The sequence below is a fragment of the Anopheles cruzii genome, chromosome 3 (genome assembly GCF_943734635.1).
Source record: "Anopheles cruzii chromosome 3, idAnoCruzAS_RS32_06, whole genome shotgun sequence".
NCBI classification, from domain to species: domain Eukaryota; kingdom Metazoa; phylum Arthropoda; class Insecta; order Diptera; family Culicidae; genus Anopheles; species Anopheles cruzii.
In genome coordinates this window covers 36,541,340-36,613,428 of record NC_069145.1, presented here as the reverse complement: position 1 = coordinate 36,613,428, position 72,089 = coordinate 36,541,340, and the positions used below count along the sequence as shown (strand labels likewise).

The following is a 72,089-nucleotide window of genomic DNA, read 5'->3' as shown; positions in this document are numbered from 1 at the left end:
CGATCGACAAACCGATAAATTTATGCACCCACCACCGGCGGCGGCCACGACCGATCCCCGACATAATGACGACGATGCTGATGATGCGGTGGCATTAAAATTGTTTTAATATATGCACCCCTTCCGGGGCTTAGACGGGGACAGCGCGGGGCGCATCGGCGAACGTGCGTCACCGGGAACGACGGAACGTGCTCGAGACGGGCCCGACGCACGAGTGCACGGTATTATGGATTCAAATGGCATGTGACGTGGCATTAGTGCCCGGGCGCCCGGCGAGCCTTGCGAACGGTGGCACCTGAATACAAGGGAGAAAAAAACGCGGGGCCCACCGGGAGCCCGGGGAGTGGAAATCAATTATGAGACGCGTGAGTCGGTGTGTTCCTGGATTTCCCATTTCTCACGCGTAATTAATAATGGCAGGAAATCCCCGGCGTCCGCCCGGTGACAGTTAGTGTGTAGCTGCTGTCGCCGAGCCGACTTCGGTTCGGTTTTTCTTTCCATTCAAATTTGAGACCGCGATTCCTCTCTCTGATTCCACTTGAGACTTGCCGGGGCCGCGCCCTGCATTGCCCTGCACCCGAATTCAATCAGGGCGAAGTTCACGTTTGAAAGCGCACTACACATAATGACCACTCAAAAGGGTTGGAGTGCCGCGCCATTGAATCGTGGGCCGGCATTTAATCGAATCAAAATTGAATCAACCTCAGCGTGAACAGCATTTATTTTAGTTCAATTATGCACATTTCACGCAAAGTTTGCGCGCCGCAGGCTGTGCTTTGCTGCTGCAGCGGACGATGCTGCGTTCCGAAATAAGATTATGTTGCCGTTTGCCTGAAAATTAAATGTGGCCATGTGGAATCGAGCGAGCCGTGAAGCTGCCAAACACAAAAAATGCTACCGTGGGGATGATGGGATGGTTGAAAATGGAAAACAACATGATGAGGCGTGATTGACTGGATTCGAAAACCGAAAACCGAAATGAAGCGCATAACAGCCAACCAAACCCAATAGTCCTTCATAGACATTTTGTAGATCTTTTCTATGAAATGAATACTATGAAAATGGATAGGAGATGTAGAGGAACCGGAAAACCTGGAAAAAATGGCTAAACTATCAACAAAGAATACTATTTGAGGGTTATACGTAATTAAAATATCGAATTGGGTTTGTGGAGAGATAATTCTTGGTTCAACTTCCTCGTGATGGTTTTACATTACATTTTCGTGATCATTTCGACACAAACTCGACCCAGATCGTTTCACAAACTCCGTATTCGGCCGACTCAACACCATGAGACTTCTGGCTATTCGCTAAACTTCTTTATATTTACCGATCCGAGGAACCCTTTTTACAGTCAATAGTTGAGATAGGAACCGAAACGAAGAATGTATTAAAGGCTATTCCGAAGAAAGGATTTTTTGGACCGTTTCAAAAATTGAAACAAATGTAGACATAGATGCATACTGCATAGAGTAGGGATTATTTTATAGGTAACCATATAGATTTAGAAGCATAGAGAAAGAATTTTTATTTTACATCTGAATTTCCGATATTTTTCATTCTCAGTAGCACCATCCTAACAATACACAGTCTGTCTCAAAGTAAGCAGGACTTTTTCAAAATAAGAATAACAAATGGTTTTTTCTGCAACATCGTTTTATTCTATTCAAATTAGTCTCCTTCCACTTCGATACACTGATTTGCACGATTTGCACGACAACTTTTAGAATGACGATTTTAGGTCGTTAGCCGGCATGGCTTGAAGTATGTCAGTGCAAGCCTTCTGAATGACCAAAATGTCAGCATAACGTTTTCCTTTCATCGGCAAATGAAGTTTTCCGAATAGATAAAAGTCACAGGGTGCCAGATCAGGTGAATACGGTGTATGATTTCTCGATAAAATGCGATTTTTGGCGCCACCAGAAATGTCCCTATTGAAAAAGTCCTGTTTACTTTGAGAAGGACTATGTATGATCGATCGAAAGTGATGCATGTTGCAGTTGCTGTGGAAGAAATGGTCGTTACATATCTGACGCTCTGCTATCCGCACACGTCACAGTCCGATCAAACACATGAAAATGGAAACTCCTGCAAAACAACAATGATGGTCACCCGAGGAAATGGATGATGGCAAAAAAGTGTACCAGATGAGGATTATTGTAACAGTACGCTCCTAATCGCTTCCATCCCACAGTCCGCTTGTGTCGTTTTCGAACGCGACAAACATTAGCGCTCACCGAAACGGACCCTTATGCTGCTGCATAACGAAGGGCCGCGATATACTATGGTGCGTGCGTCCGATCCTCTCGACAGTCGGCCACGCTCGTTGCATAATAAAACATAATCTCTACCGAGGCCGCCGGCGACCCGGCGCGGCTAGCACACAGAACCTTCCGTACGGTGCATTATGTACGGCTTCCTACCGGGAAGATGATGTACGGCATCCCCGGTGCCCGGGAGACCTTAATTCTCCCTCGGGGGCCAGGCGAAGACGGCCACTAACAAGGAACCTCCGTAACGGCAAAACTGATTAGACACGATTGAGCTTAGGCCCGGCGGTTCACGTTTTTGACGTTACTCGACTCGACGCTCCTCGAGGACATCCGGCGGTAGGCTGCGTGGCGTGACCTACATAACGGGGTCCCGTGTGACGCACGGCGGCACGGAAGTGCACGTACTTGGTACTTCATTAGCCGCCGCTGATGTCGTTCGGGTGACACACCAAAAAAAAAAAAGGAAACACAATTCCCCGAGAAGGGTTTCGCGAGGGGGGAAAAAGGGTCAGCAGGGTCCAGGGTCCGGATTGCACAAAGGAAGTGAGCACAAGCGACGTTGTAATCGCATCGCATCACTTGGGCTTTCCTTCAGATTCACATCACCGGGCTCGCTGGTCGGCAGGTCCAGTTTCCCGGTTGGAGATCCGCGCGAGTCGCTCCTGACCGTGGGTAACATGCTGCACGCAGCGGTGTAACCGTCCAACCCGCCCGGCCGCGGTGAATGCTGGAATGACGTGGAGTAATTTAAAACCCTCGACATCGTTTCACGCTGGCCACGGTTGGCTGGCTTTAAATGATGCGACTCGCGAGGACTCGCCGAGTGCTCGTGTGTGCTCCAATTGCAGCGCGCCACGGGTCGATGGGGGAAAGAATCGGATCGATTGGGAACCCTCGGAAACTTGAGGGAACTCGAGCTCGGGTGGCCTGGGCTGCGCTGGAGCCCGGGTGGTCGGCTTGGAAATATGAACCATTAACCGCACAACCACCACCGGCAACGGCTCGTTGGCTGCGCACGTTTGTGCGGTAAACTGCGGCCTAAGGCATGGTGTAATTCCAACAAACGGTGCTGAGGGAAAAAATAAATTAAAATGAAAATAGAAACCGTGATCTAGCGCGGCGAATGCAGCATCCCTGCCGTGCCTCACGCGGCCGGGATGGATGAGAACCCGAGTCCGCGGTTCCCGGGTTCCGTGACATTAGCAGCACCAGCACAGGAGCTGGCCGTACGGTTTTGCTTTTCGCCGGCCAGACTGACGGCAGAAAGTCCGCAGTCCGACTCCAATGCGGTTTCGAATGGCGGAACGAAAGCGACACCGAGCGGCCGATCGAATGGGCCGAATTTTCCAAAGTGGTTTTCCGGAACCGATCTCCGTTTCGGGTGGGAAATTTTTGCCACCAGAGAACAAGGGAAATAATTTTACGAAATTTTATGTTATTTGTGTACATTTCTTGTGATAGACTGTGTTGTTTAATAAGTTTAGAGCTTCGACAAGAAAAACACAATTTGACACACGCTTTATTATTCAGTAAAGTCGCCCTGAACATCAATACGCTTGTTCGAACGAGTCTCCAATTTCTGAATTCCATCCCTGAAATGCGAATCTGGAGGGGCTGCAAAATACGTCTTATGTCCTCATCATTTGATGAAAAACGCTTTCCACCTATTAAAATTGTATGGTCTGGAAACAGATGGAAGACTCTTAGGCGCCGAATCTGCTGAATACAGTGAATACAATTTCTAACAATCCAACAATTCGAACTTTAATTATTGGTTTTTAGCCATTGTGCCAACTGATGCCAACACCTTCTAGGCCGATTTCTGGGCACGAACTCTCTCCGGAGCCGAAGAACCAGGTTCACGCCACTCTTTAGTCTCTTGTTTTAATTCAGGATCATTATGATAGACCCAAGTCTCATCCAGTGATGAGTCCCAGTAGTGATGAATCGACACACAAAATACACTATAGGACTAGTATCGTTTTCATTCCCTCTATGATTTTCCAATATCCCACGGTATTTTCCGGTATTTTCCCCACGATTTGAGGTGTTTTTGGGCGTCTTTGACGACGATCGTATTCAAGTCTTGTATAACAACGTTTAAATCCAGCAACCCATCCTTTTCGTATATTGATAAAGGCAAAGAGTCCTTATATACATTCATCATTCGTTCATAAATTTCCTTTAATTTTAAACCATCCGAAAATCAAAATTCAATCACTACACGACACTTGATATTTTCCATTGTAAAAAATACTATGACAAGTCGATACTAATAGGCTTGTAACTAAAGAACGAATTGACAGATTGACATGAAACTCTGATATTCTTGCCCTCTGATATTGAAGCTCAACTCTTATTGAACAGCCTTGTATGTAGTAAGTTGTTTCACTCGCCCGACCGGAAAAGGGCTATTAAATTTTGTGATAAATGGAGCAAAGTTCTGGAATATGTCCTTATTCCAGCATTCCGGATGGATGACATCTTGCGGATGCGCTTGTGGGCGAACTTTTAGAATTATACAAAACCGAAACCACGAACCTTGTGACAACATTACAGTTCTTTCGATGCAGGGGGCCTTGCCGGTGCACTGCCTTCGAACTTATGCCCAAAGCAAAGTATTGCTTTTATTGATCCTGTTCTTCGTCAAGGGCAAACGACATTTTTTTCAAAAATAAACTTTTATACTCTGCCTTTGTAGTTGTAGAGCAATGGCTGAAGCGTTTGTTGGACAATTCTTATCCCATTCACCTTCAGTACCTGCCACCTCTGTCGCTCTCTTACTCGATGGTTAAGGCATAATTTATGGGTAAAGGTGAACTCCAACGGGGACAACGGTGCTTCTGTAGCACGCTGTGGATCGTTTAAATGAGGATTTTAGATGCTTCCCGGCGAGCCACACCGTATATGAAACGCATCGAGCAGCGTACGAAGTGTGACAACCGATTTAAAAGATCGTAATTTTTACACAGTGCCCGCGGTGCTGCGCTGCTCCGTTAACTCGGCACAAGATTTCCTTCGGTCGCCCAGAAGCGCAAGAAATGTGTACGTCTATTTATTGTTTGTTAGTTTTCCAAACCGGTCCATAAATCAATTTACGACAAGATGACAGTGCATCGAAACCTTAATGCTCGGCACCCCATGTGCTAAGGGTTTTGCGTGGCCGGAATTTCACTCTCAGTCACCGTAGGACTCGGACTTGGCCGGAGACGGATTCTTCTGCTTCGGGGTCCGGGGTCTGCTCGGGGCACCGTTTCTTTTCTCTTGCGCCACCGGGCTTAGATACCGCGGGGTTTTATTGTCACCGTCGGAGCACCGCTGCCACAGGAACAGGAACGAATTGTTATGCTACCTCGCGGTGTAGGGTTTCCCGTTTGCGCGCTCCACCTTTTTACCGGTGCCACAAGGGGACCGTCGTCTTGGGGAGCAATTGCAAAAAGAAAAAAAACAGCGGAACGGAAAATGAAAGACCGGCAACCACTAGACGCGCGCGCGAGTGCGCGAGGTTTTCGCGTGTCACGGTGAGAAATAATGGCACAATAATGGCCTCACACCGTTCATTTGCCGTCATTTCCTCGTGATGAATTCTTTCGGGCAGACGCGCGCGCCATTCTTTATCGCTCCCGAGGCCCGCTTTATGCTGTAGTGGCGCGGGTCCTTCGATTCACTTTCGGAGCGAGATCTTGAAAGAGTTCGCTTCGCCGAGTTTTTGGTGCCGTCGGCCTCAAGCACCGGCCACCACGGTAACGGGCAGCATAAAAAGGGGAAGCATAAGCACACCATTGTCATGCCGTTCCATTGTTTACGCGTTTGTTCACGGCCGGCCGGGGCTTCGGCGTAGAGCACTCGGCGCGCCACAGACACTCTGCCCGGCGCCCGGAGGATGGTTCCATATAACCAGCATAACGCCGTACAACAGGCTAATTCTGGTACTGATTCTAGACATAAAAAATAAGACCAAACTACCGGCTACAGGACCCGGTAACCGAGTGTGGCAATAATTTGATTTCGTTCCGTCTCTTGTCAGTCCGCGAGGCTTGTTCCGCTTGCAGAGCCCCTCAAACTGGGCCTTCGTCGTGTGACAGCTGTTCCGGAACACGTCTAGTGCCTGCTCTGGCCCGTAACTCTGGCCACATAGTGATACAATTTGCAGTTGCAAACCCAACGCCTCCAACGTAACTCTAACAAACTAATCATTTTGTAAGTAAATTGCACTCCATTCCAACCTAACCACCGATGGCTTGCCGATTGCCAACCGACCGACCGACGGATACCACAACAAAACAGGACGAAAAAAAAATGGCCAGATATAAATGATTAAACCGAAAGAGGCACAATGTTGCGCCGCCATCAAGGCCGGAAGGCCTGGGGCTACCCAAAGCCCGCAAGGCAAAAGCCGTTCCTAGCGACGGACGGTTGTTTTGTTTCGCCTCCGTTTCTTCTTATGAGTTCATCCAAAAACACCGCTCGAGTGAACTAATCGGCCACAATCGGGCCACGCCCGCCTGGTGGAATCATAGAGGCCAAAAAGCAACATAGGCCCCCGGACGGTGTGCCGTGTGGCCAAAACGGAACAATAAACACAGCATCCTGGACCACCGTCGTCGCCGTTGTTTCGTTGATACGTCTGGCTGGAAAATGAGTTTGGAAGTTTCTCCGCGGATAGAAAATCTGTTCCACGTGTCAGCCACTCACGGGAAAAAGTTTCTGCGCAGTTCCGCGACGTGATGGAGATAACACATTTCGGCCCCGAAAATGGTTACTGCTTCTCCGGTGTGAAATGAGGTCGTGCTGAACCTTCTTCTGGATGCCACAGATCGTAAAATGGTAGGAATTTGCTGTTGGTAAGTTTCTCGTGTCGAGTCGTGCAATACTTTCGATTTACGTCCGCCAATTGTTCGTCGGGCTGGTGGTGGTTCGTTAAACGAACTTGGAGTGTCTTGGAGGACACGCGAAAAGGACATGGCGGGCCGGCTGACACGGATAAGGTTAGCACTTGGAGCGCTCCATTGATCGTGCGCCCGCCCTCCATCCTTCATTAGGACGAGCCAAAGTACGCGTCATCCTCGTGCATAGGCCAAAGCCATCGGACCGTAATGAGGTTAGCCCACCGACCATCAGCGCCTTCGGCATCAGCGCGTTCCAGCATCAATCTGCCGCCCGGTGATGAAATGGCACAAATGGGGCTTTTTGGGCACGAATGGGGATTGGGAAAAAGCCCAGGAGAAGAAAATATACGACAACCTAATCGGGAAGTAATTAAGTTTGGATCGGACGCCGGCTGGCCTGATCCGCCGGGGTACTTTCGTGCATCTCATGTCGTTCGGTTTTATTGATTTTGTGCTTCGAACAGGAAAGACGTGTAGCAGGGCGAGTGAGCTAGAAGAGTGAACGATGTGCTTATGCCAAAATTGTGTTTCGCTTTCTGCCTCAATTCTGTGTTTCGACAACACACGAGCATATCGATAAAAGTCGATTAATATTACAAATTATGCTACTTTTACTTGTTTCGTTGATAATGTAAACAGTATAGAACTGGGTAAAATGGAAGGAACGAAATAGTCAACAACACTTTTACGTTATTATAAAAAGTTAAAACGCTGAGCATGTTTTGTGACGCTTATAGTTCTGATATTGTCACTGAAAACAATATGTTCAATAGTGGCTTGTGTGATTTCGTTAAAAAAGTTCCGTTGTTTAAGATCCGGTCGATGTAATTTTGCTATCTCTCGAGCTAGAGTAAAGTGCCAATTAACAGAAGACATTTTATTGGTTTCCCGAGAGATAGTTTAAAATCATTTGCAGGCTACACAAAAAGGGATTGGCGCTTTACCGATGGAAAAAGAATTTAAGCAAAAAGGAAGTATACAAAATACCAAAATGCAAATTCAACCATTCAATAACGTTCCAGAAATGAATGTACATTCACTGTATACTTTCAATGCCAGTCCTGGAATGGATAAAATTTTACCCGAGGAACAGCTGCAGAAGATATTACTCCGTTGGAATTAAGGAATCACTCATTAAATGACCGAAGCTTATTGCGTCACTAAACACAAACTAACGTAAACTTGTTTAAAGACTAGTTTTCATTTGAAACATAACCAGAAAGGGGCCAACGTTTCGTACATGAGCTAGTAAATATTGCAATCCAATGATTGAACTGGAAAATCCATTTAATAAGTAACATTTCAAACAACAAATCTCATTTGACTTTGTTTTGTTTCTTAAAGACCTACATTTTCTCAACGCTCGCCTCATATGACTTCTACCTTTCGTGCTGTGCCGTGCCGTAAACATATCAACACCGTGAGTGTCGCCATTTGGCCTTTTTGGGCACAGACAAACCGGATGTTTGAAATTGATTTTTCTCCTTTTTCTCACTTAAAACATTCCAAAAACACAACTGCGGAGGGCTCGAATTCAATCCATCCTAACCTCAGCGCCCGATGTGAGCCACTCACGACGGACAGGAAAAGATCGAATAACGCTGATCCTTGAGTAGGTCTTCGCTCAAGTACCGCTACTCGCATCGCAACGCCGGCAAATGCAGCGTGTAATGCACCGGAGCGCCCGTCCCTCGGACGTCCCTTCTGCCGGTGCCAGTGTTTTCGATCGTGTTGTCGATCGTTGCGCTACACCTTACCCCACCAGCATCCCGCTGAACACTGGCAGCAGCTGGTGATTTTTCAACATTTTCCCACGCACCGAATGGCCCCGGTCCGTCCCTCACCTGCCAGGCCCTGGCACCGTAGAGTGCCGGTGAAATGAGAGAAAACCTCGACGGCCGGGCCACGGACACGAAATCCTGCTAACCACACACACACACACACACACACACACACACACACACACACACGATGTACATGAAGACAACAATAAAGGAGAGACCAAAAAGGCAACCAACATGAATCCGCACACGCTCAAGACATGGACCAAAGTCCTTGGCTCCGGGGACCTAGTAGTAGGACCTGTGCAACGGTTTCTTCCTTGGCTGTTTCGGTAGTTTGCGAATCGAATTTCATGTTACGAAGAAATCGACCCGCCGGGACCTGCCACAAGAAGGAAAGGGCCCGTACGGGCTCGAAACCTGCCCTGACCGGATGGTTGGACATTTGCAAAAGGAGGAAGATAAAAACCGCCCGACGCCCCGGCACGGGTGGATCGGACGCCCCTGGTCGACAGCTGGGCTTCTGCAGGATCCTGGAGTGCACAGGACGAACCACACACCAGCGCACACACACACACATAAATCATGGGCTAATCGGAGCGAGCGGATCCGATTCGGGGCGGGTTTTCGGGATCTGTTTTCGGTGTTTGATCCACTCGAAACGGTGCGCGGTTCTCGGAGCCAAGTCTCGGAGAACGAGGAATCTTCGGTGCTGCACCCCCCGCCCGGGTGGAACTAGCCGGGGTACGGTGATAAAGAAAATTAATGAAATATGAGTCCCGGTTTCGGTCTCGGCTACGGCCCCGGTTACGGTCCGGATTGTCCCGCTGAGGACGCTGAGTATGATGGACAGTTTTGGGCCGTGATTGCAAAAAAGTTTTGCAAAGTTGGCCCCCCCACGGCCGGCACGGTTGTATAGAATTTCCCCGGGGCGGAGAGAAAACGGTTGACTGCGGTGATAAATGGGAAATGGATGCCGACGAGTCGCACTGGACGAAGGAAGCCAAAGCAGCGGGGAAATAGGGAACAACTTTTGCGCACTCTAACGAAGTCTATTTTTCGTCGAAAATTGCTGTTCAGCGTTAACCGGTGAGTTTTAAATGTGCAACAGTGTAGCACGGGCAACGATAAAAAGGGAAAAGGCACAAAGTGTGCACTCCGAGGTTCTTTTTACAGATTACTTGAAGAATCCTTTCGATTCTAAGGCTTTTTTTTCGTACATAGCCAATTTTATCCAGTTATAACGTTCAACTTTTTACTTATTTTAATTCATTTTCGTTCGGTTAAGCATTACAAAGCTATAATTACCCTACTTATGTTAAATATGTAACGTTCTGTCCTGTCGTGGTTGACCTATCGTTACCGTCCCAAAACATACGTGGTCTGATCAAAAAAATGTGTGACATTTGAATTTCCGCGGGCTACGTATATTCGATTTTCGTTTTTTTCCATGTTGCTACACATGTCAGTGACTTAGTGTGAAAAGTTCGCCCATTTTAATGTATCGGTCAATTTATGACAGCTGTTTTGCTTATACAAGATTTGACCCATCTTCGATGTTTGTCTTGATGGTCCAAAAAATGGATGGCCAGGAATCTAAATCAAATTTTGTGTAAAAAACAAAATTAAGAGCTCGGACGCAATAGAAATGTTGACTGTGGCTTATGGTTCAACATTTTCTCAGAGGGCCGAGAAGATGTGAACGACCAAGAACCAAGTTTGGTCGAATGTGAACAGTTTTGCTTACAGTTTTCTTCGATTGCCGAGGTTGTGGTGCATCATGATTTGTTGCCAAAGGATAAAACGGTCAATAAAGAACATTTCCTGTAAGTTATGCACAATTTGCCCGAAGCAAACCGTCACAAACGCCCGGATTTGTGGGAAACCCAAAATTGGTTGTCGCACCCCAGCTCACACATCGTGGCTTCTGCGCGAACTTTTTGCCAAAACAACAAAAATACGGATGCCAAAGCTACCGTATTCTCTAGATCTGGCTCACTGTGAGTTTTTCTTGTTCACAAAACAGAAGAGCCCTATGAAAGAACGACGATTTAGGAGACAAAGACGGCATCGAAGGAAGCTCTGAACGAAATCACAAAAGATATTTTTGAAGTGCTTCGATGATTGAAAAAAATGCTGGCACAATTGTATGATATTTGTTGGAGATTACTTTAAAAGGGACAAAATAGATATTCATGAATAAACCAATAGTTTTTTTTAAACCCCAAATGTCGCGAAAATTTTTAATCAGACCGTGTATACTTTCGTTTCTCTCGACGAAGTCGGACCGTTGCTGATCAAAATCTAATCTGTCACCAGCCCAGTTCAAAGTTAGTCACCATTCACTACAAAACTGGGTTCAATCTGTTGTCATGCAGCAAAGACTCGTAGATATCTTGTTTTATTTACATAAGTCTATTATTGTATTACCTCCAAATGACCGTTTGCGCCAACGTCCCACCAATCCCAACACTGCGCCTGAGAAGCTTTTGAGGTACCCGATTTAATTTTTCTAACACCTCCGAGTGTAATCTCTTCGCACTTCTAGACCGTGGGATACCGTCGCCTGATTGGTTAGAGAAATAATGTGAAAGCTTTCCGATAGACGGTTCCGATTGGTTATCACGTTCACCAGCAGCATGAGAAATCCTTCCAACCCGGGGCACCGGGCGGCAATTACAGCGAAACATTTTAAGTGCCTCCAAACGGCCCCAAACTGGCCCGTGATGTCTTGCAAACATTTAAGCACCAACCGATGATGGTGGTTGGCTTCTTCCGGATGCCTCAAGGCGCCTTAGGAGCAATTTAATTCGATTCCATTTGCCAAGCAAACCGCGGCCGCCGGCGGCCATTACCATGTACCAATTGCTTCGCGGCAGTTACGGCTAATAGGCCACAGCTGCCACCCAGCGGCGTGTGAGTGTGTGTGTGGAAAACGCAAGTAACGGAAAGTCGGAAATTATCCTTTTTGCCGGGCCTTTATTCACATTTTCGAAGCGAATTCTTTTGGCACCGAACGCCGCCGTGGCGCTCCATTTGCCGGGCCCCGGCGAGAAGCATTATGTTTTTCCTCTTTTGTGTTTATTTTATTTGTCTGGCTTCCTTTCGGCACAGCATATCCAGCCGTCCGGGCGGGGGGAGAACAAAAAATAGGAAAACTCTTAAACGGGACGAAAAGGACCCTTTCTTTAGGTCCGCCCGCCCTCCCGACGGCGTAGGAGGACGGACGGCATTTTTCACTGACAGCGCAAACGACCGCCATAAAACCCGATGGCCAGAGCATAAATGACTTGACAATTGATGTCAAGCCCGCTGAAAGATGGCCCCGGAGGGGAATTGGATGGGAAAAGCGAAGGAACAAATTACGGAAACAGCGATACGACGCAGTGAACCCGGGTGGCCGATGGTGGCCGATGGTGGTGGTTTGCATGAAATCGAAGCGAATCGTAATTACCGCACCATTATATAATTTATTCAATGGCAATGACACGCCGAAACTCGCCGAGCCGCGCAATCTGCCAATCGCAATCAGGGCCGGCCTGAGGCTCGGCGTAGAGTTCTATGTCAGGCCGCGCGCGCCACCATTATTTCAAATGGCGAGAAAAACCGATGGGAAATCATTAGAAGGACCTATAATGCTCTTCGCGGCTGTGTTGGTTTCCGTCGGTCGGGTTTTTTTTGTATTTTCCTGTGCGGCATGCATTCTCACTCGACCGAATTTGAAGCGGGGCCCTCGAATGGTGGCCACCCGTCATAGGATTGTGCTCACGGTGTCTTTGACGACCGCTCGCGGCAATCGATTGGATTCGCCGTCGGGCTAACGAGCGCGCATTCAAGCGCTTAATTTACGAGGACGTTAATGGTGGTTCCGAGGAGCCCAGAACTAGATCATATTGTTGTGGCCCACATCTTACAAAGTGGAACAAACCATTCAGGGAGCAATGCTCCAAAAGTTTTAACCAACTTAGAGGAAGAGAACCATGTAAGAAACCCCAGCAAATGGTCAGTTACATGATACGCCATACGGCCAAGAATTGTATCAAACCGCCGGTTGCCTCGCAAAGCTACAAATCGTGCCTCTTCTGCAGATCTGCGTTATTCATGAACCCCCTTTTTCCACCCAAATACCCTTTTACAACAACCACAACGGCGTAATAACTTTGGAGTGACGAGAAAAATAAAATCTGCGCCGAACGTGGGCCACTTGCTGTGTACTAGGTCTATACGTTGAGATGTGAACTGTTAAAAAGATGGCTGTACCTGCCGATTGGGACTTCCCAGTTTTGCTGTTCATTCATCATTACCTTGTTTTGACACCAGGTAACTGATTTCAGGTCGAAACAAAAAATATTTCGGTGTGCAACCCAACAATAAAAAGGTTAAACTATGTCAACTTTTGTGCCTGAAAATGACGGTTTGCGGGGATTATTATTTTTCTCCTCTATATTTCTCCTCTTGAAGAAAACTGTTTCGGAATTGCACCAAATGCTTGTCGGGGCTTGTGTTTGGAAGATCTCAGTGCTTTGAGTGGTTTAAAAAGTTTCAAAATGGCGATTTTGACTTAACAAAAATAAGTGTCGAAGGACTCCAAAAAACGGACTTTGTGATGGGACAGAAAGGTGTGGTGTTTCAGAAGCTCCTAAAACCTGATGGAAACGTTAATTCCGATCGCTACTGACAACAAATGGTCAATTTGAATCATGCATTGATCGAAAACGACCAAAAAGCCGTTTCAGTTTTTTAAAATGGAGGCGCCTGGTGGCCCGTGGCAACAAGCACCAGGCGCCCCAGAAACAAAACTGTTTCAAGATACTATCAAATCACTTGGATGGAAGCTGCTATCCCTCCCCGCGTTATTCACCAGACTTGGTTCTTTCCGAATATCATTCATTTTCATCGATGGGACACGTATTGGCTGAGCAGCCCTTCGTTTTTCTACAAGGAAGTCGAAATGGGATGACTAATTAGTGTACTTAAAAAGACGAAGAATTCTTTCCTCTGAGAATCCATGATTAAGCAGAGAGATAGGAGAAATATATAGCTAGCGATGGCACATACTTTGAATAAAATAGAAAATCGCATAAAAAATGTATAAACATTTTTTGTGTGTTAAAAACAGTTCACTTCTCAACGTATAGACCTAGTAGAGCGTAACAAAACCGGACCCCACTGCCGAGAGTCTGGAATTCGATTTACGCGAATTGATGTGAACCGCAGACCCCGGACCGGGGGGAGGGACGCCGAGCCGGGCGGGCTCATGCTTTTGGGAAAATGGAAAACACTCCAAACGCCGGCGGCTCCCGGGCAGACGGCAGCATAAATTGTGCCTGTGTTTTGTCTGTTTTGCCGTCCACCGACTCCGGTGCCGGATGAGGTGCGTGAAAACAAAACCCCGAGCCCGAGCCAGGAGCCGCAGGACCTTCGGCGGAACGGACGGCGTTCAGCAAGAGTTATTGTTTTTGGCCCAACACGAAGAAACGAAATCTATTTTGACAGCCAAATAACATGTCAGACGCGAACATGAATCCGGAGAGCGCTTAACCACAACTTTTATTCGAACGGAACGGAAGAAAGTGTTGGGACGACGCCTGGCTTTCTTGCCGATACTTTATGAGTCGGCGCACCAACAGAAGCACCGGCATCATAATTAGCTTTCGGCAGAACAAAAAGTCCAACCAAGGGAAGTCCTCGCTCAGAATAGAAGAATAGCTCCAAACGGTGAGAGGATAATAAATTGGGACCGTACCCTCCCCCCGGGAGCGGGCCACTTGAGCGGAAGTTTGCATGCCAAAGTGCTGTGCTCTGTGTGTGTGCGTTAATTATGCAAATGCCACTTCTGTGGACCGTCATCTTTGGCACCTTTAGCACCCCGGACGGTCCCTGGGCTTTGGAAAATCGACGTGGAAAAACGAAGGAATCGCATAATAGCCATTTCGGCCCGGACTGGACGATTATCGTCGAAGTCGAAGGAAAAACAATGACCCGCATGACCCCAGCGTAGTCTGGAATCGGGTCGCAAGGGTGACAGTTCCAACGAAAACTTGCCGTCAGAAATGGAAAATGTTCAGACACTTCGGTAGGTGGTAGCAAGGTAACCGCCCAACACTTCCACGTGTCTCCCGGGCTCTCTCTGTGTGTGTGTGTGTGCGGGTGTCCTTTCCTTTGTCACCATTGTTTGGTGCACCGGCCCACACAGCTCATCCTTCCCGGGAGGGCCGGGATTCCAGTCGGGGGCACAATAGAACGGAGAGAAGAAAATCGACATTCTTCCTTTTGTTGCTCGTTACTCGGGGTCCGGGCTCTATCGGTGGAGCCTCAAGAACGTGGCCATAAAAGTGAGAAGGGATTGCGAGCGGGGGAAAAAAAAGAAGAAGGCAGACAAGCACCAGAAACGAGAAATTCTCTCTAATTTATCTTCCAAACAAATCTTTCCTTTCCTCGGCATCTTTCCTCGGCAACCCCCGGGCACCGGGACCACTTGAGACCGGGTTGCACGCACGGCCGACGTCCGACTTAATCGATACTCTCTTCGCGGAGGGCGCGCGCGGATCGACCGAGGTAATGAGGGTACGCTGATTTCGGTGTCTAGTTTCAGCCCTGTTCAACCTTTGTTCGCAATTCCGTCCCGGCTGGAGGGATACCCCAAGCGGGATACCTCGTCTCGCCAGGCATGCCCTATTTAATTACGATTTCCATATGCTACACGGAGTCACCGCTCGGAGATTTCCATTCCGCGCATTTTCCATCCGGGATCAGCTCTCCTGGCGGCCATCCAGGTTCGGCTTTTTGTTATGTTTATTTTTATTTCACTTTTCAATGCTCATCTGAGGTTACTGTGCAATTGCCCGAACCCAAATGGCCACTGGCTAAAGATTATTTTTTTTGGGAGTTTGTTTTTGTTGTTGTTTGCAATCTTTTGTGCCGAATTTTCCACCACTTCGCTGGGACCGCAACATCCGATCCGAACCGATGTTTTTGTTTGGCGTTGTGAGCACTTTTTTGTGTTTCCACTCACAGTTTCGGTTGCTGCCAATCGTTTCAAAGCCCAAAAACAACTTCCAACGACGCTGGAAAGTTCTCCCCTCAGATCCGCCAATAATGGCCGATAATAAAGGAGGGAAATCTCTCACACAGAGAGGCGCACAGAGAACACGAGCCGTGCCCGATCTAATCTCTGGCGTCCAGAAGTTTTTCCCCTTTTTTGCCCCGCTTGATGATGATGCAGACACGGGCCAATTGACGGGAAGATGTCGAGATGCTGCTGGCCCGGGCCGGGCCGGGAGTGGTCGGGCAGCCCGTCTCGGCCGGTACGCAGGGCTTAAGGGGGCTAAGATGATTATGCATATTGATGGGCGTCAGCTGTTGTTTCTGGCATAGATAATGAAGCACCGACGACGACGACGATGGGAGCACAGCGAGGGTGCAGCGCAGGGTGGTAGCAAATCGCGCATCGTCCGTCCGTCGAGGGTCGTCCCGTAACTCATAAATTAATCCCTTAACCCTCACCCTCCGACTCCGGTGCCCTGAACGAATCGTTTGTCGAACGCGTTCCGCGACGTCATCGTCCGGGCTGAGAAGATAAATCGAACGGAAAGAGGGAGATAGAGGACCTTCAAGCGGCGGCACGGCCCCGGCGCATCGGCGTGTCACGTTACGCCCTGCGCGCGCCATCGAGAAGAACCGTCGGATTGTCTGGAATGTTATTGAAAACAGCCTCCCCCGCAGGCAAGGGCGTCCCGGGAGGGCTCCGCGTGACGGCGATATGCAAATCGGGGTGGAGGGGCGGTGGCGGATAAGGTGGATGCGAAACCAGAAAGAAAAGCATTTGATTAATATCGCGCCAGGGTTGTACGTGCATTTCGTCGAACAAACTTTTGCACTCTGCCGGCCCGGGACTCGGTCGTGTGGGAGGATTTCCTTTATCTCGACACACACACACACACCCATCCGTTCGGTCGATGAATAAAATTCAATAGAATAGAATAATAACAATCGCAGCAAACCCCTATTGTTCGATGGAATGGCACAAAAGGGGTTTTAGAACAATCCGGAATACCTAAAAAAAAAATGTGCACCTGACTAGCATGTGACGTTTTTTCGTACAGTTTCATGCCGAAAGTTTGCATAAAATAATGCGGTCAAGCCAAAGACCCTGAGATGGGTGGAATGGGGATTATCAACAACATTGAAACGCCCTTTTCGACGTTATAGTGGCTAGCGAAACAAAGTTCATCATCTGAACGTTTGAACAATATCTGAAAATATGAGTATATGTTCTTTCGGAATCGTTCTTTTAAGATAAACATTCTAATAGCAAAATTATGACGATTGAAGTACATTACGGTTGAATCTCTTGAATACACGTACATGAGTTTGAGCAGAATGCGTTTTGTTTAGCTCGATATTACAGCAACCAGAGTACATTTAGTTATTTATAAGTCATAAAAATGTGATTTTTGTATGTTTTGATATTCAAAATACAGAAGAAATAAATGATAAACAACTTACATGATATTAGTTAATTTCGGAGCGCGTAAGACGGTAAAAACCAGGAAGTATTGTACACTAATCGATGAAAATCGTCAAATGACCTGTAATGGTAAAAACAATAACGATAAGTGTAAGAAATCAAAAGAAATTGATAAACATAAACGAATAATCGTTACATCCCAACTACTAAAAATCCTCTTCTATCCGCCAAAAATATTCACACCATCCCAAACCAAACCAGAAGAAGTTCCTTCTGTGTATCCGATGCAGTCTATATGATGCAAAAAAATGTGGCCTTGCTTTTCACAAGCTTTTGAAGCCAAACGTATTTAAATAAGCCGAGGGTATATTTTGTATATTTTTGAATATTGGGTATTTGAGCATTGAGCTTATCAAACAGGCGAAAGAAAAAATCATTCATAAAGAAACACGTCTTATTGGTCGAAATGTAACGCTATAACAGAATCATGCAACATTCTACGAGGCACAAGTAATCAGCCGGTACCTCGAGATTGATGATATTCAGATATTATACTCTCAATCGCAATGCCCAGACCCGTCGCCCATTGAGAACATGTTGGCATTAATGAACCTTGGAGCATCCGAGAAGATCCCATGTAATTTAGCAGAATTAGATTAATTAATCAAGACAGTCCGGTCAACAATAATACCTGAGAAGCGGAGAACGGATCGGATTACAAAACCATGTCGTTTGACGAGGTTGAACATCTGAAATATTATTTACACGACTTAATCGATGTTTTTGACTGAATATTGAATGACTGAAATAAAGTTTGCATCCTTCTATCTCATGCTGTTTTGTTGAAATAAAATCTATCCTCGTTGTTTTGTTGAAATAAAATCTATCTTATCTATCTATGTGGAGGATACTAAAAATAAGAAAACGAAACGATTCGAATCTGACCAGACGTTCGGAAACCACTTACCGAACCAACATTCGGATCGGCCGATTGCACCGGTGATGGTCCGATCGAAAAATAAAACATTAACGCATTCGAACGACACCGAGACTGCATCCGTCAGCGGTTCAACCATCAAAATCAATTAGCTATCCACCCTTCCGCCCGGCGGATGCCTGTCATCAGCACATCATCCCCTCGTTCGTCACCCTCATAATGGATCGGACCCTGACCCTGGAGGGTTGGATTATCTGGGGCCCCGCTCCCTCCGGAAAGCCGGAAGCCACAGTCACAAACCTGGGCCGACCTTTAAAGGGGTGGCAAACACTTCAGCGAGCACGCGGAGCGAGGGAATGCAAAATCAGCCCCGGGCCCCGGGCTTGGGTAGAGTGTAAATAAATAAAATGTTAAGCCGAATCGAAGCGGCCCTCGCTGATCCGGTGTGCAGCGCGGGAAATCCGCGAACCGCGAAGGAACCGACAAAAACGGGGATTTTCCGGAGAAATGGAGAAAAATAACTCTCACCGGAAGCTTAGGAACGGTGGCTCCGCTCGGTCGGTCGTGCGCGGAAAATAATGAATTTTCTGCCGCTGCTGCGAAGGAAAACACCCTCCGGCAGCGGGCGCCGCGTGACGCGGAAAGGTTTCTTTCTCCGCCGACTCCGCCAGGCCACGGAGGTGATATCCTCCCGCTGACACCGATGTGCGTCTGTCGCGGCATCGACGTGCGGGGCCAGACGCTTGCGGCGCTCCGTCACGTTGCGCTCCGTGGAATGTTAATTTTGTCTCGTAACAAATGGGCGAAACACGCCACGCACGTCAGTCGGACCAGCTGCCAGCCAGCCAACCGGCGAACGTGAAGCGTTCTCTCGAGGCCGGCTTAGAAACTTAATCACTCCATTCGTCCCGAAGGAGCCAGTCGCTTGGGCCGGGGGCTGAGGCCAACCGTTTACGTGCGAAGTGCGGAAGTTGTGTGTTTTCGCTCATGCGAATGAAGTTTGGGCCGGAAAAGTTGTTTATTGTGACTGTGACGCGGCACACTAATGGCAGTATTCGTTTAAAAAGTGGAAAACCTTCTCCATCTTCGCCTTCGCCTCTTATCGCACCGGTCCGTCGCTCAACCGCGTAGCAGATGATGGAAAACATCGGCTCGGCAAACGGCGTGGCAATGGCGGCTTGCGAGTCTGCGTTACATCAACACGTATCCTGCACCCGTGGCTGCGAAGGAGCGTTTCCGAAACGGGCAGAACCGGGATATTCGTGCTTCGTTTCACTTGAAGCTCCACTTACTTTCCCGACGGCAACGGCAGCGCGTGTACGGAGCTGAATAATTTATCTTCAGCCACTTAAAACGAAATTTTCACTAACAAACAGATCGGGGACGGGCAAATCCTTCGCCGCATTCGCTGGCTGCCGTGCTGGCTGTGCTGTTTGGGATTAAATTATTTACGCTACAAGCGGCCACCGTGAACCGTGTGGTTAACGGCGAATGATTAGGCGAAGATGCTTCGATAATGTAATGGAATGGAATGGCTTCAATCGGATCGATCTGCGAACGATAAGAAACATTATTTTGCAAAACTTAATCCATCGCTTCTTGAGGATACTTAGCCTAAGCTTTGACCATAACGGTTCACACAGAAAAGTTCACTTCCGTTGGCACTGTTCGAAAATCGAGTACACTCCACTCCGATGGACGGTAATAAATTGAATTACAATTTTGGCACTCGCCCGCCAACACTGGCCCTGGCTACTGCAGCGCATAATTATATACTGTTTCTGAGCTTCATAAAGCGCAAGATTTATTGAATGCATAAAATATAGCGGCAACATCTCGGCACGCTTACACGCGCCGGTCTCCGCTACTGCCATTTGCGATTGCGTTCTACGGCTTCGGAGCATGATTCATGACGCAGCAGCACAGTTCACATTGTGGCATGCTAATAAAACTCGTTTCCGGGTTTTGCAGGACGAAAAACTGCCATAATTTATCGTCCGTCCGTCCGGCCGGCTCGGGAGCCGCGGAAAGAAACTGAAACCGAAACGACCGAGAAGAGCATCATCCCGTGCCCCGACATCATCTTGCCGCCGCCCGTGACCGGTTGTTGTGGCCGAAAGGAAGCCGTTCTTATTCAACCGACTCTTACATGGTTCTACGCGCGGTGTAATCGCGGTACAACCCAACTTCAGCGAACCGTGATCCGGGGCAACTATCGCTTCCTCGCAACCTCTCTTTCGGAAAGAGCTCGGAATCTTGCTCTTCGACCGAGGCACGATCGGCAACGGTTTAAAATTGTAATAGTTGTGCATAAATTGGTGCGCCTTAGACGGTAGACGGTGACGGACGCAAAGTAGAACGTGTCCACAAGATATCACCCGAAGGAGCAATAAAAATGGCCAACGACTGTCGCCACAGCCGCTGTCGAATTACACGCCGGTGGTGCTGGTTTGCAGCCAAACCGGGCCTGGTCCTGGAAAGTGGAAAGGATAAAGCGAAAGAAAAGGATCTCCGATCCGAGCGCGGAGAATAAAGCCGGCACTCGACGGCACTTCGAGTCCTGCCCGAAAAACCCTATTGTGTGTCGAGGTCTGGCAAATGGAATATGGAAGTAAAAATGGAAAGAAACGGAACAGTTAGGCATCGTGGTGGTGTTCGGGGCGAGCCATTTAAGGCGATCTCGATACCCGTCGGACCGATCATGGCGCGAGATTGAGAAGCGCTCGCAAGATCCCCTCGCATCGGTCCCTGTCCACCGGTCCGAGTGAAGTGCTGAACTACTGAGCCCAGCCTTTGCGCCCAACCCAGCAGCGGTGGCCGCAGCAAAGCAAAAGGGGTGGAATTTTATGGCTCAATAAATTTACAACGTTACCGTTCGGGGAGGGAGCGATAAAAAATGTGTTAGGATTTTATTCCTCCATTATTTCGGAACACTTTTTCGGTGGAACGAAACTCGGCAAATGGGACGAAAACGGACGGAACGGAAGATAACGTGAAACCCAACCCATCATCACGATGCGATCCGATGGTGTAATGCTTCGGATTGATGATTTTTAATACAAAAACAATTTGACGCCGTAAGCTGGCCGTGAGCTAAGCCGTGCGTTTGGCAAGCGGTGCGAGCCCATTATATTCGCCTGCCGATGCTGCTGGGCTCTTGAGTTATGATGGGTGATCTTTAGAAATGGCCCCTATTTCGGAAGATATTTTTGGGTTTTCCGGTAAGCCGCGCTCCGTATGGCGCGGATAACGTTTCGGAGTCGCTTAATTTATTCTCTTGGCTGTGTGGTTCCTGGCAAAAGAGTTAACAAATCACAGATCCGCTGTGACAAGTCTAAGCCCCGCCGGTCGGGCCAAGGATGGGCCGCTTCGAAGGTACGGGTGAAATTAAATTATTATGAAGAGTGCCCGACATTACTGAGCGCTTCCGACACGGTTCGACACATTTTGGGCGACCCGGGAAAATATGGCAAATGTATGATAATGTTGTTAAAATATTCTGCTCCGCCTTCTCGGCGAAGCCCTTTCACGCGAAGAATCCGGCAGCATATCATTGGCGGCGGTGCACTGTCCCGGTCCGGTCCACAGGTCGGCGAAACCCGCCATTTCGACGAGCCACCGAACGGTGTACAATCTAAATTACAATGACTTTTCCATTTTATCTCCCCAAATAAAAGGGCGCAAAACAAAAAGCAAGTTTAAGCAAAACCCCTCTCGAAAGCCGATAGCACGAACGGAACGCCGTCAGAAAAGAGTGTCGGATTCCGGAAAGAGCGGTTGGCCCGCTACGCGTTTTGTTTCGGGACAAGCAGCAAAAAAGAAAAACAAAGCCAAAGCGACACACTCATGTTTTATGCTCGTTTATGGTAATTTTTATGCTTTATGTGACAACTTCTGTCGAATTTATGGTAAACTCAATGTGGAGGCCGCCATCAAAAAGGCCAGCCAACCGTCGTCGTGTTTCAGTCGTCGAGCCAGTAGTTTGGTGGGCCGTTGTCTGGCCGATGGTGACCTCATGTTAATTTGAACCCTACCCGTCGCCGCATACTCTGCTATGTTTGCCGCTTGGCACTCGGAAAACCCACGTCAATGCACAACCCCAAGGAGAACGTGATAGCACGCGCCCGCGCAGGAGAGATAGAGAAAGGGCGAAAAAAGGAAGAAAAAACTGCAAACACAAATTAAAAACCGATCCACTCGAGACGATCGTGTTCATTTCCATCTAATAAATAATGAAATTCAGACTGTCCATCCGGTTCTCGTCCGCCGCCGCCAGCCGCCGGACGGTTCCCGGGAAGTGAACCAGATTTACGGACGACCCCATGTCGAATGGCCATGGGGTGCGATTTTCATTAGGTCTCGGCCTTCCCTTTCTCGGCACCGTTATGATGCCCAGCTGGTGGCCACCGAGGGGTTCACTCTAATTCTGCAACCTTTCTACTGCATGCCAGCGAGTGCCACCTCTTATCATTTTCAACACGCAAGCGCTTCCTTTCTGCAATCCATTACGAAAGCATTGTGGTTTGCATTTGGAAACTTTGCTGTCCCGATGTTGATTCTGGGTTTTTGAAACGGGGCACCAAAGTGCGGATGTTGCGGGGCGGGTACTAAAAATCCTCTCAAACAAATCGACTTAATGCAATTCCCATTACAAAATCGAAAGCGAATCGCCAAAGGCTGATTGCGGCTACCACCACTTGATGTTCGCGAATGGCGCAACGGTTATTTATCTTCTTTTTTTTATGTAATTAGTGTCGTTCGGCGGGCGAGATGCACCAGCCAGTGGCCAGCCAGTAATGGGGACGCATGACGATGGCCGATAATTGATTGATTGCTTCATTGAGTTGCGAATGCAGTGAAACGCTGCCAATCCCTGACGCAGCAGAACGAACCTGCGGACAAAATGAGTGCAAACAGCAAAAGCAGACAAAATTGTCATCGGGGTGACGCGGTGCGCATGAATGAAGTGCATCGATTTTGTGGGGTCAGATTGGTTGCATTCCCACACACACACACACACGCAGATACCGGTCACCGGCCGGATTGCGGTTGATCGACGATGATGACGGTGCTGAGTGGTTGGCAGCCGGCAATTGTGTAGATACAGGCTGTGCCGAGTGAAGGAAACGCGGCCAAATTGGAAAAAAAAAAACATTATGTGGGGCGTATTCAAAGCGGCAAAGTTCACTGCAGATAATATGCCTACGGGAATGCACACCATGCAATATATCGGAGAACAAAATGATAAGCTCAGAGCGATATGGAAGGAAGGAACACGGAACGTAGGGCGAATCGGCTGACCCAATCTGAGGCACTGCCACTGCCGGAATGCCACACTCCAGGGGGCTCCAGGGAGCCAGGAGCGTGCGTCAATCCGGTGACATTTGGGTCAGCGGCGTGAAAAAGGGGTGGCTTTTGTAATGCCGCACGCACGCACCCGTCTGCCGGGGTGCAAGCAGCGAATGGCAATGGCACTGCAAAAAAATGGGCACGACCAGAGCGGGGACAACAAAAACTCCGAAACAGCTTTTCAATACTCAAATGCCACACGGTGTGGCCAGCCCGTGTATAGATCAGCCCGATGGAATTAAAATGCCATTGACAATTTGCGGTGACCGCGTGCGCATAAATTACGGGCGCACATGTCGGGTTGATGTGCGCGTTGTTTATTTTCTCGCCTTTTTTCCACAGATTATTTTTGGTTTGTAAACAATATTGCTTTTGCGGTGTAGCAGCACCGTTCCCACACCGTGTGGAACTTTAATTATCCAAAACATTTCCATCACCCTTCAGAACAACATGTTCCATCGGCTCGTTGGCTGCACATTTGCATTTATGGCCCCGTGGACGAGACGTGCTAAAAAAACCGCCCCGTGGTCTCCGCCTCCCGGTACAATACTTTATTTTCGTTTTTTAAGCACCACAACACAGGTTTGCATTCGTTGGGTACCCGTGGGACTCGTGTGTTCACAGAACGTGGATATTTTGAGGGCAATAAATTCCTATAAAAATGTTATGTAAATAATGTGATTGGACAGGGTAATCAAGTGCCCGAGAGCTTGGCAGTGGAAGAGTTCTCTGCGGCGAAAGGAAAGCTAAGCACTTTCGATAAGTATTGCTACACCTTCATGGCTAAGCATCATCGTTGGGGATCGATTTAACCTTTGATTCCAAAAACTGAACAGTTGAAATATTAACAGGAATTTTACATTAACAAAAATGTACAAGAGAACCTTCTTTGGAAGGTGGGAAGTAAGCGCAACTGGTGCTAAAACCCGATTGCTCCGACGTAAGTGACGTTCGTTTGTTTTCAGAACCACAATGCTAGCTGTTGTCCGAAACTGATCATCAATGAACGTATTGTCAAAAATCAAAGCTCACCGACGTCAACTGCCGCTTTGAAGCATTGAGGATGTTGTTGAAGTTGTAAGGGCCCTTAGTGCCGGCACACTTATGGTGCACGAAATGTAGAATATTTTGCCAAAAGAATTGCCCACGGCTGGGCAGTTTAGGTTCGCAGTCGCATATGACAGTCCGAGAGCATCTTACTGCAAAAATGGACAAATAATGTGCACATCGCCGTATGCTGCTCGGCCTAACGAATTGCGTTCCGTTACGGCTGTCGGCAGTGAAATAAAAGTTTCAAGTCATTCCAGTGCCGCGGGGCTGCGGGCGTTCAACGGAGCAGATACGATTCGCTTCACCGTGGCGTACAACTCCGAAACTTCTGCCAAGGGAACTACGGTGATCTACGGAGGGCAACGACGCTCGTCACATTTTTTTAATGGCGATGATGCTAAGCTATAAAAATAATTCCATGAAAGTATTACCCATATATTTGGAAATAACAATGACAATTAAATTGAAACGTGGTCATCATTCGTTCACTGCAAAAAAATGAGGATACACACAGAGCTTGTTTTGTTTTACCTCAATTGTTACTAACATTTACATAGCTGTTATTTTCGTTTATAATTTCTTAAATGTTGGAAAATAGTAGTTTTTATGTAAACTATGAAATTTTCTCGTTCATTTGCTCAAACATTCCTACCGTGCGCGTTCATTTTCACTACTACCCTGAAACCCAGCTTCCTACTCCGTGATTGCACGGATGCGCCCTAACAGGTCTTCTACAGTTCGATCGTGACGTTCGTTAAAAACCGGTTCTAATAATACTAATTTAACGGAGAGCACTAGCATATGCTTCTGTACAAGTACAAGTGGTGTATGCCGGGAATCGAAAGTTATGCTTCCGTTTCCTGATACCACCATTTGTCAGTGGCGTGATAGAGTTTGGCCCGTCACAATACCCGCCGCAGTACCGCGCACTTTCGATTGAGGGATTTGGTTACACGTTCCTGTTCCGGTGAGTGGATCGGACACCACGACCCACACAAAACATGTACTGTTATTCTGACGCCACGGGTGCCTTTTATCTATAATTAAGTTTAAAAATATGTGCTAGAAATCGGTCGTAATCCGCTGGTGGTGTAGAGGTAAATGTATCTTAAATATGTCGAAAATTGTTGGAAATTCTTCAATAGTCTCTCGTTTACGATATAAAAATACTTGTTTATATAACAAATAAAATCACTTTGATGTCGTTTAGGTGATTTTGCCTACATCTATTATCATAGGTTGGTTCGTTACTGCTACACGTCTCTGCCAACGTCTAGTTTACTTTCTCAACAATCGTATCGACAAAAATACAAAAAGAAGAAAACGCTGACATGCTATCTACTATCGTTTACGATCCTTCCGGTTGCTTCTCGATACAAGGTTAGCTCAGTACTACAAGTGCCAAACACAGCAAACGAAACCGGAGAATTCGTGCGACGAAAAATGTCGTGGACCCGTTAAAGTGTGCAAGTTGCATGCACGTACACTGCAGATGTTGAAGTGCCGATATGCTGGTTTACTTTACAAAATATAGTGAAACATTCGGAGTTCAAAAAGTCCGCATAAATATGTTAACAATTGAGGACTTTATCAAAATCTTCCGTTCCATGTGCACGAAAGATGCTTTCACGCCGTATCGTAAGGGAGCTCACATTATTGCAGAATCCTCTTACAGTTCAATTGACCTTTCATTGTATGCCTCAAGATTTCATCGTACCGATCACGAAGAAAACTATAAAAATTACTACAAAAAACTCCGCACTGAGGAGTGCTGTTTTAAAAAATTTCCACCCCATTAAATCTACTCCCTCCTCCGAATCTGTTCATAAGGATCTTGTTCTATTGATTAAATTTTCTTCTGAGCCTTAACAATTTTGTTTTGACAGCTGCAAAATGGATTCACAGATATAAATATAAATCTTCCGTCTGTTGACTACGCCCGCCCTCTCGCTTGCCTTCGATACACATATTGCTAAATATATATAAAAACAAACATATCTCTCTAAGTTGTCGTATCTACTCTGCCAGTATCATCCATTGGTCCATTGGGTTCGTATCAATCGTAGCGATCTTCCATAGTAGGATCATTATTGTTCAGCCAGAATCCATTACACATTGCTCAAAGTTTTCGTTTCAGTGCATTTTGAAACGAAAATAATGTTAAAAACTTGTTCCTCTATTTCCATCATACATACTATTAGTTGTTTGCACTATCTACAATATCGATCCATTTTTTTTCTGGCACCCCATTTTTACATGTCTCTCAACACCAGCTCCACGGTTCGATCTTAAGTATCAACCTTAGCGGGGGATGCACCAAAACGGGTTCGTATCCTGTTTAACTATGACCACGCTGTACGAACTTCTTCGACGTACATATTGGGGACAGGATTGTACTGTGTTTAAATTTGCAGCCTATCGCTAGAGCATTAACACTATGGAGCTACTTACACACACACACTTTCTACGCTCCGAATGGCCGGAGTCACGCGCTTCTGAGAAGCTCTTTCACAGTCGATCAGTGCACGGCGTCAATGTCCCTTTGGGCACGGGAAATTTTCAGTTTATCCTTCGGTGTATTGTTTTCGCCTGATTCTAGTGCAAACATTTTCATCTTCTCTTTAAATGACAACTTTTCCGGCACGGGTTCGCTCTTTTGTTTCTGCTGTTGCTCTGCCAACCGCCTGGTGCGAGGGTCACTATATTGCAGCAATGAAAAACATGTGACATGTTAACAGTGTGCCCATTGACGATGCCCCCCAACAAGAGCACTCTCTGCAGTACCTACCGATAAACTTCCTGTGCTCCAATAACGCCTGGTGTCGCCTGTATTTGCATGTTCCAGTTTTCACCGTCCGGGGTGGTGGGAGTGTGCAGCATAGCGGGCATCGTTTCATCAATGAAGCGCTGTGAATGAAACCGTCCAAGCAACCCGTTGTTAGTGGAAAAGCTTTTCCAACCAAAGTTCACGTTGGACCGGTGGCGCCATCGTGTGGTCGTTCCCGGAGTGAAAAAGCGTCCGCTCTACTTACGTCAGGATCCGGCCGCTCCAGGATGGTACCAAGTTCTCCTGGGCCACCAACCGCCGTTGAGTCGTTTCCGATGACACCACCGATTAAATGTCCGGCTTGGGTATAGCCCGCAACACCGGAGTTCATCAGCGGTGTCGATGGGTTGTTGTTGTTGCCAGCATCTTCATCGTGGAAAGAAACGCGTTTGTTGTCCTTGTAGCTACTATTGGCATGCTGCAATAGCATGCTGGAGGAGCTTCCCGCTGCAGGAGCAATGGTCGATAATGCTTGTTGCTGCTGCTGATTGCTGATAGTGTTGCTGTTCGGCGGTGCAGTCATCAGCAAACTGTTGTTACCATACCGTCCTCCTACCGGAAGGGTGTTTGTGTTGTTGTTTAGCACATTTTGCTGCTGCTGCTGGTCCAAGGCCGGACTGTGGGTACCACCGAATGGAAGCTTCATTGGGGCACCGTTGGGGCCAGGGCCGGGCCGCAGCTTCTGCTGCTGCTGTGACATAATCACATACGAGCTGTTGCGTTCTGGTGGCGGAGGAGGCGGAACACCACCGCTACCGACGCTGTTTGCCTCGCCTGCCATCCCAGCGTATCCACTGCCACCGTTGTGCAGTAGAAGCTGTTCGTGACCGGTACCACCGTACTCGCTATTCTCCCGATCCTCTCCCAGTAGACCGGACGTTAGGTTGAGCTGATTCATGTCCAGCACCATCTGCGACATCATCTGGTTGGCGTTGGTATTGTTGGCGGTGATTTCGCTCAGGTTGAGCTGTGCGCGAGCGGCCGGATGGTTGCTACCGTTGTCGTGCGCAAAGCTTGCCGTTTTCGTGGCTCCACCCTTTGACGGTGAAGAAGGTGTGCTGCTGTTGGTGTTATGTTTGAGGATACTCTTCGGTTGTATCAATGGGGGTCCCCCGTGCTGGAAGTTGGCAATGGTTGTCGAAACGGATGATGCTACGGTGGATGACTGTTCGCTGGATGTTAGCGAAATTGTGTCAGCAGTGCCCTGCTTGATCTCCACTTGCTTCAGCTTGGTCAGTGGTGCGGTTAGCGGAGCGTTGTTCGCTTGAGTCAAGCGCACTACCTCCTGCACATTGCCCTGGTCCTTTCCTCCGTACGGCATATCCGTGTCGTAGTCCTGGTCTTCCTCCATTGCCCGCCGCTCAAAGTCGCGCTCGAGCGCCAGCGTGCGAAGCTGTTCTTCCTGCTGCGACGTACGCTGTGGCAACGACTGCAGCTCCATTATTTGCTGATCCCGCCACGCTCGTACATGCTCACGGCGCAGTTCCGTTTCCTTTTCCTTCTCTTCGCGCTCCCACGGATTATTACTGCCAAGCGGGTTTCCACTTTTGCTTTGCGTCATCGTCGGATAGTAACCGACCTTCGGCGGTTCAGAGCTGCTGTATGGTGCGCCGCTGTTCGGTGCAGTTCCACTGCCCGGCTTAAACAAAGGGTGCGTTGATGCGGGCGGAAGCGGTGGTTGATCTTCTGGCCCCCGGACGGGTTTGGGCGCCGTTGACGGAGGCATCATGTGTGGCTGGTGATGCTGCTGCTGCTGGGGCAATGGTTTGTTCCCTGTGCCCGTATTGTATGCGACCGGCTGCTGCTGCTGCTGTTGGCGTCGTTTGATAAGTTCATTCATCTCGGCAAGCTTTGCTTGGCCGCGAAGCAAAGAGTGATGCTGTGCGACAAGCTGCTGTTGTTGCTGTTGCGCTTGCTCGTGTGAGTACATTTGAGGCGACAGCATCGGACTTCCGTTAGCACTGCCATGATAGCTGAAGCCAGCACCACCAGCGGGACTACCGGGTCCGCCGGGAATCATGTTCACATTTTGCATGCTCTGGCTGGCGGATATTCCTCCTCCACCGACGGGTGGATGATGATATCCTCCACCGGCCACGGAGTGTGCAATGTTGGGCATCGACGGAGCCATCATCTGATTCATGCGCAGACTCTGTTGTGCTTGAACGTCCCGCATGAAGCCGTTCACATTGCTCACCGCCGGTCCTCCCATGGGCTGCTGTTTCGGTCCTACACCCATCGACGACGCAAGCCGACTGTTGATCGTGTTCATCTGTTGCTGATGCTGCGACACGTTCGTAAGATTACCGCTATTACTATTACTACTAGGCTGATTAGGCATCGTGTAAGACATAGAGTTTGGTGTTGTCAGTAACAGATTACTCGGGTTGATACTGTTACTGCTATTATTGCTATTAAAATAGGCAGACGCTGGACGGCTTAAAATTGGGTGCTGCTGCTGTTGGAGTTGATGCTGCTGCAGCAATTGCTGCTGTTGCTGCTGCTGCTGCTGGAGGTGAGCGTTGCTGCTAGAAGCACCGGGAGAATTGAGCGATGACTGCAGGGGCATCGGAGGTCTACAAACGAAAGCGAAAAGTATTTTTTAAGAACACAGACTGCTAAATTATGACCAGCATTAGAACTTACCTATCGCCGAGATTCGGATGGCTTTGATTTTGTGCTCGGTACACGCTGAGATTCTGATAGAATCCCTGATCCTGACCCGTCGCCGATGTAGCGATTCCACCTACTCCTGGTCCTCCTGCAATGCCTCCACCACCAGCAAGATTGTGTATACTACGGGATTTATTGGCGGAAGAACCTGCGGAAGCACAAAACATAACAAAACATGAGAGCTTACGATCTTTGATTGAACTTAAAACATTAATGCTTACCAATGTTACCAACATGGTGCAGTGCGGGAACCGATTTGCTATTTAGAAGCTGCTGTCCGGCGGATGGTGTAGGTACGGGTGGTTTGCTGATATCACCGCTACTGGTGGTACCGATCCGGGTCATGTCGCGTTCGGACATTCTTCGACCACCTGTGCACGTTTCGAGAGCGGATGCAGAGTGACAATGGATTAGAACATTTTTGAAGCACAGTGTCACAGAGTTCGAAGCATAAAACGAAACGCTTGGATTAGTTGATAGTAGGTGCTGTTAAAGTTTGCTCCGTCGATCTGGGTTGTAACATTCACCAGCAATCGATTAATATGTGTGTGAGTGTTCATGTGTTATGAAACGATTGCAAATACGGGGACAGCTCAAAGCATGCACAAATCGTTGGACTCTGTGTCCGTGACTTCCGGTGAACGAGTAATTGCAGTGGCGGTTTCAACAAAATAATGTGAAATAAATATTTGAATGTTCATCAACTCTACGATTAGTTGCAACATCTACAAATGGAGGGCTTCAATTATTACTTATGATCATTCCCCATTCAAACACGCATCGGGTTTGCTTTGCGTGACTCATTGAATGATGGAAATAAGATCAGGAATGATATTATTATTATTTCGACTCAAGCACAATACGAAGCAATAGGAGACAATGATACTGTTTCGTTCAAAGCAATGCTCATAGTCAGGCCTCTTGCTCTACTACTCTCTCTACGTTCGCTCTCGGATAAAAAAACACACACACTGTGAGGCTGGAAAGAAGCGTGATACGCGGCAAATCCCTTCGGAGATTGGCCAAGAAGCAGCAACAATACTATATATCAACGTTTGCGAGGGAAGGAGCGAACGATTTACTTTCTGGTCAACTCTCTTCACCGGGAGATGACTCTTCGCTGCGCGGGACCGTCGCAGCCTCGAGTTTGCTGTTGATTTGCTTAAGAAGCCGCAGTATGTTATGTTGTTTCTTCAACTGGCGTGGCGTTTGTGGCGTTGGTGCTAATTCCGGCCAGCTATTTCGAAGCGCGGATGATGAAGTTGATGGACCCATGCCGCTGCTGTGCAGGAAGGTCAATGCTACTTGCTGATTTTCAATGTTGGTGCAATTTGGACGGCACACTTTCAGCTTGCGCAGAATGAACCCATCGGGAAGTGCGTGTGGTGCGAATCCGTAATCGGCCGTATAATAATTAGCAACGTCCGGTATGCTTTGGCGGCCCTTACGAGGATGGGTTTCGATAGCGGGATAACGGTGAGGTTTCCCACTGTGGCAGCTCCTACTCGTATCACTCTGACCGATGGAATCCTCACACGATCGTGCCCGTTGTTGCAGCAACGTGCAACTTTCGTTCGAATTAGCAGCAACATCTAGCTCTTCTCCGACGGAGCCGAACACACTCCAGTGCTTCAGTTGATCGAGTATTTTGCATTCCTCCTCAGTCGACAGGCGATCGGTGGTGTGCTTTTCTAATGATTCGCGTTCACGAGGCATGTTTCGAACGTTTGCCCGTTTAGACTGCATCCATGGATTGTTGTTTACGTCTTTCAAAGAGTCGTAGAATCTAGTCAAGGCCTTCACCTTCCCGTTTCCAAATTTCATCTGTTCACATTTCGAATCGGTTTGGTAAATGGTCGCAGAATCATTGCGGTTTCCTCGGGGTGATCGTAGTGATGCAAGGCCTACTAGAAAAGTGACGATTGATGTGTGAAGTATCATGGTTAGTGCTAATGCTTTTGTGAAGTCGTTTGTTCTTAAAGAATTGAACGGGAGGTGGCGAAAAAATGGCGGACTGACTGGAGCGAAAAAAAACTTGCTCCAAAAGTACACACATATGTAAGTAGAATCAAAAAAGAAAGCTCGTTCACGGAACTAGCGAAGAAGTAGTGCTTGGGAACATAATTGAGTAAAAATGGCGTGAAGTAACTAGAAATTCAATATTACGCAGGACTTGCATGTCAGATGCACCTGGTAAAGGAGTCGGGTTGCATCGTTGCCCTATTTTTGGGCACTTGGCTGGTATGGATACACATTTCTTCATCACGTTTGCCAATCAAGAGTAATGCAAAATAAAATCGTGAGCTTCATCGGTTGTCATGACAATGGGAACAGCAGGAACACGAAATTGCATGCAAAAAAGTGGAATGTAAATAGCGAAAATGGAAACCACCAAAAACGAATGGAAACAGCGAGCGAAGAACCAATGAATCGCACATCGATACTTTGTGGGTTGCGGGTGATAAACGGGGCTCGTGGATATGTGCTCCGAAAGATAAAAAATGCAAACATATGAATGAAAGCTGCAGCTTCGGACGAAAGAATAGATGAAATAAGAACAATTTTAGTCTCAGTCTCCAATGAACAATAAACACGAGCACAGCAGCAAAGTGGGAACAAATGTGATACCGGAAAGAGGAAAGGCACAATGGACACAACAAACGTAACAACGTGTACCTGCGCACTCGTTGGGAGCAGACTTACTTAGGGTAAAGCAGAAAGTAGTGCCTGCGGTCGGGAACGCTAATTCCGCTCTCTGTTCAGTCGCTGTGGCCGTGTGGCCAGAAGATATTGAATGTGTTTGCTTAGTAGCCGAAGGATTGCCGATTCTGGCTGCATAAAAGAAAAACACAACTGATACCGAAACAAGAGCACACGCGGCGGAACCGGAACCGAAGAATCGTGAAGCAGAGGAGTGAGCCTACCAAACGAAGCGAGAAAACCGAAGAAACCGCTCCACGGAAACCAAACACAAGAACGCCAGGTACGCCAGTTTTATCGGAGAATTTTACGGAAGAAGTGGACAAGTTGTCTCGCCGTACCTTTCGTACCACCGCCACTTCCACCACCGCCAGTTTCTTCGTGCGATGCATCTTCGTTTCTGTCATCGCTATCGCGGCTGATTTCTTCCTCCCTTAAAAGCCGAATATTTCGCAACAGCTTACAGTGATCAGTGTCCACCGACCGGTTGTCGGTGCTGTTATCGATCGCTTCGGTTACAAAGTATGATGACGTCCGCCGTTCGAAAGGCTGATCTTCACCGCTTTCTTCTTCCGACTTCTGCTGTCCGAACAGTGTCTTCCGCGAGCAGCAAACGTCGGTGGTTTCATCATCAACTACTTGAACGGCGCCGGTGGCCCGTGGTCGCCCCTCGGCGCTATTATTGCTGCAATAGTAGTTATTATTGACGTTCACATTGGCCGTCCCACTGAAGTGGCGTATCACGTAATCCCTAATGGTGTCGATTGGACGTTCTTGATCGCCCCCCTCGACTCTTGGTTCGCTCATCAGTATCGAGTTCGGCTTAGCGGGCGGCAATGGTTCGTCCACGCTTTGAATGTTGTTGTTATCGCGTGGATCTGCCACCGCCTCGCCGGTGGTGCTTTTATTGCTTTGTGATGCGGAGTGAAACATCTCCGCGACGGACATTGCAGCTTCGACACCGCCGTTCAGATGATGCTGCTGTTGTTGCTGAAAGTTTCCCAAATTGTTTAGATGGTTGTTCTGGTTGTTGTTTAAACGATTCAAATGCCTCGAACACTCATCTACGCACTCATCAGCGAATCGCCCGGCGGCCCTTGTTTGCCATTCGGGAGCCATTGTTCTATCTGCTCCATCGTCGTACCCATCGTCGTACTCGTGATGATCGTTAATAATGTCGAAACTAACCGTTTTGCGACACGACGCATTGCTACCCCGTCGGCTGGCGCTGTTGATCATAATGCTCGGTGGATGGTTGCCACTGTTGGGATTATTACCATTACTGCCACTGGGACCAACAGGTTGATTGACTACGGTAACAGAAGGTAACACTGGTTCGCTGGCGTTGGTTCCGGAATCTGTTTGGCTAGCGGCATTGTTGACCGTACTGCGACTCCTCGAACCGGGCGCTTCCTCCCCGTCGTCCTCATCTTCATCGATGAACGGGATGTCATCAAGATTTACGTCCGCCACGAAAGACAGGTTCGATTCGGTCGACGGCGCTTCGATGCGTATCTCGAACACGCACGCCGGAGGAACGCGTGTGGACTCCGTCGTCGTGACTGGTGCTTCGGCCGCCGGTTCGGTTGATTCGTCGATTTTTATCATTTCCCTGCTGCTGTGGCTATTGCTTCGTGAGTCGTAATCTTCGACATAGATTGAGGGTGGCGTGTCGTAGCGCACTGGCTGCTGCTGTTGGGCGATACCTGCTCCTACTATTCGTCCGATACTATTCAGACTATTGCTACGGCTACGATGCTGATTGTAGTAGATGCTGTTCAGGCTCGTGCTCGACCGGCAGTCCCGATAGCGGGGATCGAAGTGAATCTGCTGTAACTGATCGTTCGACAGAATGTCCTCGTGCGAGAGCGACAGGCTGTAGCGTCGCTGACTGATGTCGGGATTCGACATCCGGCGGTACGCGGCATCGTTGTGCGTGAGAAATGGCGTCGAGTACGTGTGATTCATCACCACGGAGGACAACGGTCGGCGCAGAGACCCGCGCCGTGACTGTCGGCTGCCTCCGCCGGAGCCATAAAAATTAAGACTTTCGTTTGAACGGCCAAAGTGGTAGCGATGATTGCCATCATTATCGTACACGTTACAATTGAACTCATTTTCCATCTCTGATCCCCCGCCGGAGAACAGTAATTTGTCAATCAACAAAGCACCAAGCACCGCGTCCCAGAAACATAATCAAAAAGGACCGACATAAAGTACATAAAGTAACATTACGAACAACAAATAGTATCGACATAAGTAATGTAATCGACATCGTGTTACCATATTAGTGTTTTGGTTAGGAAAGTTGTTAGTGAATTATGTTGAAAACCCGCCATGATCGCGTATCGCGCACGCGTGATCGATCCACAGCAGCAAGAAAAAGGAAGAAGAAAATTCGTCGAGCAATAAGAAAATAGCATATACAAATTGCGCCAACTGCTCATAAGGGCAAATTTAAAACAGTACATAATTAATGTGTTCAAACCTCAACCCGGAGTGATTGTTAGTCAAATAAATAATATACCAAATAAACGAGCATGAACGAAATTGTACAACTTCCTAACTGTTTTTCGTGAACTATTAATAAACAACTAAACAAATTAGTGAGAGAAAATAAAAAATAAACAAAATGGGTTATAATCGTAACACAATTCGTTTGTTTTATTGTACTGTTAATCTCTATGCGCATAATGTATTGTGGTCAGTGTTTGTTAGGTAGGAAACCAAAGAGCCCGGAAAATTCAACTGACGAAGCACTTACCGCGCTGTATGACGGGACTGGGCTGCTGAAGGAGGGTGGCTAAACCGTGATAGATGGCACCTTGCTTGGCGACCTTCAGCGTGACGACGGGCCCCGTGCGAACGAGGTGATCCGCAGCGCGTTCCTGCGTTATTCCGATCAGACTTTGTCCGTCGACCTCGAGTAGCTGATCGCCCGCCTGCAGCCGTCCATCCAGATCGGCTGCTCCACCACCAACCACCGACTTGATGTAGATACCGAGCCGCTCCTGGCCGGCCCCTTTGGCGGCTACAATCGACAGCCCCATACCGTTGGCGTTTTTGTGGAGTTTGATAATTTGTACCTCGGGCTGTGGCAACTTGCTAGACATTACGCTTGGTGAGCGCCCTTGATTGAACTGGTGCATGTACACCGTCCACAGTCCAATGCTGGTCGGTTGGGACGCGAGTCGACACCAGCCGGCCATCTGGAAGGGGTTGAGAAAATCCACCAAGCCCGCCGGTATGCCACGGACTACGTCACAGCTGAAACCATCGTCGGGCAGAAGCAGCGCCAACGGCAGCTCGGGCGATTCCTCCAGTCGGATTTCGCGTCCATCGGCACGGCTTAGCTCATCGGCCACCGATTCTGCCATCCGCACCGCAGTGTCGATCAAGTTTCGGGGGATCGTTTCCTGTGAAAGGAGCGCACCCATTTGCAGCGAATTCAGGCGGAAGCAGGAGCAAGCCAGCTGCTGCACATCGGAGACGGACGTTTTGGGCGCTTGTAGGAACTGGGCGCATTGATTGATTTTTGCCAAATGGCAGTCGGCCGCCAACTCGAGACCCTGCTTTTCGGCCCACAGTTCCAACAACGATAGCCGTTCGCTCAATGCTTTGCCCCAAGCACTCGTGCACATGTGGGAGGTCGTAACGAACTGAAAGAAGAAATTACACAAAATTAGCCGCGATCAAAATAATTCAACGTTGGAGACTATCGAACGTGTAACAGGGTAACCTCTATTGACGCTTACCTTATTAAAACAGACAACATTGATGTAGTGGAACAATTGCGAGAACAGCTGAATGGTTAGGGCCGCGTTGACGCGACACCGGCGAAGTAGCGCCATGGCTGAGCCGAGCACCGACAGTACCAGACCGGCAGCCGAATCGTGATCGATGTTTTCCGACAGGAACTGGTTCAGCGTTTGCGACAGTTCGACGTGAAATATCGACACCAGATTACGGAACGCGGTCTGCACGCTCTCGGCCAGCACTTCCTGCGCCTGCACACTGAACGCCGAGATGTGACGGTCCGACTTCAGGAAGTGCAGAAACTCGGAACTATTGGCCATCCAGAACGAGAGAATTTTGGCGTCCGTATACTGCTCCTGGACAACGTTCTGAATCAGGTTGGCGACGTGGTGCAGAAACACGGTTAACTTGTGCGCCCGTTCGGTAGGCTGCAGATCCGGACGATAGTGCGTCGATGCCCGGTATCTGGCACAAAGGTAGAGCGTGTAGACCGGAGCGAGCTTGAAGTTGGGCGAGTTGACGTCCAGTTCGCTAATGACCGACTGGAGGAACGGTTCCTGGTTTTGCTCCGGAAACTCGAGTACCGCCGGGAGAATCGGTTCCTGGCCACCCGGTTCTCCTGCTATCGAGGTTGCTGCGTGTGACGGTTGAAGCTTTGGGAAGGTGCTGGTCCTGCGAGACAAAAAACAGAAGAACGCCATTATAGGACCTCCATGCGAGAACTAGAGACGGCGGCAGAGGTAAAGATTTCATCGCACAAAGTGAAGACAAATAGCATAGAGCATTTGCGTAGCGTAAAGTGTTAAGAAACAAGGAAAGCTTTTCAACAGTAATGTCAGCGACGAGCGGTAAGTATCGAGACGAAAGGTTAAAGGAGATGAAGAGCAGATTTGCAGAAAGCGGAAAGGACCGTGGACGGAATGATGCAGCTGCGCCAAATGTATGCTTCACCATTCTCGCTCCAGTCCAGGTGTTGTTTTGTTGAGAGAGTGCTGTGTACGGTTACCTGTCGTTGGTTGATCCAATTGATTTAAAACTCGAAATTGACTTTGTTTCCGTTTCGCCAACGTTACCGGCACCCGGTCCTCCTCCACCACCGGGCATGCTCTCGTTCTCGGCGAGCTCTTGATTATGGGCTTTACTGATCGACTCGTCACCACCCGCCATCGCGTCCGGACCATCGATGGCCGTCACAAGGAGACCACCCGGATGGTGGTGGTGCATATGTGGATGAGATTGTGGCGGATGCTGTGACCCCGGGGTTGACTGCATGTCGAACGAACCCGTTTTGCCAAACAAGTGTTGCTGCTGTGGCTGCTGCTGCTGCTGTTGCGGCTGATGATGATGCTGCAAATGAGCGGTGTCGCCACTGTTTGAAGCACTCGGCCCCCCGTCAAGAAAGCTTGTCCCAGCGCTTCCGGGAGCCAGCTTTGAGCTCATCTGAGTAGAGCTGATCGGACTGTCGGATTCATCTTCATTCCAAGAGGTTGGTGACGTTGGCGATCGACTGATGACGACAGTGACGTGACAGATGACGTTCCAGAATGGTCCGCAAGTTGTTGTGCAATTCGGAATTTAAATGTGCAGTAAAGTGTTGTGTGTTGCGTGTGAATTAAGCGTGAACGAAAATGGCGTAGAATTTGGAATAATGAATTACGACAACGGTTTGCGAGTGAGCGTGGCAGAACGATAACACAACACGACATTAAGCACAACGACAACATTAGCATCAACAGATTCAACACATAGAATGAGAAAAATAAATAAAATAAAAATGATAAAATGAAATCCGATTAATTCATGTTTCAAAACAACCATACAAATGTTACACAATTCAAAAATGGTGACCACATGGTATGAGCACACACAAATATTTATCTTTAAACAAATATACATTCTTACTGAAATACCAACAATACACGTTTTGAAAGCGAAAGAACCATTTAATTTTTTTTTAATCTTTTCGACGGTAAATCATATCAAGCACAAGCGCGAGAAGCGAGTTCTAATATGTACGCATCTCGCTTCAGCATTAAAATGTAAAAGCCATAAATTGTACGACACCGACCCAGACACGACCGGTGGTGTGTGGACCGCATAACCATTTCGCCACGAGGCTCTCTACCATAAACTGTGCTAACGGGACTTACCTTTCATACAAACAAGCCGAATCAAGTTGAGATTGCGACAGTGCCAGGTTGTAGCGGCCATCGGAGGGAGAGTCTACGAACCGGTAAGACGCCACTCGGCCGAACATAACCACAGATCCGTTCTGTAAAAGTTGTGAAGCAAAGTAAGAACATGAGCCTAAACGACAACCTTTTTCTGGCGCAGGACAGCAGATCCTTTCTCGAGGGATAATAAAATTCAATATTTTAGTTACACGACCAAAGCGAGGAGATAAGAAGCAAAAGTTAACCCACAAACAAGTGTCTAACGACGGCAAAAACTGATTTTGGTGACGCACAGCAAACGCCAAGAAAGTTGCATTCTTTTCTTCGTTTTTCGTAAATTAAGTGGCAACAGAAATGAAAGCACAGTGTTGTAAACGACATTTTGGGTTGCCTTTCATACGACGAATGTCAAAAAGTTTTGTCGGGAGAACCTTCACTTTAATGTTGAAATTGTCAAAATAAAGTTACTAAAAGTATATTAATACTTTGAACATGAAGGAACCAGACACGGAAACTCTTTGCAAATGAATTGTGTTCATGATATAGCAAACATTCTACCCATTTTGGGTCAACTGCAAAAAATAAAGATAAACATACATACTTTCTAAAGCAACGTTTGTATCATATTTTAACCGTTTTTTGTTCTCATAACGATTTACGGTTTTCTGGCCTTAGGTGTACGTAACTAATTCAGACAGTTTAAATTAAAACCCTTGTAACTTTCCAGGCTTAATGGTTTTAATCAAGACCGTACACAGTCCACAGTGTCCGTCTTTCCGAAGACCAACCCTCATCCATTGCACGAGTTACCAGTGCTGCTAGAGAAGTACGTCGCAAGCAAAAGCGAGTTGAGCAGCAGGGCATTTTTAATCTTATTTGACTACTCGGGCGAATTTCTGGCGAGCTCTCCTGGGTTCTCTTGTATCAGAACTGGCGACACTTTTGCTTCGTTTAGCACTAAGCACGATTTCACAAGCACGCGGTCTCACTGTCGTCACGTAGCGCGCGTAGTATACACCACCGGAAAAGCTCGGACAGCAAATTGCAACCTATTAATCATCATCAACAACACCTTTCTAGATGCCTTCCTTCCAACATTCCCGTTGATCACTTCCAGTTCCAGCGCAGTTCCCTGTCGTTGATTGCAACCCTATGTGGCATGGAAAATTAGGCCATTAGAGGTCACAAAAAACACTATGAAATGGGGATGGTCCCAAGAATTTCTCCATTCGCCACCTTGGCAAGAAAAGCAAGAAAAACTAAAAAAGGGGTGTATCTAGTGGAACCTTGAAGTTGGTTTATTTCACTCTGGTGCACACTGACCGATGGTATGTCGCAGCGACGGACCTGACGACGTTTGACCTTTTTTGAGCTACCCGGTAGAGTAAAGGCTACGTCAGCCGCGGCAAAGTGGTTAGAGAGCGCAGAGACGGAAAAGGCTACACAGCTCTAAAGACACTCAACATTTCGATTCGTTATTTGCTTCATCGATTTCAAGGGATGGTAAGCGGCAAATTAGGAAGTGTTGCAGGAGAGGAAGGCCTTCCTACTTTTATATCTTCCCCACAATTTCACAACAATTCACCATCCTCTCTCGCTCTCTCAGGGGATTTGGAAATGGTATATTTCATTTGTCTCGTGAAGGTCATCTTTTTTATTGCCTTGCGGTTCCGATCTTGTGGTCGACGGTCAAGGAGCCGCTAAAGTGGTTGACATCGGTATGATGGCGCTCTTGGGTCTAGTATAACTTTACTTTCTCCACTTTTGTATCCTTCGTGGTTAGGTTTAAATTAAATTTTGTCCAGTTCATCCGCTTTGATTTCAAACCATCGTATCGCCCCGCGACGAGCCATATTTGACGTACATCCGCCATCGTCCGAAAGTTAAGAAAAAAAATTAAAAACGATAATTTTAAGAAAAAATTGTGCCAATTTGTGGTTGGCAAACATCTTAAAAGCGTCATTCATTCCGTTAGCATTGTGAACAGGTTTCGACGCCACGGCAGTAACACTATTATGCGGTCGAAAAATATTCTAATTAAAACATCCTACCGTGACGATACATTGGATTAGAATCACAGAATGTCGCTTCTTTAGAAGGTGGTTACCGTTTACAAGCTGAGTTTCATTCATGAGTGGTTTAAAACACGCCAGTATCAGATGGCGGAAATGGGGACAATCGATCGTGCCAGACGAGCCATCCAACGTGGAAAATACGGCACCGAGAGAACGATGTGCAGTGTGTGCACAGAGGCAGGTTACGAACTCGACATTGCCCTTCCCGCCGCACGAAGAAGTTGACTCTATATATAGCTTGCACCAGAACCATAAGCAGAACCAGCTGAAACTACCAATTCTTCTGGATGCTGGGTCGCCGGCTTGGGCGAAATGTGCACAAAAAATTGGGTCAATATTTTATCCCAAGCTTGCATTCGTTGTTCAACCATTGCTGAAGTGACAGAGGACGTTGGCAGTTTTAAAAAGCAGTCGCGCAAAGGACGGAGCGCCGTAATGATGGAGCGAGGGTACACGTGGCACTAAGCGCACCCTTTTTTTATGTACCTGCTGAACAATTTATAAAATATTGCATATTTTTATCATTTTCTTTAAGTACAACTTATGTTATGGTCTGCATAAAAAATTTGCCAAATGAGATAAAAATCGAAATACGCAGTTACTTTTCCGGTATTATTTACATAACGGAACGGTGGGTTCTATCCGTTTTGTAAAGCTCGTATTTATCCTTTCAAGCATGGGCAATCTTCCATCCAAGCGGACGATTGGCAGCTTCACCAACACTTGTATGCATGAGAAAGGCAATCCTTTTTACCCATCAGGACACGGCGGCTTCGTTTGCGATTTTGCCTGCCTCAGCGCTGGGGCAAAATGATAGGATTTACCCCCATGAAAGGGGAAAGTGTGCAAAGATGCTGCCGCTCTTCTCCTAAGCTTTAGCGTGTTCCGCATCCGACCGAAAGGTGAAACTTCTGCTTCAGTTGCCAGCTGTCTAGAATGGACCGTCCTTTACATCAATGATTTATTCTAGTCCCGCTCCCGGGGGGATCAACAATCATTACGGCGTGCGATGGGATTTCTTGCAGATGATGGGCTTCATGTAAATTAAATCGATGATGTGTACTAAAAGCACAACAGCACAGAACAACCGTGGAACCGCGCCAGATCTGTAACCGTACCTTCAAGTTCTCTTCTCAACCGCGTAATCGATGTATTTCGAAGCCGGCAAGAGAACGGCGAAGCAGCGCAAACGGAGCGTATCCGTAAGCCAAACCTTCCAGGAGAGCTTATTTCCCTGATAAAAAATTTAAGCACCGCTTTATCCTACCAATCACCGAGGGAAGCATAAAGTATTTACTGCGCTGAACCGAAGTTAATCGTGTAATTACGATATTTGGAAACTGTAAAGGGGAAAATGTAAATGGGTTGGCCATTTAAAACAGTTGATCACGGTAAATAAAACAAACGTGCAGTCAAAGGTGGAACCAAACGACGACACCATCGTGCGTCTCTTCGTGATGATTGACATACATTTTTAACTCACTGCGGGTTAACTATTTACAGACTATAAATGCTTTTCCATACTTACGTGCAGTATCGTTGGTTGCTGAATGTGGTGTCCATTGACGAACGTCGTGCCATCGGCGTGAAGGGGCGTCACGGTGCAGACCCCGTCGTGCATGGATATCAGACAGTGCCGGGCTTGGATGGAGGGTCCGAACAGCTGCAGGGCGTTGGTGTTGGCCGATCCGACCTCGATCGGTTCGCTGCCAAGCTTGACACGCCGACCGCCGTCGCCGCTGTGCGTGATCTCGATCAACATCGGGCCCTCGCGGTCGCCACCGATGTTGTTGCCACCGTTCGACACGCCGAGCGGTTTCTTTTTCCGTCTTCGCGGCTGCGAATCCGCCGGTCGCCGACGCACGTGAAACATTATCGAACCTGCGCGCCAGAAGAAAAGACCGAAGAACAGAAGCCAAATTAATCACCGCCGGGAACAAATATTGCGGCAATAGGTTAGGGATTATGTAACGCGTGGAAATGCGAACCATTTTGGTGTTACCATGTTTGTTCGGTTTTCAATACTTTACATACTTTATATTTTTCCATTAGATCTTCAAAGCAACGTCTGATGAGGAACGAAAAGCAATAAAAACTTATTCAACAAAACAGGATCTCCATCGGATACGGACTTGTAAACACTTTCGAGAAGCGAGCATCGCGGTAGCCCTATTTTCACAGTAGGCTGTTTTGAGCTTTCAATTAGCTGCAACATTACCAGCCCTAACCCTAACCTCCAACAGACTCTGCTAATCAGTACACATGTTCATAATTAAATATCTCCGCGTAAAGCAGTTTCTGACCCTGATTCTCGCGGCCTACCGCTGCACGACGTACGGGGTGCAAGCCAGCTGTGTCTGGTGGGGCGTTCTGGTTAAACATTTGCATACCCAAGCAACTACACACGGTGCGGCGCCCAGATCTCGACCGCTCTGCTCGTTCGTGTGCCGCGAGGTGTGTTGTGCCGCCCGGTTGGAAATTGAAAATTCATTTAAAAATTTACAAGCAAACTAAGCCATCGGTTGCGTTACCGGCGCGCTGCTTGCGGTGGAAAGCAGAGTGGACGAACACGGAGCACGGAGTGTCTGCCTATGGCATCATCAACACCAGATGCTTCCACCCTCAGGCAGCCAGACAGTTGGGGAGGGTGTTTGAAATATTACTGTCAATTGGCTTGTATTTGTTAGCTGACTGGGGAAAACGGAACGCTTCCTGCGTGCGAAACCAGGTCGCATCGGCACCGGGAACTGTTACTATTAATAAAATGGACGGCGAGCATCTCGATGGCCGTGAAGCTGCGGTTTCGTGCAGTAGAATGTTAAGTGGTTCCTGCTCGGGGCGATGCAGGAACCAGTGTTTTTTCTCAAAACCGATCCCCGGTTTCTTCTTCAGCCAGTTTTCGGGATAAACACACGGTCAACGCAATCTTACCCGTTTGACCGCAGATTGGAAGTTGACGAAAATTAGGGGATTTACAAGGGGTATGGTTCACCATTCCATATTGTGTCCGAACGATAATGTACGTAGATAACACATCCCGAACGACCGACAAAGCATCTCCGGTTTATTCTGATTGGTTGCCGGGCACAATCTGTAACGTTGTTTGTCAAGCAGGGATCAAAATAAGGAAGGCGAAAAGATCATGCCCCTTAGCCTTTATTGGCATTAGTGGGTAGCAGGGGTGTCCCACGTGCGGCTCCCTTCCGACGAAACGATGTTGCTGTGGTATTGGGTCTTATCGACAGATTAGGCCGATATCCTGGCGCCACCGGCCATAACTATATCCATTATGACAAAGATGTCCTTGACCGCTCCGGCGACAGCGCGCGCCTACACATACACACAGAAAAACATAGTTGTGTCTGTTTTGTGGGGTAGTATAGACACGAGCAAAACAAAAGCCGCATTGATTGAACGCAGCAAACGCGTAGGCCAATGCCCCTGTTATCTCGTCTCGGCACGCCACGGTGCGTTCGTATGTCCTTAATTACGTTTCCAGTCGTTTACCGAACCTATTATTTGGCATATGTTCCATCTGCCCAACGTAGTAAGTTCAGAACATTGGCGTGGCAATTTAATAACCTAATGACGATGACCAGACACACATATGAACCGACACAAGGGATATTATGCACGGCGACGCCCGCTTGTTTGGAAGACATACTTTTCACGTCCCACACAAACCACTTTCGTGTGCTGGTTTCAACCGAACTGTTCAACGCCATGACGCACAGACACTAAATTGATTGCATACCGAGAAACCGGGAAAAGTACGCCTGGACACTTTGCTACTGCTGTGTGTTGGGTGTTTACCTCTCCACCGGGCGTCTCCATTGAGGAGTATTTTCTCATAAGAAATATTACGAACAATGCACTGTTTGCATTCTAACCGGTCCATTTGTTTACACTACGCATTACAAGATTCTCCGGAACCGTGGACTGCAGAGAGCACCGGGACGTCAGGCGCGTGCCATATCTTCGCGAAGATGCGCTGCAAGCGCGCAAAGGTTGACGTCACTTTGCGCGATCCATCGTGGTAAACACAACCCGGCGGTCTTCATCCGGCTTCCGGTTTGTTCTCGTGAACGCACGAGAGAGGCCAGCGATTGGAAGGTGGACCCAGCGAAGTGGCCTTTGGTTTGCGCGAAATCTTCGTTTCAAGATCTTCGGTCTTCAACGCAGACGTTCGGTAAGCACAACATCCGGAGAAACTTCTCGTCATCAATCTCGTTTTCACGGTGGCCGGAGGAAAATCGTGTTCGCCCCGGCTCGTGCCCGGCTGCGCCTTATCGCCATCAATTAATCAAGTTCACTTATGCTGACTCGAAGCGATTTTTCATCCCCTGTTGTTTTTACGGAAGCTTCGGTTAGAGCGCCACTTCAGCAGTGACCAAGTATCTGCTCTGCTCGGCGCGTTGCTTCATTAGCCGCTGCACAGGTTTTCTAAAGTCACCGAAAGCGATCACTCTCCGTTCCGGATTCTCTTTTCCAGCCGCACACCAGCAGCCACTCCGTCGATGTTTGCTCCGCTCCGATGCACGATTAAGAAATAAGATAAAGAAAATACGATAATTTTCGAAACTTCTGACGTACGCCATTAGGGCAGTGTCGAAGTGGAGTTGAAAGGTATTCAACAAAACCGTTCAACGTCACCGGCAAAGCGCCGACCGTGTCAAGGCATAGAATTTGAAGGCCGGCGGCGGCGGAGAAAGGCTTTCGGCGAGACACAACAGGAAGACCAAATTCCAATTGCTGTCAGCAGACACAAGGCCCCTGACGATGGAACAGGAAATTAAATAAAACTTTTCTCCGAACCGGCACTTTTCGGACGATTACGTCGTGCCCGGGGAAAAACTTCTATTACTCAAAAGAACGTAAATAGAGAATAATAGATGTTTGGGGCAGTTTTTGGAACGAAAAGGAATTTGTGTTGCTGCGAAGCTCTCCGATCGATCAGTGAAGCATTAGCAGCGGCGGTACTTTGGAGCGATAGCTAACCAACAGACATATTCACCAACATAGCTTCACGAAATATCAGCCATTTCAGCCATGATTCCTCTTCGTTGTTTTCGATCGAGAAATGCAATATGTAATTCGTTGTAACGGCAGATGGGACCGGATTACGGAACGGATCTAAATCATGGCGGATTACCTTGATGTGTTAGCGCGCATCCACTAGTGTGTGCGTTCGTGGTTCCGTCGGTAAGCTTTTATCAATTTGTGACCAACAGAGCGCCATACCGGGATACACGTTGATACGCGGTAAAAAGCCCGAACGTGTCGGGGAGCTTAATAATGATTGAGCGGTGCATACGAAATGAATCATTATAACTTCATTTTAATCCCTTTTGGAGGAGCATGTTAATTTCCTGTTGTGCATATTTGTGGTCATCATGCTCGCGTCGGACCGATGCGCAGTGCGGGTCGGACCATTGTCCACAAGGAGTATCGTTATGGTACAGTCAGAGCTTACGTACGCCCTCCAAACTGCAGTTATCGCAACAACGATAGCATTATTCCACTTTTTTCTCTGCCTGTTTGTTAGTGCTCCAAAAAGGGGGTGTTGAGCAGTTATCTTCCCTCAACATCCCTCTCTCTGAAGCTCCCCGGCTTTCTTACCGATGTCGTGTGTCACACGCGTTACGAGAGTTAACAAATAATATGTGTGTCGTCATCGGACGGCAATCCGTGGCGCATCGCAATGTTCAACTTCCGGCAGGCGGACCGCTATCATCGCCGGTAGTCGTCGCCGGAAAGCCGATAGTATTATGACAGGGACCGATCGATACAGTCCACTACGTTGCCACGGGTGCGCGCGGTGGCGGCAGTGCACATTGTTGAACCATTCCCGGTTCCAGACGGCGGCGACACACACTGATTATTATCACCCGGAACAACGACTCACAATCATAACCACTGGGGCACACTGCATAACCCGATGCTTCACAGCCGGTGGCGTTATTGGACAGGGACATATTGGGCTCCTAAACGACAAATGCCGTCAAACGGGTCGCTTTGTCACGATCCACATCTGGCACGACACGGAACCGATTTTGGGTGCCCCAAGAAGAGCGATGGACGAGTGGGCAAAACCGCGGATCGAGCAAAACTGGAGGGCGATGCTTTTAACACATACCTTCGGCGATGCAATGGCGACCCCAGAAGCAGCTGAAGGACTCGCGCGCGTGCCTGTGTACGCAACTATCGGGCCGCTTACGATGCAGGAAACCACCCGACTGTCCGAACGCGTAACCAAACACCGACTGGTGGCCCGGAGTGGGCGAAAAATTATCCGACGTAAGCGCGCGCGAGCGACCAAAACGAACACCGGGAGGTCGCCTCTGGTGGCAACCGGGCGGGCGGGCGCCGATCGAGAGGATACCCCTTTTTATCCTTCCGTGAACCGACAGCGAACGGCCGTTTGTCTGGAAGAAATGGCGGGCCAGAACAGAACAACGTATGTACGTATACATTGCACCCTACACCGCCGTGAGGGACCGCCCGGTGAGACTAAATATTCTTGGGCCATGTGGTGGCCATGATTCCGCCCCACCATCGGAGTGTTGGTAGCTTTCAATCACAAACACACCCACGTCGGTTGAAGCCAACAACTACAGGGACACCCATCGACCGACCGACCGGGCGATGGAAATAGTAAACGACAACAAAAGAACGGTTCTGTGAAGTGCACCCTCTCCCCGCTGGAAGAAGCGTCGTCGCCGTCGTCGCCGTGAAGGATTGCAAGGGCCCGAGCGATAGTGACACGATGGATGACTCCCCTTTGGTCCTTTTGGTCCCCATGGAGTCCCCACAATGGAAAGGGCCAAACACACCGTTCGAGAGGGTCCTCGGATCGGGGTCCTTGGTAGCAGAATAGCATTGGTACTACGGGGGTCCCGAAAATAGGTCGAATTAAATTCAGATAAGTAATAGTTGTGCGCCGTGTGGGACCCATTACGCAAGGATTGAGAGCTCCTAGTCCGAGCCGGGGAATGGCGGACGAAGTAGAAAACACTGGCCAGTGAGAGAGATTCTGTTTGTGTTCTATTGCGCACGAGAGACACGAGTGCATCGCAAAACTGTCAAACCTGCACCCTCTGTTTGGGCAGTCTCGGGACGTACGGACGACACACAACAGATGATGGCTCTGGCATTTCGTGAACTTTCACATCTTCCAAAGGGCAAATCTGTCGCACCGTATTCCGCCTTCGCTTCAAAGAGAACCTGTCAAACAGACGGGAGGTACATTCTAACGACGAAAATCCATCGCCGACGTGAACAACGTCGTGTGAAGCCACTCAGAGCTCCACGCCATAAGGATGGCATCCTCCTTGGGGAGCTGCTGTTGGGAGCCAAATTTTTTGATTAAAATGATAATGAAATTCCATCCGAACTGGCAAATTCGGCAGTATAAATCCTCTCTCGTTTGGATGCAAAACATGACCCACTAAAAAGAATGGACTCCCTCCACAGAACTGGCAGAGGTAAGGCCAAGTCAACGGCGCCACAGGAACGCTCTTCAGCGCATGCAGGTCAGGTTCGAGGATTCAGAAAAATGAAACACCTCAACGCTACCGCGGTACGGGGCTACTATCGATTTGAGGTAGCTAATTTACTGTCGAAATACCGTGTACCATATGGATGGGCTCCGTCATCGTTTATGCAACAATCGATTAGAGTTGACATTGACTAAAATACACGCATGCTTATACCAAGTTCATTTGCCCTTCCGGCGGAAGTTGGCCTACGACCGAAGTGGATAAGAAAAATTCCAGGAAACCAAAACTCCATTCTTTCTAGCTTTCCAGAATATCAAACTTATTCCGTAATGTGGAATAACCCGTAAGTCTGTCGAACGAAAATTGTGTCGAAGAAACTTTCTTGCAATGAGCAATAACAATCCATCAATTTAATCAGATACGAGAAGCAAACGACATCACCGGTTTAAATAAAAAAAAAACGAGGAGATTGAATGCTAATGGATATGCGAAAAAAATGTTTAAAACATATCCTTCGTGCTCCATTCATCGTGTGCTCGCGTTACATGAGATTGCGGGTGACAATTGAGGTATCAAATTCTGTCGCTATAAATCGTGCACCTTCCCCGTTTTTCGATGGTTGTAAGAAAAGATAAACCTCGGCCGAACACTCGAACCACGTGTCCCCCCTCTGTGGTAAGGTTGCAGGTATCGTCGTGTGTAACATATGCATAAATCGATAACGATAGCGAGGTATACCGATAAGAAGGCTTTGTGTCGTACATAACGGACACATTTGCGTCAAAAGTAAAAGAAAATTCGAAGAAGAAAAAATATATCGAATACAACGCCATCGTCAATTTGGATATGTTTAGAGTAATAGCAGCGCAGAGAGGTTGGTGAATGTCGATGCCAGGATGGCGTGCGGTTACGAATACATGTTTAATTTACTTTCACCCCGGTTGCTTTACGAACTTGAATCGGTGTTTCAGCGCAGCGCAGTAAGGTGAGAGTAGAAAAAAAACATGTTCAAAAATAATAGACGTGTGTTTATTTATTGTATAAAACGTAGAATCGAAACATACATACAACACACCTCCTCCATACAGTAGAGCTTTGTGAATACTTTTTGAAATGTCACCATCGATGGCGAAAAGCGAGATCACCTTAAATGGGAATCAGTTTATAATCTGCGGAAAATAAACATTGTGTATCGTTGTTGCTCCACAACAAGCGAGCCACGGCGTCGGTGGTGGCCCAAACAAAGTGTAAGAACACTGGCGAACAGTGCAGAGAAACCAATTATATTTTTTTACGAAACTTTTTGAAACCGAAAACTGACAGAACGTTCTATTACCGGCCGCGCGGTGGCTGGCTCCGTCGTGCTGACGGCTGGCCATGAATAATGGACGATGGTGTGATGGTCCATTGCTTGATGTTGAAAAAGCGTCGTCTTGCTCGGTTCAAATTAAATGGATCTCCTGGGAGTAGCGTGGGGATAATGGAATTGTTAGCACACTCCCCAGCAGCTGTAGCCTTTGCGCGCACGTATGGCCGCGGCATGTTCTTGATTTCCGGTCGACCCGACGCTCTACCGGACCACTTCACATGGTAACATGAGCAGCACACGCTTCTTCCAAAAGTGTGAAGGGAAAGGTTCGCCTCGCCAAAACAATAAGACTCGGGGAAAATATTATCATTAGCCGCCGTTGTTGAATGTTTGTGCTCATGTTTCAATTACGCTAAAGGAACCCACCATTCCGGGAAGTGCAAGCCAAGGTGGAGGAAATGCTTTCTTCCTGGCAGTGGCCAACGGTGAACGGTAGCCGCCAACGGGTACCAAAACGGGAAAGTTGATAAATTTTCGACCACTTTGCACGCAAGGGTAATTAGCACGCCCGTAATGAGGCGACGCTGATTTCAGGGAAAACTGGGAAAATCGTTCAAAAGCCCGGGAAATGATGATGCGCATGCCTAAGGGATCGGAATGAGAACTCACTTCAAGCGAAAGTTTTATCAATTATAATTCACAATTAACGTAAATGTGCATTTTCTTGTTGATTAAAGCGATTTTCCGTTGGTGTGAACGGTGTAGTGTAAAAATGAAAATTTACAGACTATTTTTAAATTAATGAAACGCATGAAAAGCATGAACGTGTACAGAATCGATCAAGCACAGATCTTCTTGCACATGGCCAAGTCACTTACCAGGCGCCTCCATCGTTTACTAAAAACAACGAGGAACGTGCATAATTATTGGCGAAAATTGAGGCATTTGGTGAACATCGGAAAACTCGATTGACGTTACGTGACTTCGCTTTAGTCCGTTAAAATTGTTGAACAGTGCGATTGACCCGTTTCCAAAAAGCATTTAGCAAACCGGGTGTGCAACTCCACACATCTATCCGCCCGTTACGGTAGGCTTTGTGAGACTGTGTACCGTTTGTCGGCGACACGGAGGCAGCGCATCGTTAATGTTAGGCGGAAAATGTAAAACGCAGGGCACTGCACTCGGAAATCCTGTGCCTTTCTTGCAGCTGCTCAACGCGCCGCCACACGCGCGCCGGAGCGCCGTGCTTTGAAGGCTTTGTCGAGCGGAAGTGAAAAAAGGCGTTAAAAAGCACTTCAACACAGCAGCGGTGCCAACGCGCGGACGTGGCACAAAACAAACGGAAGTGGGCAAGAAAACTCATCATTAAAGCCCCGTATACGGTAAAGAAGCCTTAGGAGCGAAGAAGTAGGAGGTTTGTCGTGCCTTAGCACACTACCGGATCCTACGAAATGCGGGTCCTTGACACTGCACAGCACTCCCCGCCGTCAGGCACCGGCGCGCGTAGGACCGATTTGGCACGGTTGGACGCTGTTTTATTAAGACTTTTTCCTTGTACATGGTGGTGGTCCGCGCGCGCCAGAGTCGTTCGGCCGGTGATTATTTGCCGGCATTGCTTCTGTACATACGACACCATGATGGCCGTGTCGTCCGGAAAGAGTGTGCTTGTGTGTGTTAAAACTTTGTCCATTACATCACGTTCACTTTCCCGCTTGTCTAGCCGGGGAAAAGGACAGGCACTTTCCGGAGTGTCCCCCCCTGGAACACACGCTGCCGATGGGCGGGTAAATGAGCCAGCGATGCGCCTGATACGCGGAGCCGGAAAATATTGAAATCGAAGGATGGACGAGATAAATCACACTTACGTCGTATGCCCCAGTCCATCATGGTGTCGCCGCCGCCGTCACCGTCGCTGTCCGCCTGACTGTTGAACCGGTTCGATCACTTCGTGCCAGTCTGAGCATCGGCAACGTGTCGGTGCTTCGCGAGGTGTTGGAATTTAGCACGACGGAATCTTCTTATCTGTGCCCGTGTGGGCTACTCAGTGCCACTTATGCTTGCTTCACTTATGACCAATCCACAAAATACATATCGATGGGCATCGAGCACATTTTTATATCACTATTTATCAATCACCAAATTAAACTGTGTGGCAAGACGTACTCGAAATCGAATAACTTCCCCAAGGCGATTCTCGCGGTGCACTCGAACGTTCTGCGGCCCTGACCTTATAAAGCTTGCATTGTGAATAAACAATGATTTGTAACAAACGCAACACCTCGCTGCACGCTATTCTACTAGGGACACTGTTGCAACTGTTGCCCCGTAGCATGGGAGCTCCAGAGCATCGTTTCAATACGAATTGTTGACGCACAATGCCTGTTCAAAGACTATCCGCAACCAATAGCGATGAGCCACAACACACACGCGCGTATTGCGTTTGATTCGAAATCATAGCCGCGTTATCAAAACAACGAAACCTTACGGCGATGTGTTGCAGTTGAGGGGCCCCCGCCAATGTACACAATTCTGTTTTGGGAACGGAGTACTCAGCGTATTAAGGTCACCGATTCTTACACGCGGTAACTCTCGATGCTCCTGATTGACCAGAGAGTGCAATTGTCACTGGTTAGCTGACCTCGTTAGCTAAATGCACTTTATAGATTTTTGACCATTTTCGGGACCGATTGAAACCGAAAACGGAAATCGACGGACCTGTGGCGTTTGGCGAGCTTTGGCGTGAACTCTCTGTCTGTTGTGGTTTGACTCTGTTTGAAATCGGTGTTCTAGGTCATAATTGAAAAGGCCATTTCCCTTGCCGCTTACGTGACCCACTCGTAACGTTTTCCTTATTGCTTTGCACTTTCTTCGCCTTTTCGGTCGTCCCCGGTCGCCTCTAGGTTTATGATATTCCCTCCTGGCGTGCCGTTTCCTCCGTTTGTTCCACACATCCGTCCCGCTAACCCGACCGGTTTCGGTAGTTGAAGAAATACTCGACACACGAATTAAAGCTTATTGGTCCGCACGAAACGAGAGCATGTTGGTGACTGATCTGCCGAACGCGGAACAACGGCGAGAAAGGCCGTGCAGTCGATTTGGCACGACCACACAGCGGACGACGGGGCCCGGTCCACAAATGGGACACGGCGGCGGCGGCGGGTCCGATACGGCAGTTGCACGCCGCCGCCGCCACCGATTCGCTCCCTGAGCGCAGGCCGCGAGAGGATCGCTCTCTCGCAGGCCTGGTCCTCCCGGAGCGCGCGGTTGGCTCTCCTGGTTCGGCGGACGCATATTCTGCCACCGCCAACAGGCATCGGCACGCGTTTCTCGTTTTTATTTCTCGGCGTAGTACAATTTTACGTTATGGACACAACACCGAAAGGCGATCGGTTCCCGCCGGTTTGCTCCGTGCCCTCAGGGTCTAATGTAAACTAATTTTCAGAGAGAATAGTGACCACCATTGCGATAGAAAGTCAAAGAGCATTGGCTCCCGTCTGTGTGTGTGCGCGTGGTTTGACCGTTGTTCATGGATATAAGAGAGCACAAATGAACAACGAGGACCACGGTGATGCTCGTAGTAATGGTGATTGTAACGATAACGCTACCTAGCATCGCAACACGAGAAGCTCTCGGGTATACGGTCCGGCGGTCACTACGCCAAACATTACGACATTGATAAACATTTCAGATGTCAAGATGTATCACATCAATCATGCGAATTCGGTGCGTTTCCTGACAAACAAAAATATGCGTTTACTATTAGAACTTAGGCCATCAACGGAGGAACCTGTCGGACACTGTTACAGGATTTTTTTCGTGAGATAAAAAGCAGTGGCCAGCTAATTTTCTTTTACATATGGCGATGGTGAGGCAGAATTTTGTAAATTTTACAATACAATGGCAAACCAGCGAAAATATCGAATGCTAAAAAGTCAACCTTTCGAGCATACAAATATTGTGAGTTTAAGAAATGATCAATACTTAGATAAAAACATTTAAAGGTGAGAAGAATATATGCATTTATGATTCTTTGGTAAAACAGATTGCACCGTATCTGCGACTCCTTTAATTCTTGAACGATTAATTCAATTCGCAGACCAGGTACTTTTCTCTTACAGATTGTAGTTATTTAATCAACTAACGTGATTTTTTTTTAACACATGGTAGTGCAATATAGGCCCGAATTGTTTATTTTTAATTGTGTGTGTAATTGTGTATGACTGTAATTAGTGATGTTCAAGTAGCATTCGGTTGCTTCATCCCCTTTTTGGCGCGTAATCTCAGTTGCCAATCTCATACGTAGATGGCGCTAGCGTACGATGCTTAGAAGCTTTCTTCACCAAGTTCACTGTTAACCTACAGTTACGAACGGAATTATCTCATCGCGTTTGGATAATTTACAACGTTTTTTAACATTTATATTAATTCAAAATTCTTCATTCAGCTCATATTTTACTAGTGAAATGGGAAAAAGATCATTGAATCAGTGGAACCATGCGCAGAGTCCCTACGCTTGTGTCGTAATTTTTATGCAGCAACCCAATGATAGCTTAAACATCCTACTGTTTGTATATCACAAACAATACCACTACAACCCAATAATAGTACTCTAGTACTCTCCCCTATTGTATTCTAGTGTTCATTCAAACGAATACATTTTTGGGCATCAGTTTCCTTCACAACGTAAATGAATCGCGCTGGACTGTTACGCTATGCATTATTGATGACATTGGACACTGACAAAGAAAGAATTGGTAGCAGCGCGTAGTGTGATGAACGAAGACGAAACAATTAACCCCAAACTGGAGTAAAGAAGCATCCGAAGAAAGAAATCCATTCCGATTTCCGAATTGAACATTTTGATCCCAAACGAAGGGTTAAAAACCTAGGATCAACAACCCTTCGGGCATTCGGATAAAAGTACACATCGGAGACCCACAGGGACATGAACTTTTCGGTTCTGCTAGAAAATCTCAGAGCTGTGGGATTCCATGGGAATTTTTAATCAGTGTTCAATACAGCGTACAATAAGGTTAAGGCGAGCGTATTTTGAAAATGGCTTAAAGAGCTTCCGTTAACGGTCGCAATCCATCATAATACGACCTTCCTCATGAAGAGACTTCCCAAATGTGAACGCAAAACACTTACCTCTGGATGTGGGATGGTTCATCAGTATCGAGAGAGGACATTCATCATCGTCCAGGATATACTCGGAGCCGTCGCTGTTCACCTGTAACGAAACCGGCGACCAAAGGTAAACACAGGTTACAGGAGTGTCTAGAGCGGTGAAATGTGTCCTTTTCTTTTCGAATGTTTTTTCTTTACCTGGACCAAACAGTAGTGCAGCGGATCCACCTTGTCCATACCGTACTTGGCCAGCATCTCCCGCACGACGGCCTGGGCGCAGTCCCGTATCGAGAGGAGTAACGTTTTGTACGGCACGTCCCGACATAAGCTTTCGCCGTAAATCTTCAGCGTTCCCCCAGTATCCGGTCCACCGTCTCGGGACCGGAACTGTTGTAACTTCTTTTCCAGCTTCTGCTGTCGACGCCTTCGCATCACCGCTTCCGGATTGGAAATCGAGCGTGTAAATGATGTTTCTGGCAGCTCGGTGTACAGCTTTTCGGCCACATGATTCTCCGAGTCGGGACCACCGGCGCCTCCACTTCCCCCACCGGATTGCAGTTTGCTCAGTTTTTCCTTTTTCTTCTGCTCCTTCTTTTCCCGCTTCGACAGTTTTCGCTTGAAGCTCTGCTGATCTGTGATGCTATCCAAAGTCTACGAAGAGAAAGCCACAGACACGTTAATAAACAACATCACATGCGTTTTCTGAAGAAACATTTCACTTACGTTTGTTTTTTGGGCACAGTTCTTTAACAGAAACCGCCCCTCGCGGTCATCATTGTGCCAGTTCAGCTGCACCAGAAGTGGTTTCTCGTCCGGGTTCAGCTTTCGCTCTTCGCCATTCGCGTGCACCACGTACAGTGCGTAGTTCGGCAGGGACAGCATTCGCATATCGGGACGGAATTTTTCTATTAACGTTTCTGATGAAACAAAAAACAACAGAGTACCAAAGTTTGAGTCACCAAACGAACCATTTTTAAGTATCGATAATCGTATCTGTTTCCGGTTCAACGGTTTCAGGTTGTGCGGCGGGTGCCATTGACTACTTACCGATAACATCGGACACGGTGGCATCGGAAGCGACGCGGATACATTTCGTTGCTACCTTTTGGCCCTCGTCTTGAAAGTAAAATCGCATCACACCGTGGAATTCCAGGTTCTGAGGATATTGGAAGGACGAAAAACAAGGCAAACACAATGAGTAATGGAAAAAATGGACTATAGACGGCGAAATGGAAAACAGGTAAACCGGCTCGAGATACTATTATGGGGTGTTTGGCCCGAAAGGAGCAAAGAAGACGAACGACGGTTCGGAGAATTTACTTCGTTTTTCGCAAAACATACAAAGCAAAGCTCTTTTTTAGCACCATTTTCGTATGTCAATCATGCACAGCAGGTTGGGCTTTAAAATGTGTCTTCGGGAAGATGTCAATGTTTATTTTTTAAAGCGGCTTTCAATGTGTCATACATTTTTAAAACGATACTTTTATATTAAATCTGACTATGAAACAAGATGTAAGAAGGCGTATCGCATCGGATGGATGAAACTCGTTAAACGATATTGAACTCTAAAAGCTTGCTTGCAAAATATGAATCATCCTCGCGTAGATCTTTTGCACTCTGGGCAGTTCATTCATCTGTTTTATGGCTCTGTCCACACATAGTGCCTTGGCACCTACACTTACCTCGTTCGGCTCCGAGAGAGCGAAAATGTCCAATCGAACCGTGTTCCATTGCTGGATGACGGATCGCAGCGTTTCTCGATCGAACATTCGCTTCTCGTTTAGTGACATTTTATTAACGAAGTAGAAACTTTCGCCGTTTATACACTAGCTTTCCGTGCCACTTTTCGACCGCTTTGTTGGAAAACTTTCGTCACTGAACGATCACGCGGTGTGTTTTCGAATACTGTCGTTGCTCGTTGACCCGATCTAGTTCGAAAGTAGGAAGTCAAACAGAGGTTAAAATGTCGCGCACGGGAAAACTGAACTGCTCGTAGAACTCCGTAAGAACAGCTACGCTTCTAGCATTGTCTTTCAGCACTTGCCTTAGTACGAATATCTGTAAAAGAGAGAATACAGTAAAAAAGAAGATTAGAAGCTGGGTTGATGGCAAACCAAAATCACGACCGCAACGGCCAATGCTAAGAGGAAAATGGAAGCAACATTATAAGGATTCACCATGAGGTCGTCGAAATGTGGACACCACCACGAGCGGTTTGGTTTTTGATCGGTCCGGAGTCGAGCGAGTTTTTTTTGACAAGAAAAGACGGGAAGTCCTTTGTTACTGTGGCCTGGCCGTTTGGGCGTCTCTGCGCCGGTGCGAAAGAGACGGATGTGCCGTGCTGTGTGCTTTTTTGGTTTTTAGAAAAGTTGGACGCTATAAAATTACACACTATACAAGTTTTTGTGTTTTATGCGTGATAGTTTGGATAAAGCTCCAAACGAATATTTGGAGAGCGCCGTGAGATTTCCCGCGTGATTTAGTGAACAAATAGCGATAGCAGTGGTTTTTTGTCATATTGGCGTTTCTTCCGGGCAGGCGCACCTGCCGCAAATCAGCACCGTGTTGATGGTCTAGCATAATTCTGTTTTTGTTTGATAGTGTGTAAACTCGGGGCCAAGTGAGGAAACGAATAAGTAGAAATTTTTTCCCGAACACCAGTTTCAATGGTCATATACGTACCCCATCTTTAAACAAATTATAAATATCAAAATTCTTTTCGCGTGTGGTTATACATATAAATCTACTTTCGAAAATCGTATATTCTTCCGAGAACGAAAGTCAGACAGACAAAAAAGCAGTCGACGATGTTCCAGACATTGTACCCGTGCCGCCGCATTGTTTGGGGCGCGCGCCGGCCAGCGCGACAGCACATAGTGATGGTCGAGCGTAACCTTTGTTTTTTGTCGTCGATGAAGTCTGGAACAGGGGGCATATAATGTAGGAAAGGGAAAAAGAGAGAGCCAGCGGAGCACAGTGAGAAGGCTTACTAGACGCGACGTGTGGTACTAGAGCAGCAGCTCATCAAAATTGTAACTTTTGGTTCGGGCGAATATAATTTTGACCCCCACATTACCAAAGATCGCTAGCGTAACTTTTTGGAAACACCCAGGGTTTCCATTATTCATTTTTCCATTATTTATTTACCTAAATAAAAACATATTATATGATCTGAAATTGATAAAGTAGAGTCGAAATAAGTCAAATCAGATACTCATTACATAAATCTTAAAATCGTAGTTAAAAAATCCCTCCGAAGGAAAGTCTAAATTTACCACAAAATCTCTGATTCGACTTAAACTAGACCTCACTGAAATCGATCTCAATAGGCTATGCCATTTTAAATAATTAGTTTAAGAATTTTTAGGTATCACGATCATTATCACTATATTATAAATTTATAGAAACCTAAATTAAGGCATATAATAATATTTTTGGATTTGATGAAGTGGAGGCAGAGCAGGTCAAATCAGATATTTTTGGGAAAATCCCAAAATCGTAGTGGAAAATCCCTCTGTAGGGTTCCTCGATTCTCACCACAAAATATCTGGATCGATCTAAACTAGACCCCACTGGAATCGATCCAAATAGGTTATTAAGATACAATTATTTAGATATAGTAGTAGTTAGTCTAGTATATAAAAGAGATAAATGACAAGCTATTGCAGGTCAAAGTCCCTAAAAGTCATCAAACAACAACCAGTTTACGTCTCTCGGAAAGGCCAAGGCTTCAAACACCCAGGAACCCTGATTGACAACTGGTAGTTGAATGAAATTAAATTTAAAAAGAGACGAATGTTAGGCTATTACAGCTCAAAATCTCTATAATACAAAAGAAAAAAAAAAAAAAACCATGAGGTAATTACATTTATTGAGATCAATTAAAATTACAGAAAAGTCAACGAGCAAGAGACGAAACGTGGTTCTGCGGTTCAGCTATCAAATGACTGAGTGACCGACCGTGATCGCAACAGCAGAACAGATCCTAACCTTGTCATGCTCCCCCACCGTATATTGACATTTGTTTTGGTCCAATGGCCACCACCAACCATCCAACCACGACCTACGGCTCTAGCGCTAAAGATGGCGAACAACTCACGACCCAGACTCATTGAACAACGACCGACAGACAGACCGACCGACAGGAAATTGAAGAGAAATAACGGCGCAAGGCGCGGAATGTGAGGCGCAAACCTCGGGCAGCGCGGCGTTGCATGTGCAAATTGCTGTTCGCGGTTTGTGGCCGCATAAGACGACCGAGTGAGCGCGCGATGCAGTGTCGGCACGGGCCCTGTGCTAAGAAGAAAAGATCTTTGGCCGTTAGTCAATGAATAAAATTGTGAATTCCTCAAACACCACACACACAAACACACACGCTGCAATTAACCTTGTGGTCTGATTCATTCCTTTTTCGCTGAATGTTTGTGGTCCGACGTCTAGAGTACTTTGTCTTCCCTTGGCGGAAGAGTCTAGTATCTGCTGGGATTTATCTCATTATAAGATAAGCATAGAAGTAGAGCAAGATCAAACATTCCAAGAATGAGGAACCAATTCCCATACGAACTGAGATAACTTCAGCGTTTTTTAATCAGCGGAACTGTTTGGGCCCTTTTTATAACTTTAGCCGTTCCATCATATGAGTTAGCTTTCTGTGCCAACTCAAACATTGCGATGTCAGTTGGAAAATGGAGCTACTTTTGCTGCTTCTTCGGAACAAATGGCAAATTGCTCACTGGGCAGTCTCAATGGAAAGCTACAACTTTTCAGGTGGTGCATGAAGTGCAATACTTATTTACCATCCTGATTTATGGCCCATTCGGCGACATGGTGCCCAAGCATCCAGCAAAATGACAATAACTGCCAGACGACCTCCGGTCACTCATGACAGTCAATTGTTTCTCTCTCATAACCCCGTGACTTTTAGTGAGTCACATAAACAACGGATCATTTGCGCCATTTCACAAGCTCCCTCTGCTTGGGCACAGGTGTGTGCATGGTCGGATCACCGGAGAAGACGCGCTGCTACGCACCATTACTGGTACCAAATGGAGTCAAAGAGCACCCATGCCCCCCTTGCCCCCTGTCGCTTCTTGTGATCGTTACCATCAAGGGGCACAGCACAGCACAGCGCAGGGCAGAAGTGTCTCCATCAAATGTTTAAACGTCGTCATTCGCTCGAGACAATAGTGTAGGTGGTTTCTGCTGACGGCGGCGGGTGCTTAATGATTCTAAACATATTTTATGCTTTCACGGATTCCATTCTCACACGGTGGACGGAACGGGGGCGCGCCGGGCGATAGTGCCGGGAACGCGCGCGGTCTGTGTGTTTTGCACGAGTTCAAAACAATTGACAACAAAATATTATGACGAGTCGCGCCCGCCTCATTCGGGCCATACGAATGGAAACGCAAGGCGGCCACCCATCCCATCGGGGGGGGTTCGTGGAGTTTCAACGTGCAAGAATTTCCGACCGGTCGACCGATCGACCGGTCTCCTGAAACGCGCCAGAGTTGTCAAGAAAGCGACGCGTACGCTGAATTTAAATGACTCAACAACAGCTGGAATGTGAGGTCCAATTAGCATAAACCGTAGAGCGCGCGTTCTCGGATGTTCGAAAAGAAAGCTCTTGGAAAAAGACCTTTTTCGAGAGAAAGATATAATTTGAGCTTTGCTCTGTCAAAATCAATTTTACTTACACGGCCACATGCGCATTAAAACAGGCCATCCATAGGCAACGCGCGCAAGATGTTCCAAAACGGATCCCGAAAATAGGAGTGGGATCGCACAAAACAACCTACCAACCAATCGGGGAAAATTAGTTGACGCGAATGTATCTAAATTTCATTGGCCAATTAATCTAATTAACGACACTACCCGGAAATCTTTGCGTAGTAATTTGATACGATGCGACGATGAAGACGATAATTACTGAAAGCAAACAATATTTGCTACGAAAGAAGTAAACAACTGTCTATTTCCTACGTAAACAACTATTTGTGTTCTCCAAAAACAAGCGTACAAAACCTTGCCCTCAGTTGACTAGTAACACCATTTAAATAGATAAAAAGAATAGCAAATTTTTATTTATTCAAGTTTTCGGACGCGAAGCGAACGGGAAATAGTAAAACTGTCTCGTTTCCATTGCAATCGTAGTAGACATAGTAACATATTAGATCGATATAGCCACGGGTTGCTTATCGAACCCTCTTCTAAGACGCCGGAAAGCTAACATTTGTTTAATTTATTATTATACGACAGAAACGCCAAACGCTACCAACCAACATACGAGTCTAATCGGAGCCCACGAAAACCACAACAATAGATCATGGGGAACGGGACAGAGCTAATGATATGACACAACAAAACGGATTGCGAGAGGGGCGTTATGTTGATGCCGCTACATACAAAAATTTGATCGATAGAAGCCACCGCGGTCGGTTGGTTATAGTAACAAAATTGCACGTCCCGGTGGTTAATGGGATTTATTACATAGTTCAGCGTGACTTTAGTTTTTCACGACAGCAGAACAGTGGCGTAAGTTTTGTTAACTAAATGTGGTTCGAAATGATGCCGTCAAAAATAAATAAAATAGTTCTCTTAAAAACAGATCAACGCAAAATTTATTAAAGTGTGCAAAAACAGAGCACATCATTAAAATCGAAAGTATATCTGATCAAAAACGTCGAAAATCGTCTAGAACTAATGACCGATCAGCGAAACCGTGCGCGGAAAACCACACAGGTACACACTTTCTCCCGTTGGGGTGCCCCGCTCCACCCGCCTTTAGCCGAACCGCACGGACAAAGTGTGGGAATTTCAAGCATCACTGCACCCTCTAAAAGCCAACAAAACAGCATAAGGCCAAGAGGCAGTGCGCGCGCGTGAGAGTCCCAAAAACGCCACTTCCTGCAATTCTCGCACACACACACTATCTGTCTCTCACTTCCGTAAACAGTGGAAACCGAGGGCGGAATGGTGGTGCGCGGTTGGGCCACTATCTTTCGAAGCGATTCGAACCCCCTCTTCTGGTAGAGGATTTCTCGAGGAGACACCGCCAGGTCACCGGCGACGACCGACCGTTCTGTGTGGTCAGTCAACCGTGCGTTTTCCCAGCCAATGACTGTTTGTAGCTTTTATTTAGACCTTTTCCCTGAAGCTAACATGCTTTTGATGATACGGTTGCTTTTCCTGCATCTGGCAAACTCGGAGTCTAAAATTACAGGCTGATGTCTTTACGGTTGGTTCTTTTAAACTACAGGTGTATAGAAAAACAGCTATCCAAACTCCAAACTAATTTCAAGTTTGTACAGTTACACTAGCTAAATGGCAACCAGTCACGAAGTTGAATAAAAGTTATTTGTTTAGATCTATTATTTTCCAGTTCTTGGCAGAATGAGCGTACATCGATAGTTACTCAGGCGTGTCGCAGAAGTACTTTGAATCTCCCCGATTTGCAATCTGCAATTGATAGAACATCTACGGGGAATAGTTCACAGAAGCTGTGCAGCTGTGGAAGACTGTGATGCTTCGTGTATATTTCAAGACCACTGATACTAACGGTATCGGAGTATTAAATAAATTCCGTTACGCTTCAACTTACTATAAGTACATGGAAAGGGTGGCCAAAGCTCTGGTTCCACTCCGACGCCACTAAAACCTCGAACTAATGCCGTGCCACTAGAACGTAGCAGCGACCATGCGGTGTGGACGAGAAATTTATTTCTTCCGCTTCTTTGAGTCACTCAAATGCAATCAGTGCAATCAGCTTATTCAGATGGGAGACGGAGCATTTGATCGACCCTCGAGGTTGGACCGAAACGCGGTCGAGTTTATTGCAATTTTGCGCGAACAAGACACACGACGTGGCAAAGGTCCGCCATTCCAATTGCATTAGAACATTGTTAATCATATTTATTGAGTGAATCACCCATAAAATAATGGAACGCAGAACACGGCCACGGGATCAGGAGTCTAGGTTCTATCAGCAAGGCAATATCTGTGAGTGTGTTCTACAGGGTGTCGTTTATAATCGGAAAGCGGACTCGAACTACATGGTCCGTTGTTGTGGTGAATATTTAATACTGTAGTGAATGGCGCTGTAGTGAATATTTAATACTCAACATTTGCAGAATCTCATGCATTCATTCCCATCTCAATGCATAGTTCACAATAGCAAAACTAATCGCTTGCAAAGCGTAGCTTTACTAGTATTTTCCTCCGATGACGATACGGTTATGTGCTGTTGCATTTCCATTTCTAAACCATGAACAAAACCACTCCAATAAAATAATTCCCTTTCTGGACAAAGGGCACATGATAGCCGTGCATCGTGCAAATCGATTCCGGGAACCAAACCGGTATAAATCAGAATTATACAGAATCACCTTTCGTTTCATTGCGTTGCAATGTTACATTGCACATTTCAGCTTTCAGAATTCTTTCACATGTTTTTCCCAATAATCCCATACCTATAATACTCGATAGACCGATACCTACAATACTGTTTTCGTCTCGTCAACATCGTCTCCGTGTTCCCTAATGCCGCTAATGTACTTGCTCTCAGTAATGGCATTTGTTAGCCAGTCCTGGGATCACCAAACGTTCAGTAGACAACATTCTGCCGTCTGTTGTACAGAAAATACAGGTAGGTAATCCCGTACAAAGACGAGACGGCACTTATTCCCGTCTGCCAAAGTCCTGTGCGGGTAAACGTGCGGCTCGAGTTGGCGTCAAGTGCAATCAGGATGTAAATGTAATGGAAAAAAGGCACAGCAATTTCCTGGAGCTACCTGACATATCCGTCACGTACAGCCATATGATGGCAATGGGACACGAAACCCGAGGAAAATATGGCCGAGGACGGTATAAAAAGACATTCTTATCACTTTTGCTATGCTGGATTCTTAGGGCCACACACCGTAAGACTTGTAAAAGTTGTGCTCAAATGCGTTTGAGAATCCAAAGGCAACCCAAGGCGACGTTGCCAAATTAGCCACAGGTCCAAACGTACAGTTTTTGCTAATGACTACAAAGATACGAAATAATGGGGTGACTTCGCTCGAACCGAAGCTCTTCTTTTCTCGACTGCACTTTATGCAATGCTTTGTGCACTTCCGCCCATCGAGCGACACGATCGGAGCGATTCGTGAACCGTAACACGACGGATGGCTTCTAGTAGATAACTGTCGAAATGGCGCTCCCTCCGGGGACTGCTGAACCACATCACCAGGGAGTGGTGAGCGAGTGAGGGGGGCCCACTTGCCGTTGGCCGAACTATAAAACATCTCCGCGCCTTTGACCTACTCTGGTCGCGTAATTTTGTTTTCAAAATACAGCCAACTAGAAGTCTGAGTGGAAAATCCGTCGTTTGATGAAAAACAAATTGCAAAGCCAAGATAAACGTGTAAACTCCTCTCCGCCTGCACTGTTCCTCCGTTCGATTGCCTTCCGTACCACTTCCGGTGCATTTGTCTTTCAAACGACTGTATCCACGACGGTTGGCCACGGGGAGTCAAGAAGTTGGAATCGAAAATAAATGACAATGTGCATCTCTCGTCCATGACAAAAAGCAAAACAAACCCCACACCCCCGGCGGAACGGAGATGACCCTTTTTTCTCGCTGCACACTTCACTGCACCCTCAGGCCCGGAACGAACGATTTCCCTAAACGGATGACACTTTCGGGGGGGCTGAGCGCACAAGAGGAACGGTGGGCGCGGTTGAGACGATTGCAACTGCCACAGCGGTGCAGGAATGCGCTTTTCAGGTGAAGACGTGTTTCGTGAATACCATTCCAGCAGAGGGCATAGACTCACGGACCCAGCCTTTTTACGACTTATGCTCTGTTTCTTCTTGATTCAGCAACACGATTAATCGACTATCGGGGAGGTCATCAACGACAAAGGTACTGGCCTCCGGGAGGCGTGCGCTAAGTAATGTGGGTGCGGAGAGATAGCATAAATCACGCAGCATTTATGTAAACGGCGCGGTGCGCGTTCGAGTGCGCACATGGCTGAGCCGATTACTTGCTGCCGAAAACCGAAAACGTCTGCGTACCACACGTCGGCATCCAAAATGGTAGAAAGAAAAGAGAAGAAAAAACAATAAATAGAGACTTTTGTAAACTTCACTCCTTTCGCTCCACGCGCTAGACGCGGAAACCGTCTCGTTGCGTCGGTTCCCTCCCCGATGGGCGCGAACCAGGCTTGAGCGTTTGTATTTTTTTCCAAGATAAACCCGGCGGCGGCGGCCACACACTTCTTCCACATTTTTCAACCTCAATTGACCAGGGAGAACGTGAGAAAACGACGCCGGTCGGTCGAACCGGAGAGCGGCGAATAGGAACCTCGTTTCGGGAATCACTGCATAACTTCCGCGTTTCTCATATGTTCCCCGCACTGCTTGCTGGCGAGGGGGATTTGGGAAAACTCTACGCGAAGTTCTCTGTCTCTTGTTGCACCAAACTTGTTGGGCTGCAACTGCGAATGGTGATGTTTTGTTCGCTAATGTCCAGGTTGAACGCAACCGATTCGCAAGCATCGCTTAAACGCAACCAGCGTTCCTTCCTTTGTTGTGCGCGTTTTTTTTTGGTCCCCCTAAAGAACTGGCACACAACAATACAGGGTGTCGACTCGGACATAACACTTTCGTTGGCAGATTGCTTCAGAGAAACACCAAGTGCCTTGGGCCCTTTGGGAAGAAAAACATCTTGTTAAAAAAATGTTTGAAACAAATTTACTGACCATTGTCATGTAGGAACTAATTTTGACACACCCTGTAATGCTCTCCCCGCAGGCACCAGACGGTCCGCGGCGTGCTGCATCATTCGTTTTCAATGCCACCGATGCATCGCTATGCAAAGCGTTAGTCCACGCGCAAGGGAGAAGAAACCGGTTCCGGGCCAGCTGGGGATTTCGCAGGAGACACTTTACTAGCAGCAAACGAGTGAAGGTTGCGCCGTTTTATCTGCGGCACTGTTTAGGTTTTTTATTCACTGCACACTCGTCAGCATTCTCGCCGACCATCTTGTGTGGTCACACGAACAGCTATTCGCTGGGGCCCGTGCGTATCATAATTCGCGCAGTTAGCACATCGGGCATCACCGTCCAGCATTTCAAGAGTCCATATCTCAGTAAAGACTTTCCCGCTTAGAATCGTGAAAAGTTTTATGTCTTCTAGCAGTGTCTCTGGGGGTCGGATTTCAAATGTTTTGAAAGCTATGTCTTTAGTAAACATTCGACTTTTAGTGCTGAAAGTTTCATCTTGGTACGCGGAGTTTATAGAAAGTTATGGAAGTGAATTAATGGAACTCGAAAGAAGAAAAACGAAAGAAGAAAGAAGATCCTGGATCCCCGGTTCGGGATATTGCAAAAAAAATATGGTGGCAGCAGAAGTACTGTCCAGAGGGTCTGTCTACGAAGAGGCTATTGTTTTTTTTTTGCATGTTAGCATCCTTACAGGACACTTAAGAAAAACCTAGCCGCTAAAACACGCGCTAGAAAGTTGTACGAGAAGGTTCTGACGAGATACAAAGGATGCTTGCTTGATGGACGACGAAACATACGTGAAAATTGATTTTGGACAGCTTCCTGGACGAATATTTTATCTTGACACGGTATTCTATTCGCCAATAAATTTGAACGGAAACTGATGGTCTGGAAAGAATTTTGCACCTGTGGTCGGAAAACCAACGTTTTCATCACAAACACGTCGATGAACTAAACGCTGTACAAGAAAGAGTGCCTCAAAAAGTGAGTTCAATTTAGTCACACAAAGGTCCGGTTAAGTTTTGGCCTGATTTGGTAAGCTGCCACTACATCAAGGACCGTAACAATAAGGTGGATATCAACCCACCAAATCACCGTGAACTCCGCCCAAACGAAAATTATTGTGTAATAATCAAAAAGAAGTTGAAAAAGACTGGAAAGGTGATGCGTGATGCTGCAGAGATGGCGAGAAATTGGAACAAATTAGCCGATGAAGTGGACCAGAAGATTGTGCAAAAAATGATGGCACACATTCAAAAGAATGTTCGCGATTTCATCCGTCGACCGACAGAATAAATTTCTGAAATTCTTCTCTCAAAGCACAATAAAATACCTTCATTTTGACACCTTGACAACCGCGAGCTAGAGCTAATTCAATTGTTCTCGATTCTAAGTAGGACAGGCTTTAGTATGCTTCGATAAACGGATCAACCACAACTTGAACTCGTTACACACCGTGTGAAGGCTTGCTTCGATTGCTCAACCACTCGGCCGCCGTCTGTCGGCGGTGGTTGAGCAAGCTTCATCAATTTCCAAATGTCAAATAAACGTCGAACCAATGCCCGCCCGGTGACATGGATATTTTACCAATGGTGCAATATAGATACAGACTCAAGCATACTAAGATTTTTTTTGGGAAAACATTTTGAAGCGCCAATAAAGCGCGACGCGTAACGGTACGCCGTGGTTTAGTTGACTCCGCCGCAGCAACGGCGCTTTTCGGGGAGCCAATATTTATGCTCATATTTATGGACGAAAATGTCTGATTGTTTGTAAATAATGTTTTCACCTGGACAACCGTATCGTGCGGTCGCATACGCTCCCCTAATGGGGAGTGCTAGCTACACGTTTACGCATATTTACGAGCCCAAGAAGCCCAGCCCAGGAAACGCGCGACTCAAGCTTCCATAAAAGTCCACTAACCGTGGCCCCCGCGGAATGGAGCCACGAAACGCAATCACATTTCACGTCGTCAGCGGACACGGAGGGTGGGAGTGTAAAAGTTTGCTTTCTTCCATTTTTCGCCGCTCAAGGTGGAGTTGTGTAAAGTACATGCAACTTTAGCGACCACAACGCACGGTGGCACGATGCTGACGGTCTAGTCCAGGGGGCTAACCAAACAGAAAAGTGATTTTTTAGGTAAAAATAAAATTATCCACCTTCAAGAAAGCAGTGAATGAATTGAAGGTTTAAAGGTTTCCCGACGATTTTGCTTTCTGAGTTTCTTCGTGAAACTAAACCGATTTGTACATTGGATTCCATTCGACGACCGCGATAGGAAATTCGATACATGCTGATCTTTATTTCACAAGACTTTCTATCCAACTAAACGGAAGACATTTCTGTCTATGTCTTCATTAAGCCCGAAAACTGTTAGGTAATCGCAACGGTGTCGACAATGATTTCGTGTACGATTTCTCTTCCCGACCGGAACATGGGAAGTAGTGGACCTGCAAACCAAAGCACGAAGACAGAGGTAAGCAAACTTTAGTTCACCAATCAACCTTGACGTCATACGATGGAGAGGATGAGGCTGATGGTTCATTTCCCGCTGACATCCGCCCGTGGCCTGATGAGACTACTAACTCGTTCAACAACGTCGCCAAAGGCGGCAGAAAGTTCATTTGACCTGTTCACTTGGCGTACCCGAGACGATACCATTTCCTCCGGCGACCCCCGTAAGGTTGCAACGGTAAAAAAGGGAAAGTGAAACCAAACATGAATCTTACGACAAACCGACCGGCGGCCCACCGACGGCGGCGTTAGCGCGTTGACCATCCAGATTGATTTCCAAACGATAGAGAAATGTCCACGTTGGGGCGACAGAAAAGAAAAAGAGATTTGAAAATGCCATCCGATATCCCACCGGCCAGCCCACCAGGCCTTGCCATTTTTCCGTAGAAAGTAAAATCAATCATCACCATCTGGTGAGTGTACCCCGAACAGCCGAATCCGAAGCGGATAGGAAAATTACGGTTTAAGGGAGCCGTATTGGCCTTCAACAAATATTCAATTTTCATCACTTTTAGCGTCCATTGCGTCACACAATAAGGCCCGCCAGACTGAAATAGACTGGAAACAGTTTGCTTTAAATGCGTTATGATCCGATTTTAAATAGCCGGAAATCGATAACGGTTGGAGAACGGTTTTTGCTCGCTGTCACCTGCCACAAAAGCAGCAGGACGAACGTTTGGTGCTGTTTCGTTTACATTCTCCATCATCGGAAACAGAACATAAATTGTCCGCTGGCCACTGGACCGTTGGAACGTCTCCAAAGTATCGGAGTGCCAAGTCGGGAGAACCCCATAATTACCGCTAATGGATGGCACGGGATGATGCACGTCCTTGCTGGCGTTTCCGAGGTCCAGAAAATGAAAAGAGCCGTGTAGGAAACACGCACATCATCGTAACGTGCATAGGCAATGATGTTGTAATACGGTTCCGGGCCGTTTCAAGCGGAGGAAATCGAATTATTTAAAGAAATTAGCAAACCCGTTCCACACTAGTCCAAGAGAAGCCGCCAAAAACGTAACGAACGTGTTCGTGGCTGGTTCCTCGGGGAGGTTCCACTAACGGTTTTTAAAACTTTCACTTCCGCCGCATACCATAGGCTCTCATTATCTTAGTTGCAGCCACCTGACCTTGCAGAAATGATCGACACATATGCCTCGCTCGCAGCCCCCATCCTGTGATCTCCCGCCGTCCACTTCTTTCACCTGTTGTCCATGGGGTCGAGGGAACAACTTATATTTATGGCTTTACCTCACGTAGCGTATAATTGCTTCATGTAAGAGGGTATCGTATCGCTCACCGGCACATATCCATCACACACACGAGATTACACTGATCACGCAGCCGGACATTGAATGTTTGCGTGAAAAAAGCCATTGATCCAAAACATTCTTCAACAGTTTGTTTCATTACTGACGGAACGTCATGGATTAGAGAAGCAGGCTAGAAACAACTAGTAGGGTGTTCCATCACGATCCCAAGATTGAAATGTCAAATGACTCCATCATTTTTTAGTCGATTTTGACAAATCAGTCAAATTCTGAAACGGTAATGTATGCCATTTTGGTCATGGATCAATGTACGGTAAAACGGCGGACTAAAATTGTAGCACTGTACATTGAAAATAATCTTTCAATTGCAACAACTGTGAAAACCTATAAATACGGCCCGGTCCGAACGTGTGTATGCGGCGTTCATAGTACTTTTCATCTTTGGCATTCTCAAAGTACCAATATCTCGCGAAAGCTAACACGAAAGATCGCTATAATGATCATATCAATATCATCTTCAAGGCTCCGTTACGACTGGTATACCCCGACGATCGCCATTCACCGAGCCGGTTAGGTGAACACATTATCACTGCATCTTCTTGTGGCTCGCGTAAGGTGCGTAGAACAACGCTGTGACGCCGGACAGGAAACTGTCGCAACGGTATCATCTCGCTTGGCTGTGCGCGGGGGGAAGTGTTTTCCATTGCTTTTTTTCAGCTAGCGAATGGACCAGAGAAGGGTGCCCGTTTTTATCTCGACCTCGGCGGATATCCTCCGCAATACTCAGTGCGACACGACTGAGGCTGCACTGCTTTCCTCGTACAAATTCGTTCACTCCGTGCCACATCAGGTGTGCCACATATTTTCCCTCCAGGTTATGCTGGGGCTGGGGCGGGTAATGGTGGCAAACATCCGGTGCCGGCAGCACCAACTCGCGGTCGTGTTGCAACCAGTAATCCGACTGTAGTGGTAACCTGCAAGACCGGACTTGAGAGTGTTGTTGAAGGTGTCTTTGAGTCTATATCGTTTGTTCGCTAGATTTATGTGTGTGCCTCTGACAAATAATCTCATACAGCCAGGTTGGTGAAGGACACCGAGTACCGAGAAACAGGGCAGAATGGAACTTCGTTTTACGATTCTATGTATGACATTCTGTACACAGCATATCTTATCAGCCCGCAGTTATGTCGTATCTTGAAGAGCGCGTAGCGTAGCGAGTGCATATCTTCAATAAGCACCGGAGCAAGATTAGAGAAATGTTCCTTAAAACATGTTCCTCAAAAAGACGGAAACGGACGGAATGTCCTAACAAAATAACACGCCGTCTGTCATTTATGATAAAGCGGGTCCAAATAGAATTGAGCCATTACCATTGGGCTCCCGTATTGCAGGTTGAAAAACAAAATGGCTCAGTCAGGCGGTGTCGCTCGTGGCGTATTGTGACGGGAAGTCCTACCACTAGCCGGACGGACACAGGTCCTCTTCGCGTAGGTAATCCAATTAATGCATTTACACGTGCGCCCAACAAACACACACACTGAATGTACACCGAGCACCATTCGTCATCGGAAGTTGTCGGATTATGTGGAGTCGCTCGTTTCGTACCAATTCAGTTCAGTTTGAGCCGCGAATTTACTTCCAATTTCTTCATGTGGGGTCCACAACTAAAAAGCATTTAAAAATACCCAAAAATTAATGCTCCTTAGTAGGGCGCGCCGTAGGTTCACATGCTCCGGTCCAACACATCGTCATCCATGACCTCATACTGGTGTATGGACCCCCAGCGGGACCGTTTTTGCAACTCGATCTTTTCTGGCTGTATTCGTGATGACCACCGTGCGCCTAAAACGAACGGGGTGAACGGTTGGGCAAAGACACGCTGGCGCTATGACGAAATGACAGTTGTACTTGTTTCCGTTTCCAGACCACCGAATTCCAGCACCAGCGCGATTCGCGCGTTCCCGTTGATCCTTTTCTGCGCCTTTCGATAAACGCGATGGTGGTGGTGAGCGTTGCGTTGGACGGATGGTTTCGTCGCTTACTTTGCTTCTTTCCCCCCGTTGATGTCGTTTCCCTTTTTGGCCCCTTTTCCGACAATTTTTGGCAACGATCAGTCCGCGAGGCACACACACACACACACGGACACGCTGGCTACGTCACATCACGCGGTCATCCGCCGCGGTTTTCTTCGTCTGATCCGCACTGGCTTCTTTTTCTTCTTGTTCGTTTCGCTTAATTCGCGACGAAGGCCTTTTTTTTCTCTCTCACTCGCTCCTGAGCCCCGTCACCTTTGCGACTTCTCCACAACGATGACTGCGCTGCGCTGCACTGTGTTGCCTGTGGCTGTCTATTTTTATTTTCACAATGCTTTTCCTTTCATCATTCCACCACATCACTCCCATCACTTTATGGCCGAGTGTTAACTGCTTTTTCTAAAGCTTTTTTCCTCTTACTTTGTTAACCAACCGGCAAGACCACACAGTTTTCTGGCCGTTCGGATTCAACGGAAAAATTCGCACTACCCGACTACTAATACACACCCGCGGGCATAGTAAACCTTTGGCCAAACTTTTATGGCTCCCGGGTTGATAGTTACGGGAACTAAACTCATACACAACACCACTTCGCTATGATGGCCGGATCGCGAATAAC

The 72,089-nt window shown here is 47.3% G+C and overlaps 1 protein-coding gene across 1 annotated transcript; it reads right to left on the bottom strand.

The window, feature by feature from the left end:
• Positions 1-25,285: 25,285 nt before the first annotated feature.
• On the bottom strand, positions 25,286-56,679 carry LOC128274802 (afadin). The gene is made up of 15 exons (XM_053013113.1): positions 56,572-56,679; positions 55,937-56,045; positions 55,613-55,806; positions 55,088-55,540; positions 54,911-54,992; positions 42,483-42,835; positions 38,856-38,977; positions 37,712-38,212; positions 36,705-37,377; positions 35,714-36,608; positions 30,471-30,620; positions 30,223-30,397; positions 27,782-30,152; positions 27,538-27,656; positions 25,286-27,448 (listed from the first exon to the last, which is right to left on the bottom strand). Exons 1-15 carry the CDS (start codon positions 56,677-56,679, stop codon positions 27,268-27,270), a joined length of 6,486 nt encoding a protein of 2,161 aa, XP_052869073.1. The 3' UTR covers positions 25,286-27,267.
• Between the last annotated feature and the right edge of the window lie 15,410 nt (positions 56,680-72,089).

Coding starts and splice junctions, on each gene's coding strand:
- LOC128274802 (XM_053013113.1), bottom strand. CDS start 56,679: ATGTCACTAAACGAGAAGCGAATGTTCGATCGAGAAACGCTGCGATCC. Junction 55,807..55,936: donor CACCGTGTCCGATGTTATCG/GTAAGTAGTCAA, acceptor TTGTTTCATCAG/AAACGTTAATAGAAAAATTC. Junction 55,541..55,612: donor ACTGTGCCCAAAAAACAAAC/GTAAGTGAAATG, acceptor TTCTCTTCGTAG/ACTTTGGATAGCATCACAGA.